At 32.5% G+C, this 72,089-nt stretch overlaps 4 protein-coding genes and 1 pseudogene across 9 annotated transcripts in view; 1 reads left to right on the forward strand and 4 right to left on the reverse strand.

Moving 5' to 3' along the window:
• Positions 1-941: 941 nt before the first annotated feature.
• On the reverse strand, positions 942-9,835 carry LOC114257411 (golgin candidate 6-like; annotated as a pseudogene).
• Positions 9,836-23,606: 13,771 nt separating this feature from the next.
• Positions 23,607-34,806, reverse strand: LOC114297750 (uncharacterized). 5 transcript variants are annotated; one of them, XM_082896130.1, is made up of 13 exons: positions 34,667-34,805; positions 31,600-31,669; positions 29,747-29,896; positions 29,240-29,305; positions 28,918-29,062; positions 28,706-28,770; positions 28,544-28,609; positions 26,426-26,462; positions 26,218-26,275; positions 25,929-26,039; positions 25,695-25,762; positions 24,339-24,405; positions 23,607-24,094 (listed from the first exon to the last, which is right to left on the reverse strand). In XM_082896130.1, the coding sequence occupies exons 3-8, from the start codon at positions 29,876-29,878 to the stop codon at positions 26,439-26,441; spliced, it is 498 nt and encodes a 165-aa protein (XP_082752256.1). In that variant the 5' UTR covers positions 29,879-29,896; positions 31,600-31,669; positions 34,667-34,805; the 3' UTR covers positions 23,607-24,094; positions 24,339-24,405; positions 25,695-25,762; positions 25,929-26,039; positions 26,218-26,275; positions 26,426-26,438. The 5 variants fall into 5 exon arrangements, with proteins under 5 accessions (XP_082752256.1, XP_082752255.1, XP_082752254.1 ...); XM_082896129.1 differs by lacking the exon at positions 34,667-34,805 and adding an exon at positions 32,331-32,462; XM_082896128.1 differs by lacking the exon at positions 31,600-31,669 and having other exon boundaries at positions 34,667-34,806.
• A 14,492-nt stretch (positions 34,807-49,298) lies between these two features.
• Positions 49,299-53,819, forward strand: LOC114297736 (uncharacterized). The gene is made up of 3 exons (XM_028242204.2): positions 49,299-49,614; positions 49,746-49,855; positions 50,626-53,819. The coding sequence occupies exon 3, from the start codon at positions 50,690-50,692 to the stop codon at positions 53,684-53,686; it is 2,997 nt and encodes a 998-aa protein (XP_028098005.2). The 5' UTR covers positions 49,299-49,614; positions 49,746-49,855; positions 50,626-50,689; the 3' UTR covers positions 53,687-53,819.
• A 5,960-nt stretch (positions 53,820-59,779) lies between these two features.
• On the reverse strand, positions 59,780-66,072 carry UBC4 (ubiquitin conjugating enzyme 4). Its single transcript, XM_028242224.2, has 6 exons — positions 65,845-66,072; positions 65,675-65,754; positions 64,635-64,749; positions 64,445-64,497; positions 64,132-64,260; positions 59,780-60,108 (listed from the first exon to the last, which is right to left on the reverse strand). The coding sequence occupies exons 1-6, from the start codon at positions 65,886-65,888 to the stop codon at positions 59,978-59,980; spliced, it is 552 nt and encodes a 183-aa protein (XP_028098025.1). The 5' UTR covers positions 65,889-66,072; the 3' UTR covers positions 59,780-59,977.
• Positions 66,073-68,250: 2,178 nt separating this feature from the next.
• LOC114297763 (RING/U-box superfamily protein) overlaps positions 68,251-72,089 on the reverse strand; it is a 7,301-nt gene continuing 3,462 nt past the window's right edge. For both annotated transcript variants that reach the window (XM_082896133.1, XM_082896134.1), the window contains 3 exons: positions 69,456-69,885; positions 68,818-68,927; positions 68,251-68,698 (listed from right to left, as the gene is read on the reverse strand). In XM_082896133.1, the coding sequence (XP_082752259.1) occupies positions 68,666-68,698; positions 68,818-68,927; positions 69,456-69,885 (573 nt within the window). In that variant the 3' untranslated portion in view covers positions 68,251-68,665. The remainder of the gene's footprint in view (positions 68,699-68,817; positions 68,928-69,455; positions 69,886-72,089) is intronic.

Raw genomic sequence — 72,089 nt, forward strand, 5'->3', positions numbered from 1 at the left:
AAATAACAGGACTTAATTTTGTGTATTAAGTGTTTATTAATTTAGTGAATGAGCTGCTTTAATAGAAATGTTGGTGTGTGTTAAATAAGTGTGATATCCAATGTGTATAAATGCGAAAAAATATATATATAAAATAAAATAAAATAAAAAATGCTGGCTCCCTTCCAACCACAATCTATTATTCCCCTCGTTTCTCTCCTCTCTCAGCTGCTAACTCATTGACACAGTTAGCATACACCATAGCATTTGACAACAACGACACTAAAATTGGAGTCCAATTTTTGTGTAAAGGATTTGTTCATGGAGAAAATGTATAGGCACTCTAACATTAAGGTTAAAGTGTGTGTTATGAAAAAATGAGATCCACTTAAATAAGTATAAATGCATATAGTATATACTAATTGCACGATTAAGGCTGAAAGTGGTGAGATCCAATTTATAGTAAGAGGGGGTTTTAATCAGCGAAAAGAGAATTTTATTGATGTAAAAGGCGAAGGCAAAGGAAAGAAAGAGAAATCTGTTTATTAGCATCTAAAAAATGGATTGTCATCTCGTATATATATTTATAGGAGTGATGTAATCTAGAGCACTAAATATAGTGTGAATGTTGCAAAATAGTGAAATATATACGACAAAAAGTCAACTCAAACCATTGCATGAGATGTTAAAAAAATCTCTTATAGTTTATGAGATTGAAATGGAGTTAACATGCTAACACAGTCGGAAAAAATGATTAATAGTGGAAGTTACTGTCAATATACCTCTTCTTGGGAAGGCTTCAACAATAAAATATACATCATGTTTCCACCAACAAAAGACAATCCAAAAGAATAACTAATTTAGATTCAACTATGTCAACATCATAAAAAACAATTAGAGACTATAAGTACTGTACAACTCACTAAGATGTACAAAAGATCGACACAATCAACCCATGAGGACTATCCGTCTTCCTCGACTTCAGCATCTTCCAGAAGCCCAATATCATCACCAATTCCTTCAAGTAATTTGTCTATGTCTTCACCCAACTCCAACAATCTCACACTCAGCTTCTCTACTTTGCTCTGCTCTTGCCGGAGGCATACAAGCAAATCATTCAATCCTGCCTCACTCTCCTTTTGGGTTTCTTCCCTTGCTTCTGCCTTTACAGCCTCCACATCTGGAATAGGTGTGGCCTCTCCACAATTCAAAGCTTTAATTTCCTTTTCTAGATGGAAATTTGCCTGTTCAAGACTATTATAAGCATCGGACAAGCTTTTCAGATTGGATTCCATCTTACCAGCCAAATTACAGTACATTGAAGCCTCAAATTCAATCTTGGTTCTCTCTGTTTTCAACGTGTCTAGCCATTGTGATACCTCTTGAAGATCTCTATGAAGTGTCTCCAACAGGACTCTTTCTGAGCCCCCACTAGATCTATTCTTAGGCTGGGATGAACCACCCCTACCAATCTTGGCCCGGTCTTCAGCCAAGGTCGCATTGCAACTAAGAGCATCCTTTGAAAAACATAAACAAGCCAAAATATAAGTAAATATATATATATATATATGCAAATAATTTCATGCAACCATACCGTTATCTCAGAGCACTGCTTCTCTGCAAATGATTTTAGCTATTTAACATAGTCTCCATCACTTTCCCCACCCTTTTGTTGCTATTCTGCTGACACTACCGCCACCTTGCTCTTTGGATGACTATAGATATCTACAATGCTCTCTCTAATATCTGCCTTCAAATTCTGGATGAAGTCAACAAACTAAGCATCAAACATCGAAGCAAGCATCAGATGATCCTCATTCTTCAGATCACTCACCTCATTCTCTTCAACATCTTCAATCTCAGCCATATTAGCAGCGGTGGATCTTGTCAATGGTTTCCGGGGCTCAGTCGGTTTTGCAAAAGAAAAAATTATGCTTTTTTGCATCTCCTCAAACTTCAAAAAGTATGATGTGAGCCCCACTTTCTGACTTATGGCATCAACTACGGTAAAAGCATCCTTTCCACTATCACTGGATTTATTATAAATAACACATTCTCTTAATATAACCGCTGCTAACCCCCTTATACACACTGTTGTGGTTGAATTTGATACCAACTGTAGCAGATATGTAAGATGAGGACGTGAATCTAGGAAGCACTGCACCACACTCGGGCAATCTGAAAGCCAAATGACTAGCAGTTTCAAAATAATTGCTTGTACATATGTATTCCCTGATGCATTCAGTTTTCCTTCTTTACTTTTCATGCAAGTAGCAAGAGCAAAGTATTTCACTACACGGTGCAATAATGGCTCTGGGGCTCCTAAAGATGGTGTAGGTTCTTCCAATTCAATTCGTAAAACCTGCAGTAAATTTTACAATAAGATGGGGGGAGGGGGAAATGTTAACAGGTTTAGTATATTATCTGACCCTAAAATGTAAAGATAACTAGTATTCTGAAGCAGTTGTTCTCCATACATTTTCTGACCCTAATAATACTAGAAGAAAAAACAAGGTGAGATTGTATACCCTCTCCTTGCACTGCATATTGTCCTTTAGCACATGAGAAAGAACACTAGCAGCTCTGGAACAAGTCTGTACTCAGAACATTCTCTGGATGAATCTCATAGACAAAGCACCAAGAAAAAAAATAATAACACAAAAAAAAAAAAACTCTTGTTCTGTACGGTCAAGATAAATACTTATGAGCCAAAAGGCATATGGTGTCATGACCCAAAAACTTAAGTAAAAGAAGGGGAAAAAAAGGCCTAAGGATTAGTGGCAGAGGCATGAAAGTCCCGCAGAGGGGGGGGGCACGTGCCCCTCCTCATTTTTTGCAATTCTTTTTTTTTTTTTTTTTGCATATAAGGAAAATAATTAACAAATAAAAAAAATATAAATATAGAAATAACATTTAGAATGATTTCTTAATGACTTTTTTCAAATTACGAAAATAATGATGGTTGTTTTGATTAAAAATGAAGAAACTACAACAAGGCACATTATTATGTATGAAAAATTTATAAAAAAAATTTACTACAACGGTGATATCAAATCGTCACTTACATGTAAACAAATTTAACCCCACTACGAAAATGAGAAATTATTGAATTGTTAATTATATTTGACAAGTAAGATTGACCTTCTATGCATTATTTTACTATTGGATAGTGATACCATATATCGATGATGATGTAGTATCATTATTATTTATATATTATTATATAATCTATCATTAGACATACAAGACTCTTTTGCATTGCTTATAATACACTAGTTATAAGTAACATCATATATTTCCAATTTTGATTTTTCACAAGGTCAATTGTAAAAACAAAAATTTAAAAGCTTTTATATTAAATATTTAAGATTTTGTGCTTAATACTAATTTAAAAATTATAATCTATTGTTATTGATTATGAGAAAGAAAAATTCAAAATTTTAATTACCAAGTGTCCCTTCTGAATTATTTTCCACTGCTAAGGATGACAACATTTAGAGAGAATTTTGCAAGATACTTATTCTAGTTTAAAACAAAAGGCTTCAAAGAGAGTTTATTATGAAAAAATAATTCATTGAGAAAAGATGAACAGGAAAAGCCCTTGGACACCTGGGACATACAACAAAGATCGAAGGCTAAAACCAAAGCAAACAATATCAACAAGAAAAGAGGCCAATTCCTCCTACCCCCTAAAAGGGAAAGGTGCTCTGCAGCAAAGGAAGCACATATTGAGAATTGAGGGTTCAACAGTAATTTCCTACTTATATCGTTCCAAATGCATAAGAATACTCGATGAGGATTAAATACTCCAAACTGACTCGTACCCAACTCATAAAAAAACCTGAGTACAGAATGTCAAAAGACACAACGCAGAACACTATCTAGTTATGCAGAATGGTACCCTCATCTTGAAGAAGAAGAAAAAAAGAATAGAAAAGATGTATGTTATGTGATTATGTTCATGTCTTTAATCTAGAAAGGTAAGATATGAAAAGTACATGCTACCTCCAGGTCACCATCATTTTGACTCAAAGTGAGACCATGTAATAGCATGCTGCCACAAACAAATTCTTCAAAGAATTAATCATCAGAAGCAGGAAGTCCAAACTAAAGTTATAAAAATAAAAAAATAATTAAAAAAAAGAATTGAATAAATGTACACATCTTCCAACCAAGAAACACAATATTCCCTTACACTTCAAAAAAAAAATAATTAAATAAGGAACTGACTGCAAAGCGGAGGACAAACAAAACTTCCAAATGACATGTTCACATCCTCCTCAGAGCATGAGTCGTTGGCTGCGATTGAGGGATTAATGTAGATGCTAGCATTGCTTGACCATCAAGGTTTTTCTGCAACAAATACGATAAATCAACCATTTAAATATAATTAAAAAAATTGGAAAAAGGCAAAAATAGGAAATAATGAAAGAATATATATGATCAGATGCAATTGCATGTATGACCGAGAAATTCAATCTAGTAGGGAAGTTCATGAAGTAAAAAAAATAAGAAAAAAATGAATATGGCCCACACAAACCTCACAAAAGCACTTAAAAACATAGTCTGCTGCTACAAACTCCTGCATGCTGGAAGTCCTCAAGATGATTCGAAGGATAGAATTTAGTGCAGGCTCTACTTGTGGCTCCTCTCCAAGAACTTTGCTTGCCAGGGCATCAATATTCTTAGTACAACTGGAATCAGATCACCGATGCATCTAAATGCCTGATATAAATAAAAAGCTTCTGTGCATGTTAGAAGTCCTAGAAATCCTTTATACAGACTCTGCACCTTTTTAAAATTGGTGATGCATCAGGAAGTTTCTTTTTGTTGGTATATAAGTAAATGGTTGTTAATGATCATACGTTTTATTTCATACAATAATTTTAACATAAAGTTCATTAATAAATAGATCTCTATTCTAAGAAAAAATGAATGAAAGTTAGTAAAACACTTAATTACTTTATTAGTTATTGCTAACACTTAATTACTTTATTAGTTATTGCTAGACTTATACGCCTTAAATAAGCCATTTAGTAATAAGCAGGAAATGGCATTTTCTAGTCAAAAAATAATAATAATAATAATTTTGAGCCCAACTATGCACATGAGGGTATATATTTATTGATATACTTAGCCAGTATTCTAACCTTTTATTTATTTATTTTCTTTAAAAGAAATGGGAAGTTCCTAGTTATACAACTTACTCTAAAGAGCACTGACATAGGAAACTAGTACCAGGTAGGTATTTGAGAACGGTCTCATCTCAGTTGCCCTGGTGGCTTTGCTTTGGTATTATTTATTTATTTATTTTGCATTGATTTTCATTTGTATGTTTGGGATTCATATGCTTGAGAATGGGCCCATCACAATTGGAACCTCAATTCTATCTTGATGGAAATGCAATTCCAACTCGATTCATGCTCTTAACTATGGAATCGCTATTTTAGAGCAGATACATCACCCACAGTAGGCTATTCTTGCAAATAAGTGCCTAAAAGTTCACCATAAGAGAATACTGTCATTTTTTTTACCTATTTATCAAAGCAAAATTCCTAGGAACATCAATCGTTGTCATACAAGATGGGTATTTCATAGATGTACCATTTACTTTACAGCTTTACACACTATCATTTAACGGGATAGACTCACTTGCAATACTCTATTGGAATGGCACAAGCTATATCCAAGTCCATGTTTGTTTTCCGTCAACCAGGAAAAAGAGTATTTGGTGAAACACATCTTCAGAAGGGACTTTGTATTTACTAATGGTCTATCAATTATATTCTCGATTTCCATTAAATATTATAGAACAAGAAATGGAGATGTAATAATCACCAGCTTTTAACATTCTTTGAAATGAGTGACACAACTCAGATTGCACAATCTGCATCACCAGTAAAGCGTACAAGTAATTTAAGTAACCTAGCATCCAAGAGGGTGTTCCTTATGATATCTCATTATAAGGGTATTCTTTAAAACACACACACCCACACACACACAAGAAGAAAAAGAATATTATCTTACCGTACACCGCACAGGAACAGGAGCCCATTGGCTTTCTACTCCTAGCATTAAAAAATGGTCAAAAACTTTTTTCTACAACCAATAATATGCATAGACCAATGAGAGAAATCTTACAAAATTATAAGGTTTTTCAGGTATTCATTGTAGCAGATAACTTATTTTGAAACAAACCTGAACCGAGACTGCTTTATTGGTTAGCCTATTGGCATCTTTTCCAGTGTCAATTTCTGGACCTCCCATTATTAGCAAACCGATGGTCTCTAAAGCACTGAGAAGGTTTATCGTCTACTGGCATCATATTGGTTCAAAGACAACAAAAAATGACCAGTAAGGTTTCAGTGATAACACATACATGTGTATGTCTGTCCACGCACATACATTACAGTTTAAACTACAAGAAGTGAACAAAGTTCTAAAAATCTGAGTGTCTAACCCTCCGTTGGGTGAAACTGTAGCTGCTTCCTCTAAGCTTCAAGATTGATATCAAAGGGTCAAAGCCCATAGTCTCCCTTAGCAATACCTACACCACACCCAGACCATGGTTAGTAGTAGTGAAGGAATGTGTATGCTTCAAAACAAAAATAATAACAAAAGGCCTACAAACCTGATTAGACGCATTGTTACGAATGAGATTGTTCAACAATTCAAGACAGTCCTGTTCAGTGACAACCATGTTAGAGAAATTACCAAGGGCATTAATAATTGGCCATGGCTATCGCCAAAGCTAAAGAAGTGTTTTCCTTTTGACTAGTAGTATAATACATATGACATCAAAGCACTTATTGATAGCATATTTTTATATACGATTAAAATATTTATCATCTTAGGTGTCACGAAAAAGACTAGATGGTTCACACGAGAATTTACAAGGAAACAAGCCATCCAGACAAAGCATGTAGTAAATAAGAGAATTTAAAATAAATGTTATATGACTTCTGATAAAATGAAAGAGGAAAAAGAAATCCATAATCTAATTATTTGTTTATCAGAAAAAGAAATCCACAATCTAATTATTTGTTGTAGAACACCAGAACATTTACATAAATGTTTTCCAGATTTAATGTTGAATACAAATTTTCAAATATGCAAGGTTCCCAACAAATTATGGTAAGTAAAACAAGTAATCCACCATGTAGAGGCACCTGAGTTCACACAAAGTAATCTTAAACAACAAGCACATTGAACTTGAATTGCACCTAGATTGCTAAAAAATAAAATGACAATGGCACAATAAAATGTACATGACACGAGATGGTGCATAAATTGCATATTGCATCTAATAGAAGGCCATGCATTAACAAATGGCTTATCAGCAAAAAGTTATGACTGACGACAGAACTAACATAACACATGTAAATGAATCAATTCAGTAAATCACCTGAACAACAACAACACCTTCCGAACACCCTTCCTCTTTAATAATACTAAAAATCTTCTCAAAAGCACCTTCAAAGACTAGAATCTTTTGAATTTCCTACAATTACAAAGCATATTTCAACCAGTTATTAGTAAGGAAAACAAAATCATGAGTTGATTTTATTTTTGAATAAGAAAGAAAATAAAGAAAAATGACAATGGGAGGTGAAAAATTCACCTTAGCTTCATGGGTCAAGTAAGTGAGAAGTAACAGTGCCTCATTTCGTATAACCTGTAAGACACATTTTTTAGGATCCAATAATATCAGGAACAGCACAAACAGCCAAAAGATTCGGCTTTCTCCTTCCTAGAAAGTTAGATTAAGAAAAGTCCCCAAACAAAAAATTCCAATTATAAACATATTTCACAAACAAGAGAGAAACTCAGTACTAGGGAATTTGAAAGGGAGATTCTTTTCCATTCCGATGTACCAAAAAAAAAGAAGAGAAATTCGCTAAGCTCCTGAAAGTTTCAATTTATCATGCATGTCTATCTAATTTCTTAAGAAGCGGGCTATTACAATCGTTTAGAAAAATAAAATTAAATTGAAATCATAAAAATTAAATAAAGCAAGAAGTCAACCATTTTCGCACCTCACGATCCATTAGCATGTCCATAAGCCGAGTTATTCCACAAGGAATAGTCAGAATGGCTTCCTATAACCTGAGGAGAAACGCAACAATATATTTTTTCCCAGCACAATCTAGTAAATCCAAAAATAAAATATAACATAAAGAAAGCAGCCACAAAAAGAATACCTATTTGTAGAATTCGTAAGAAGAACTGTCAATAGTTGTAGTGTGTAATAGCATATGTAGAAATCCTCCTCCGACTGCCAAGGTACAAGTCAATATATTGTACAGAAATATGCATAATCTAAGCAAATTCAATAAATAAATTGTTCAAGATGGGAACTCTCACCAACAGACTTAGAAGAAGAGAAATGCTTTCTGCTTCTCTAGAAAGCAAATCAATGTTCATCAAAGTTGGTGAACCTCATTCTTCAGAGCTTTTGCCTGCACCACGAACCTTCAAGCATCCAAACCTAATTTTATTATTGTACAGTAAAATGGGGGCAGGAAGTATGGGGAACTTTTTTTATAAAAAAAAATCATACACATAAGAGGAAATGTGGAAGAGACTAACATTTTCCATCTGCAACATTATCTAATAAGAACTGGCAAGTTATTTTTCAAGACACAAGACTTAGTTTTATTGGTCCACTTCCCTTAAAATTTAGTTACAAGTTTCTCTAATAATGTCACTAGTAACCACCATTTGTTCAAGGCAAAGAAAATGTTATTTCTCAAATTAAGTACAAAACCAAAATATAAAACAAACACTAAAATCAATAAAGAATGGACGGAAGCTTTCAAACCATTTCAACATCATCACGCTCTTCCTTCAAGACACTTAAAAGTACCAGAAAGCCTGCAACATAATTTAATGAATTGTATTATACATGATGAGCATGCTCCAAATAATGCCACACTATCCAACAAAAGAGAAGTACAAACCCATTGCCCCAAAAGCTAGCTGGGCAACACGACTTTCTGCTACAACAAATTGAAGTTCAGCAATATCAGTCCTCCTGTCTTCTGCCAGCACACCATTACTTATACGATCGAGCAAGCGTTCAACATAGCTATTCAAATAGGGCATGACGTAGATTAGTTACAACATCCAAATTTGGCAAATATGTATTATGTATAGAAAGAAATAACAATACACTGATGAGTAAATGAACAAATGGTCCAACTTCTTCAATAAAACCAAGTAATGGTTCACAAGAAGTTGGATCAACACATGATAACCATATGTAAAACTCCAAAACGAATCAAGTCGATGATGAAAAATAATTAAACCACAGGCTGTCTTTAGTTGAGGTTGGGATGGAGCAATACCACCAATAGGTGACATTACAAATTTTATGAAATTAAACAAATCTTTTACTATATGGCCTTACTGTTAATTGAATTCCAGCCAGTGCATTATGTGGTGTGCATTGCATAAATATTTTGAGTCATCAACAAAACAAAATCCACCACTATAGCAATAGTTATTATGAACATAAATCAACAATTTACCTATCTTCACTTGAGGCAGAATTCTCACTTCCAAAGACAAGCCCAACAACCCCTTGTACACGATTCTATAAATTAATCACGTGTAAGCATAGGATTAGTTAAATGGCACTTACCATGACAACACATCTGAAAATTGATTCCAAGACATGTATATTATAAACCAAATACACAATAATGAGAAGCTATCAATTGAAAAACTAACTGTGACAAAATCCATATTGAAAGATGACAGTAAACACTGCTGAATAGCAAGCTAATGAGAGAAAATACCTTGTACCCAGACATCAAATCCATCCTTTGATACAAATGGACCACTAAAAGTCAATCAAACCAAAGCTTTCTGAAAAATAACAAAGAAAAAAACCCTCAACGGTGAACAATAAGTGACCAAACTAAACAATTTGATCAAAACTACAAAAGTACAAAGATATCGTTCTACATTACTAAGAAGGATCACACTACGATACAGTTAGCATTCACAGATACACATACATACACACACTCTCAGAGACCAACAAAACGCTTTCCATCATCGACAGCGGTATCGAAATGACCAAAGCAGGTTACTACTCTCTCTCTCTCTCTATCAAATCCAATTCAGTCCCCAATTCGTATGGCAGCAAATCAATTTGCTTTTTGTTTCTTAGGGGTTATTGCTAATATATATGTATATATTTTTCAGATTTGGTTAACAATCTGGGTACAATTGCAAGGTCTGGGACTAAGGAATTTATGGAGGCATTGCAAGCAGGAGCCGATGTGAGCATAATGGGCAATTCGGTTTTGGTTTCTACTCGGCTTATCTTGTTGCAAATAAGGTTATAGTCACAACTAAGCACAACAATGATGAGCAGTACATTTGGGAATCACAAGCTGGTGGCTCATTCACCGTCACTAGGGACGTCAATGGAGAGCAACTGGGCAGAGGAACCAAAATCACTCTCTTCCTCAAGGACGATCAGGTAAGAGTCCTATTCAATTATGTTTGATTGATGGTTGAGATGCTTAAATCAATATAACACTTTACGGAACAATGAGAATGTCTACTTGTATTTTTCTTTTCAATTTTTTTTTTCTCCGACCAATTGAAGTGGAATCAGTAGTGGCTCTGCTCTTTGGCAATTGAACACCTTGAATTTCTTTTCAAATGTTCAACAAGTTCACCCATTGCAATTTTGAACACCAATTCATTCCTACTTTGAACACCTAGCAGTGAGCTTCTTGAATTAATAAACAAATAAATAAATCATGTAGGAGCAGCGGCACTTGAGTCCGCTGATTTTGTTTTTGTTTTTTCTAATGTATGTGGTACATTTTGTTCAAAAAATGTACTGTACACAAAAAATCAATGGCTAGGATTGAGCCACATCATTAAAAGTGACCTGCTAAACAGGTCACTTTTTATAGTTATGAGCTAAAATCATATTTCTTCATAACTATAATCAAATTGATCATAACTTAGTCATAACCACATCTCATAACCAATACCATTTTGTTCATAACTAATATCACATATTTCATAACCACATCTCATAACCAACATCATTTTGTTCATAACTAATATCACATATTTCATAATCATAATAACATATCTCATAACCAACACCACTTTGATCATAACAAATATCACATATCTCATAACTACTATACCCACATAAATCATAACCACATCTCATAACTAGTCCCTTTAAGTCATAACCAACATCACATATCTCATAACCACTATTCACATATGTCGTAACCAACACCTTTTTGTCATAACCAATATCACATATCTTATAACCACTAATCACATATGTTATAATTAACACCTTTTTGGTCATAACCACACCACTTTGATCATAACCAACATCACATATCTCATAACTACTAATCACATATCTAATAACTAACATCACATATCTCATAACCACTAGTCACATAACTAATATCTCATAACTAATAACCATTAATACATATAGCATAACTACACCCTTTGACACCACTTTGCTCATAACCATTACCGACATATCTCATAACCACTAACACATATAGCATAACCAAACACCCTTTAACATCACTTTGCTCATAACAATTACCCACATATCTCATAACCACTAACACATATAAGATAACCAAACACCCTTTGACACCACTTTGCTCATAACCATTACCCACATATCTCATAACCACTAACACATATAGCATAACCAAACACCCTTTGACACCACTTTACTTATAACCAATATCTCATAACTCATAACCATTAATACATATAGCATAACACACCCTTTGACACCACTTTGCTCATAACCATTATCCACATATCTCATAACCACTAACACATATAGCATAACTAAACACCCTTTGACACTACTTTGCTCATAATCATTACCCACATATCTCATAAACACTAACACATATAGCATAACCAAACACCCTTTGATACTACTTTGCTCATAACCATTACCCACATATCTCATAACCACTAACACATATAGCATAACCAAACACCCTTTGACACCACTTTGCTCATAACCATTACTCACATATCTCATAACCACTAACACATATAGCATAACCAAACACCCTTTGACACCACTTTGCTCATAACTATTACCCATATATCTTATAACTACTAACACATATAGTATAACCAAACACCCTTTGACACCACTTTGCTCATAACCATTACCCACATATCTCATAACCAACATCACATATATCATAACTACTAATCACATATCTCATAACCAAACACTCTTTGACTTATAACTATACCACTCTGCTCATAACCAAAATCACATATCTGATAATCACTAATCATATATCTCATTACCTTTACCCACATATGTTATAACCACATCTCATAACCAGCACCTTTTGTTTTATAATCAATATCACATATATCATAACCACTAATCATATATCTCATAACCACTACCCACATATAGGGGTGTAAATTTGGCCTATGAGCTCGCGGCACACCCCAAGTCCGCTCGTGCCCTGGGTAGGCCGAACTAGGCTCGAACCTAAACCCAACCTAAGATATGTGTTCTAGAGCCCGGCCCGACCCTGGTGTTATGGAGTGTGACCCATCCCATGAGCTCGCCCCGAAATTTTCTTCCCCATCTGGCTCGACTCAACCCCAATGGCTCCTTCCCCCCTTGTCAGTGCAATGGTCAAAAATTTAAATCAAAACAATTTGAAAGAGTCATATAACCGTTAATTCTACCAACAATCAATTTATTATTTTTTTTATATGTATAAATTAACTCCTCCCTCCTAAGTCCTATAAATACCACCCCTCTCACATTTTATTTCTCACAAACAAATCTGTCTCTCAAACTCTCATTCTCTATAAACTCTAAACTCTCTCAATTAATTTTGAATTGTTACCCTAAGTGACAATTGCAATTGATCACGTATCTTTATTTTAGCTTTATTTTTAGTCACGGTATCTTCATTAAAGATAATAGAAATAATAATATACAAACGATATACTTTTTAAAATATCTATATACACTTATAGACATATATATATATATATATATTAACTAAATTTTAATAAAAATATGCTGAAAAAAATTATCTATGACGTGATTTTATTTTGTTGTACTAAATAATTTTTCTCCTAAATTTTTTTCCCAACTATTCTTCATTTTTTTCTCCACTCAATTTTATTTCCCTTGATTTGTCCTAGTTGTGCCTGAGCTCTCTTTACTTCTTAATCAGACTTCTCTGTTTCGCTGAAATCATCGAATGACCATCGTTGATAGTTCTTCCTCACTGGATTCTTCTTCTCTATACTCTTGTGTCTCTGCAATAGATCCTTGAACTTGTCACTATTTTCTCTGTCTATTTCAACACTATTCATTCTAGTGATAGTTCTCTATCTAGTAAATGCATTTATCTCGAAACTCTAGCTCTTTCACATTAATATGTCATACATATAAAACCTGTGGCCGTAGTTATGATTTTATCAATTTGTGCATATGTTATAGAACTGTTGAAAAATGAATATTACGCATTTTGTTGTACCGTTCTGCTATCTCAGCTCTCTTCATCCGTCAAACATCTCTCTCGTTCCTTACTGTCACTGTAGATATCTCCAATGTTCCTTATCGGAAACAACACCATCTTTGACATTATTTTCACAGACGATAAGTCCGTTCAGTCTCTCTTTCTCATATTCCCTTTCCTTTCGCTCTATTGGTTAATCTTCTCTAACTCTCATTTTTTGTTCCATGGCTTAAGTCGTGGATTAAATTATTTAATTATTGTCATTACATTCTGTGTTTATCTGTTCCATGGCTTAAGTCGTGGTTTATAAATGGTTGCCTCAGTTTATAAATTTGATAAATGAGTTTACGTTTTCAATTTTCAATTTTTTTTTTCAAATAATTTTTTTAACTAATCTTTTTTTTCAATTAATTTTTTTTCACATATTTTTTTCCCAATTAAATTTTTTTCAATTATTTTTTTAATTATTTTTTTTTCAATTAATTTTTTTTGAAATAATTTTTTTTTCAATTAATTTTTTACCAAATATTTTTTTCCCCATTAATTTTTTTTTTTCAATTATTTTAAATTAATTTTTTTTTCAATTATAATGTGTGTGCTCCCATTGTCATAAATAATAAATATAAATATAAATATTTTAGGCTTGAACAAATATATTTTTTAGTTTATGTTTTTAAATTTTTTTAAACATTTTGTTCAACCAAACGCGTTTGTAATTTATGTTTTTCTAAAAATAAACAAAAACCAATTTATTGTTTTTGTAAACATAAACGAAAAACGTAAAAGTTACCAAACGCTACCTAAAATTTTGTCTATTATGTTTACACCAATTTATGGTGTGATTATACATTTTGTAGTTAATGAGTAAAATACCTTTTTTTTATTATTAATTTTACTTAATAAAAATAGATGGGGATTTATATTAAAAAAAAATTTGAGTGTAAATTGATAAAATTATAAATTAATAATTTATTTTATTATAAGACTCATTAATTGATTTTTTTATTATGATTATTACATAATTTCCCCCAAATAATTTCCTCCCAAAATTTGGAAGTGAAAATCAAAATTCCCTCCTTCCATGACAAATCCCTCAGACTCCCAAACGTCTTCAAAAATTTCTCTCTCTCTCTCTCGGTCGTTGCCACTGCCTTTGCCACTGCCGAGACCTGTTTTACTTTCGCCGCCGCATCCTCCACCACGGAGAAAAGCTCCCAAAGCTGTTGACGAAGATCTCTATAGGATCTCGCCGGAACTCCTCCTCGCCAAGCACCGAAGAGTGAGTTTATTCCTCTGCGCTTTTCTTTTCCTTGTTTTAGCAAGCTACATGCCTCAATGTATGTCTCTCTCTCTCTCACTCGCTCTGCAACTTGTTTCTCTTCCTTTCTCTGTCTCCATTCTATGAAACCCTAGACCGAAATCCCCTTCTTCGAAACTGCCCCTTTCACCTTTGTGAACTCACTGGGTTGGTTTATAAAATTAGGAAAATATGATTTGAATAGGTTTAGGTTTTTTATGTTTGTTAGTTGTGTTGATTCCATATATATATATATATACTTGAAATTTGGCTTGTGTGTGAGATCTGATGTGTGGGTAATTGAATTTTGTACTCATGTAACAGATATAAGACTAATTTTTTATTTGAAATCTGTTTATTTGATCCATTTGAGTGTAAAGTCCATTTGTTTAACTAGTTAAATAAGCCTTTTGATCCATTTGTTTTTTCTGTTTTAAAAAAATGGTACACCCAGTTTAGTCCCAATTGGATAGAGGTCTTGAATAATTTTGTTTATCTAGCTTTCTCAAATTATATTTAACTCTTTGTATCGCCTTGATGCTTTTTTAATAAAGTTTGATTATTTATCCAAAAAAAAAAACATTATATTTAACTCTTTACTTCCAAACAAAAATTCTTCTAATGATACTGATTTTAATCTGTGCAGATCAAGGATAAAACTGGTGAGCAAATAGGTGAAACTGAAGGTATGATGTGTGATTAAAAAGAAGTTTTTCTTAATGTTAGATGGCATTTATGAAAATTTGCTTTTGATCTGTTACTGCTGCATGCTGTTTCAATGGTGATTTTATTTTGATGGGAAAACATGACAACCATCTGAATAGTATGATAGCTGACCTAGAATTATCATGAAGAAAAAATTATCTGAATTGATAGTGTTTTCCTGTTTCAAGCTAATAAACTACCATAACTACATTTAATCCCAAACAATTGCCCGATTTTGAGTAGTAGTCCCCCCATTCACAAATATAAATAAAAATCTTATGAACAATGTAAGTTGTTCTAACTTATTGAACTTAACTTACAGGGAAGTGTAGTGTTAAGAGCTATATCATTTCAAAAAATGTGGTATGGACATATCATTTCATGATCCTTTTGGCTATTATGAAGTTTCAGTGTTTCATTTGTCTTTGGAATTTCAAAATGATGCAATGAAGAACCTAGTGACTAAAAGTTACACTCTGCTAAAGCTAAGCTTGATTTAGTGACACAAACAAAATGCAAATTTGTTTTGGAGAATAGAAAGGTTCATATATTAAATTTTGATTTCTATAGCTTGAGTGGATGTACATAGATGCTAAGGGTAGAGTGTTTGTTTTTTTATTTTTTATGTCATTGTTATTACTGTTTATATTTTTACTGACCTTTAAGTGTTTTGAATTGCCTAAAGAGTCAATGTTGCTATTCAGAGAGAACTTCACAAACCCGAGTCTGATTGTTCTTGCATACATCTGGAGTTCGATGTATTTTTTCCTTTTATTTTTTGGTTGTGTTTGTTGTTTGATTTTGGTTTAGAAATAATCATGCAATGTTTGCCTAAATTTAGTCAATATATTGAAATAGCAGTAAAGTTTTATCCATATTATTGCTATTTTTCAGCTTTATTACAAGTCCATTTGAGTGTAACTTATTTAACTACTAAACTGGGTGTATCAATTTGAGTGTAAAGTCCATGTTTTTCTGTGGTAGAATCATAGGGGGAATTGTAGTATCAAAAATCAAGTGCATAGTAATTTTTCAAAATTTTATATAATTCTGTTTATGATGACATGATAAATATATGAATATTTGCACAAATTTGCATGATTTATCATGAAGATGACTTCCAAAATGTTGGAAACTAGACTAATAAGTTCAAAGAGTGACAAAGATACAAAGTACCCACCTTTTCCATCAAAGAATAACAAACAGCCCCAAAATATGGAAACTTGTCAACTAGTGGTTTGAAAATTAATCTGAAAACTCCCATGAATCCAATATTTTGACCTAGATGAAAATATATACGAAAAAATATTAAAGTGGCATCTTATGGTAAAATTCCAATAACCGAACATTCTTTACTTTATATCATGTTATCAAATTTTTTAGTCACCTATTATTCTTCAGAGAGAGTGAAAGAGAACACATTGATTATCTATAAAATAAGTATTAGAAGTACTATATACACAAAAAATAAATAAATAAATAAAAAGTGCAAATAAAATAAATTTCAGAGTAGTTTTGTGATAGTTTTGCTACTAGGAAAAAGTTTTATTGATATAAGTTGAAGATCACCTGTATAGGTAATCCAATGCCGACTCTAGCATCAAGTATGATACTTTCCATCCCATTGCATTTTCAATTCCATCGTGATTCCCTTAGCATCGCTTTCAATAATTGGAACCCCTAAAAAGATCAACAATTTTCTATCAATAACTTAAAAAAGATTAAAAATAAAATAAAATTGATGGTCCAAATAAATTTAAATTATTTCTTTCAATTCTTGTGTCTATTCTTGAAGATGATTGGCTCTACCTCTGGCTATAATAATTCCATAAAGTGAAAAATAAAATATATATATATATATATTTTTGAAGATTAAAGAAACAGAAGTTGTGGAGTGAATTCTGGCTTGCTAATGTGCAATAACTTTAGACCAATCCAATCTGATAGGCCATTCTTTTCTCATTTGATTTTCTCAGAAGAATGTAATTGTAAATTGAGAAGTACAATTCTTTCCAAAATCTATGAAAGCATTGGGATAAAAATTAGTTAAACTTCCTTATTTAACTAGTTAAAAATTAGTTAAACTTCCTCATCAAAGATCAAACAGAAATCAAACAAACCTGTGAATTGTGCAGCCACAGTACCAAGAGTCAACTTTGAAAACTTGAGAGATGATAAGATAACTGATCTATATTGTTCGAGAATTGGCTTAGCAGAACTTCGAATTAGCTCTGATGCTGCCTATGCCACCATGTGTCAAAAATGAAGTAATTTAAGTAAAAATAAAATAAAATGCTTTCATTATCATCACATTGAATCCAGCAACAAATAAAAGGGTAAACTACCAATATGTCCTAATAGCTGTCACTATTAGCATCATCAATGATCTTCATTGATATAGGGTGTGGTTCACATCACATCAAACTAAATCTATATCAAACATTCAAATTCTATGAACTTTTCTACGTAAAAATAATTTATGTTAAGCAAGAATTATAATCAAAGCCATAGTTGTTGTCATTTATAATTACTCACTTTATGATATATAACTTCATGTAAGTATAACATATGGATTGATGTTGGCTCAAATCATTTGGAAAATACACTCCCACATTTTTATTATATTTTGAATTTTTTTGGAAAATAATAAACTAGCACAAAAGAAGAATAAAATTATGTGAATGTGCTTTGCTTTCTATAACGTTGAAACCATCATATTTCCTTAATGTTATGTTTGGATCATGGATTTAGCTAGGGATTTGGAAATGGAAAGGGAAAAGGAAAGGGAAAAGGTGTGTTGAATGTAATTATAGTTCATTGACATTTCACCCACATTTTTCCATTTCCTTTTCAAATTTCTACTTTTATCCATGATCCAAACACAACATAAAAGTTCTATCAAGATCAGAAAATCCAATAAAAATAATCCAAATCCAGTAGTCCAATAGTTCAATAGGCCGGATACAAAGTTTTCAAAAAAAATAATCCAATAGTCCATCCATTTAGAAGCTACATAACTTCACCTTTAACACAGGAAACTACCAGGAAATTAACCAAGTTATGATCTATCAAATAATCCAATAGTTCATCCAATCAAATAATTTCTTTTTTGTATATATTTTTATTTAATTTTTTGTTGAAGTGGTCAAACGGTTGGTTGTGGAACATTTGTTTAAGTGTTTATTTATGTAATGGTTATTGAGACTTTGAACAAAGGTAGTAGACTTTCATCTCTATTATTGTTTATGCAGTTTGTTAATGTCAAAAGATGTGCAAAATAATATTTTTAGTACATAGATTCTTTCTTTTCTCCCCACAATCATTAATTTCCTTACGTATTGTCTTTTTTACTAACTCTATTTCAATGTTCTGTTTTTGTTTGTCATAGGTCCTCAATTTCTCCATCTTAACGTAGAAGTAAAGCTATACCTCCTCCATCCCTTCCTCTCTAGCGGTTGCATTAGCAGGTGTGTTTTTTAATTTATTTGCTTTTAATTAATATGTCTTTTTTTATTTATTTGTTTATTTTAGTTGATAACAAGGCATTGGCAGGTGTGCTATTTTATTTGTTTGTGCTGTCTTTTTTTATTTATTTGTTTATTTTAATTGATAGCAGCCTAGCAGGGTACTAGCTAGTGTGCTATTTTATTTATTTGTGCTGTCTTTTTTTATGTATTTGTTTATTTTAGTTGATAGCAGGGCACTGACGGGTGTGCTATTTTATTTATTTGTTTCATGTTAATTGATAGTAGGCTAATTGCTTCTGTTTTTTTGAATTTATTTGCTTTGAATTGATAGCAGGGCACTGGCAGTTGTGCTTTTATTTTGTTTGTTTATTTTAATTGATAGTAGGATACTTGCGGGTGTACTGTCATTTTTTTAGAGGGAGATGATGTCACAAGAGAAAGATTGAATTCATTTTTGGTTGAACTCAAATTTGCTTTTGTTTCTGTTTTTTTGTTTTCAAATTATTACCTATTCTACAATTTGTTGTTGATTTACTTGTGTGTGTGTGTGTGTGTGGGGAAAACTTTTATTTATGATGGACATCACCCTTTAGCAAGTTTCGCCCCTCTCTCTCTATATGTATGTGTGTATTCTTTCTCAATTTGATCATTGTTGTTGCCTCTATCAGGTAAAGCTTGAATGACTATAATGACTGTAGGTTAGACAAATGCCTATTTTTTTGAATTAAATTGTTGGTCATAGATTTCAAAGCACTGTTGACTATGCCTTTTCTGTTTTGACTTTTTTTTTTGCTAATTTTGTTTTGGTCAAAGTAGTTTGTGGCCCTTTCAAGAGTTTCATATGACAAATTTGAGTATGGACTTATTGACAGTGTCCAATAAAGCATCTTATCTAATTGTTCCTCTTTGGCACCTGTCACTCTCGGCAGAAAATACCAAATGTGATTTAAATAATTTATGGGTTTTAGATAACAAGTTTTGTCTTTGAGTTTTGCCATTTTCATTTGCTTTGAGATTCTGTACTCTTAAAAGGAGTAGTGTGCATTAGAGCTATCCTCCATACAATTTTTTCTCTAATTTTTACGAATTATGGGCAACTTTCTCATGTCCATCCTGGTTTAAAATTTTTCTTATTGCTAGCTACTTCATTTCTTTATGAAATTTCTGGCAATGTTGGTTTACTTGAAATATGCATGAAAAACCATGGACAAAGTCATTCAATAGAAAAGAGTCCAGCTGCATGCAATAAATCATAGCTCCTTGGGCAAAGATGTGAATGACATAAGGATGCGGATATGTCTCCTCTCCAGTTCAGTTGAGTCATGCTGTTTAGTCTAGAGGATAAATTATTTTTCATCAAAGAAATTTGTGAAATATAATGGCTGGTTTTAAGGCTAAGTTGGTATTGAAACTTGGTGCTAATGAGTTTCTGCTAAAGCAATATAGTGGTTATAGATTGGAGCTTTAGAACATGGTGTTGCATTTGTTTCTTTTTAACTGTAGAAATAAAAATTTGGTTTGAATTTTAAGGTTTGTTAGATGGTGTTTAAAAGATAGATGGCAGAAATTTATAGATTGGAGCTTCTAAGGTATATTTGTTTTTCTAAAAAAAATTTTTGGGGGGTTAATATGTTAATGCCTTCTGTTTGGAAAGAAAAAAAAATTTCTTGTATTGGTTGGTTGGTTCCTAATGTTGCAGGTCATATTGTCCATTTGAATATCACAAATGAACTGCTTCCTTACAGTTATGAATACTTTGTTAGAATAATGAGGAGTGGGTGAGAGAATTTTTTCTTCTTTTCCCAATCTATTCAATTTTATTAAATTGTTCATATAGTTAACTAGGTGAGAAACAGAATGAGTTGAGTAAAAAAGAAGTCTTGTTCGATATGGATTTTTGACATCAGTTAGTTTAGGTAATGAATTTTTTTAAGACTTTAACAAGTTTTACACTTGGCTTACCATTTGTATACTTGATTAATTTCACCGAAAAAAATTAGATTACAAGCATGAGAACACACATTCAAGTCAAAGAGAAACCATTTTGTTCCTCCCTTGTTTTTCTGATCTCTACTAGTATGAATGAACCATTTTGATTATTTTCTTTCCTTTCCTTTGTTTTGATTGGTAGATTTCTATAAATCAATTTTATTAATCTTCAGTCAGACAAATGATAGTTTTTTTTTTTTTTTTGGTGGTGTGTGTGTATAATTGAAAGTAGCAAATATATATATGCACAAACATGTATACACACATCAAAGGGTTGGTCTTTTCTGTAACTGATTTCATGCATTGACTGTATATTGTAGTTGAAGATTTGAGAACCTGATTCTTGGGGGGGGGGGGGAAGACAACGGATTGACCTTCCAATGGGGTCCTTCTAGACATTTTGATTATTTAAGTTGATGTCAATACCTCCAGGTGGTGGGAGTTTGGCTGGCTAGTTATTGGTTTCTCACTTGGGTAGGGTATCCCAGGAAGCATCATAAAGAACAATTTATGGATATAGGCATTGATCATGGCTTGCAACTTTCAGTTGGTAGCACATTTTTCTTTTTTCCACTTCTATGTTCTTTCTTCTTTTTCTTTTTAATTTTTAGCAAAATATCATGTGTTAATGACTCAATTGACCAACCCTTATTGGATCATTGAGTGCATATACTTATTGCACATTGTTTTGTTGTTATAGGGTGATCACGACGTGTGTTCAATGTTAACTATTCTGACTGAAGATTTTTGTTTAATTCTTCAGAAACCACAGTTCAAGATGAACAATAGTGTGTTGGATAGGACATTTTTTTTTTAGCAACACATGTAGGTGGTTTCTAGAGCTGTTATTTTCCTCTGGGGTTTCTCATAGCTGGGTTACAAGTGCATTAAGTATGCAGGGTGTGCAATGAGCATACAAACTACTAGGGGGTCTAATCGTGTTTTTATTTCAATGTCTGTTCGTATCTGTGTTTTTGTTTTTGTGTTCGCTTGCATGCATTTGTTGACATTTTTACCACTTTGAGCTTAATTTAAAACAGGAGAATATTTAGATTTAAATGAAAAGGGTAGCACTAGGTAAAAACAATGGATTGATTAGTTTGTATCAAACATGTCCTGTGATTAACTCTGGTTCTTGTTGGCATTAATGCTAGTGATGCATGGTATTCCTACAATCTTTTGACATCTTCTGTTATCCGTGTTGCTTATTCCGTGCTTTTTTTTGGCAGAGAAACAGCTCAGACTGGTGGGACTCCAGGTATCTGAGCAACTTATTGAAAATTGATTTCTTTTGATATGCCTGTCCATATTTCCTTTCAATGCAAGCTTCCATTAATATTGCTGCAAATTTCAGGAACACAAAACAATATGGGACTGGAGTTGTTGATGAATGTGTTTGGTGGACTCGGAGCTGGTGGCTTAAATCTTCCAAATACACCTGATGGTAAGAACTTCATCGCATTTCTATGTAAAGTTTTTCTGATAAGCTTGCCTTTTGGCCCTTTGTTGAAAGCAAATATGTCTTTGTTTTTCATAGTGCCTCCAGAAGAGCTTTATGCTACTCAACTGTCACAGCTTCAAGAAATGGGTTTCTTTGATACCCAAGAGAATATTAGGGCACCACGTGCCACCTCAGGAAATGTTCATGCTGCTGTGGAGCGACTTTTAGGGAACCCTGGCACATAGTCAGTACACCTATTTTGAAATTTAATCAAAGATTCAGTTGGGCATGTAAAAGTTATCTATTTGGACCAGTGTCTCATAAAAGACAAAAGATGTGTTGGCACTTTCAATTCCATTTTTGGCTGTGTGAATAAGGAAGTACACACTTCCATGGTAAGAGGCGAACTTGGTGGACAAAGGCTTTTTCTTTACCAGGCAAACATGCCCACTCTCTCTCTCTCTCTGTGTGCTTTTTCTTTACCAGGCAAACATGCCCACTCTCTCTCTCTCTCTGTGTGCTAGTGCGCTGATGTACATACACATTTAAGTAATTCTTCTGTGAAATATTTTCAGATTTTATGGATATTAAAGGATGTCGTGATGCAATTCTTGTCCTGTTCCATTTTGATATTTAGTTGAACAGCATTTGTTTTGGGAAGTTCATGGTTTTTGTTTAGAGTTCAGAGTACTATCAACGGTAGTCCTAACATGCACCGGTGGATTGAATTGTCATTTCATCTCTTGTCTCGCCAGATGTAAAGATTTATTAAGAGGCAACTATCCTATTTTCATTATAGGTTATACTTTCATCATCAAAAATCAAAAATCAAAAAAAAAAAAGGACAGAAGATTTATGTAAGCTCAAAGCTCAACAAAACAATATACAAAGGGCGATTAAAGAGGCATGTTTTGTGCCTTATATTGCATGCATTTGTATGGACGAATAATGCATTTGATGCGAAAGAATTGGAGAATAAAAACACCAACATCCACATCTCTAAATTTGAAAGTTTGGTTGAAAATACTTTAACATAATAGTATCATGAAAATTTGTAAGAATTATTTGTTGGATAAATTTTACTTTGTACCCGTTAAGTTTAAACATTTTCTCTTTGGCAACAAAATGTTTTTTTTTTTTGTTTTCACCACTTGGTCTCCAATGTTTCCTAGTTTGCTCTGAAAAACCTATGTCCATCAAAATTGCTACTTTGGCAGCTACATGGTATCACATGACATAATAATACATTATTATACAAATTTAGATATAGATCCAACCCAAAACCAACCTACTAATGTTTGGGCCAACTGTTGACACAACATAGTGACAAGGAAAGAAATGGTAGGATCCTGACAACAAATGTGAAGATAACAGAAACTTTGACACCATAAGCATTGACCAAAATATATGCACTATTAATTTGGGTAGAAAGCAATTACATGTTCTTAACTCATTGTGCATGCATGTCCTTTCTTCCTTTCCCTCTTTCTCCTTATTTGTTTGTTTTCCATCTTGCCGTCATTTTGTTTTCATTTCTTGCTTGCATAATTTTACATCATAAAACCACCCAACTTTCAAATGCATTTGGTCAATCAGTCAAGTGTGACAAAGTGGAAGTCTCAAGTTCTTGCTCTCTTTCAATGGGCACACTTCTCGATGGTGGACCAAACATACTCAATACCACCTACAATCCACAAACACAAACCTATATATGGTTAGTAGTCCAATATTTTGCATTACAGAATGGTCATTTACATGACAGGGCACATATGTGGTGGAAAATGCCACTTGAAGCCCCATGTGATCATGTACTTTTATTTAAGGAAAATCTTCTATCACATTAGTCAGAGGGATGGATCATTATACCACAAAAACCTCTAAACTGACAAGCAAACAAAACTGAAAGTCAGAGGGATGGATCATTATACCACAAAAATCTCTGATTTTGCGAAATAAAGGACAATGACTCCGACTAGCTTTGTGAGTGTAATTCCACTGCAAAACACAAAACAGGAAAGAAAAATGAAGAAAAAGCAGTAGTCAAATAACAATGTCGTGATAAATCAACTCCAAGCCCATCCACCATGCACCAGCACACCACGATAGAAGCTAGAGAAAGGTTCCAAATGTAATTCCCAATACTGGTGAGGGGAAAAAAAAAGGAAATTTGACTGCTGTAGCTTTTGTCTATTTTCCGTAACGTGGAAAATTAGGAAGTGTTTGTCCATACCAAACTCATAAATTTGCAAGTTGCAACCAAGTTACTGAGGGCTATGTTCATAAACAGTTGTGTGGACAGGAAACAAGAACAAAAATGACTCCGGGACAAATAGTTAGCAAGAAGATTCTCCAACAATGCTAAAGACGAATAGTTTAATTTCTGTAGGCATGGTGGTCATTCGGTATCAGCTATGTTAGGGAAACCAGTTTTTGTTTCCGCAAAGTAAGACCCAGGATGAAAAATTTTAGCTTTAAGTATGAAACTTGATGCAGGTGGAATGAATTTACTCTTCCTAAACAACAGAAAAATCAACCACATGCAGTTAATAGGCAGCCATGTTGCCATCCCTAGCCAAAAGTTCACATTAGTTAAACTTAAAATACACTTAACGGATTGTCCTTCAAATTTACAAGGATTAATCCCAAAGACAATGGAATAATACAGGTAAGAGAACTCTAGCACCTCAGAAGAACATGTTGGGGTAGTGTGGGATCCTAAGAAGTACTGGACACTACAACTCGACCGTGGATCAAGGGTACTTTAGAGTAAGGGTATGCTGGTATTTCCGCACTTGTGACATGTTGCCATAATTTTTATGTATTTATAGTTAAGGGGGAACAACTCTCTTCCTCTCTCTCTCTCTCTCTATATATATATATATATCTATATATATCTTGTAAAATTTCTGATCATAGTAAAAACCGAAACAACTGTGGATGTAGCCCTTATTTGGGGTGAACCACGTAAATTTTTGTGTTCTTATGTGCTTGATTAGATTCTTGCTTTTATTCCTGTTTGTGTCCTGTGTCTCACCGATCCTAGTTAGGTATATCAATTCCTAACACAACATATTTATGCATTTTATCAGTCTAACTTCTACATTCTGCAAATAACACAACACATATTTATGCATTTTATCAGTCTAACTTCTGCATTCTGCATTTCTGTCAGATATACTCGCATCTGACTTTCATATTATCACTTTTCAGCTAAGTATTGCTCAGAAATTTCAACATGCTTACAGAACGTCTCTCACATATCAAGGTAATTAATAGTAATAAACCTGAAGACAGAAGATCCCATCGTACGCAGAGCCTCCTTTGTTCGTTGGCTCCTATCTCCATGGCTTACCTGTGTTAAGAGCAGAAATGTTGTCAACAGAACAATTGGTTTTCCTAGCAAGTCCTGTTGAATTGGCTCTACGCCAAACAACAGCTACTGCCTCCTTCAATAAGACAAGAAGTAATCACTACTACAAATCCTTGAAACAAAATAAAAAGTGCAATTGAATACTGACAGAGAAGGCATTTCATATGTGCACACAGAACTCAACAGCAATCCCTATTGACGTTATGAGGTTCACCATAGAAACAGCATTCAGTTGGATATCCAGAATTGCCATCACACCCTGCAGAGTTTTTAACAAGAAAATTTCGGTTTCACTTTTTTTCTTTGGACAAATTGTGTAGCCAATATATAAGTCATACTAAACGATGAACAATTAATATGAACTAAATACATAACAAGAATGTTATAAATGTTTTAGAAGAAGCGCAATATATGTTTTGTCAAGAGAGAAGATTTACCAAAAGATCCACAGCAATCATGGCCAGGACAAGAACAATGATAGCTGAACTCCATAAACTGCATTTAACAGGCAAGGAAAAATAATAGAAGTAAAGATTATTAAATTCAACAAAGAAAATATTAACCATCCAAGAGGAATTTTTTTATCTCTCACGAAGGCAGAAATATGGCTCAACACTGAACTAAGGGCTAGAAGAGAAAGCAAACCTGGAGGTGATAACTAGGCAAACAAGAAATGCAGCACCTATCAAATCAAGAAATTAGATAGTCAATAATTGCTCAAAATAATGCTTCCAATGGCATGAAACGAAACAAATACATAATATATTGTTAAATGATGTTAGTCACAATTAGAAGGTAATAAAATACATGTGTATCTCTAACATCTGGAATTAGATAAATGAACAGAAAATCCCGGCAAAAAATAGCACCTTCAATCAGAATACTAGCTACACATTCTGAAGTCCTAAGACTTGCGTACAAACGAACAAAATTTTCAATTATGTTTCACAGAAGAAATAAATATTGCCTTTACTAATGGAGGCTTCTAACCACCACAAAGATGACTTGATCATATCATACAGAACAACTTGAAAGCAGCATGAAACAACAATTCAAGCAGAGATAGCAGTAAAATGAAAGAATTTAATGGAATTACTAGCAACCACCAGGACAATAACATCACATAATTGGAAACTCCAATCTTTGTCACACGGAGTGAAAGGGCTCTGCAAATGTACATCATTGTAGTGTAGAGTTTGAATACCAACCAAGTGCTATAGCGATGTTGATCACAGCTGTCTCCCATATATCCAGATATTGTTCAAAAAAAATATAGAACACCGAATACAGAAAGATCTCGATTTGCATCAGGTAAGTACAGGCAATGCGTTAAAGACACAACTTCATGACAAGAGCATAGGCTTAGAATAAGATGTAAAAGACCTGAACATACTGTCTGCCTATGTCAGATTCCATATCCCAAGTAAAAAAGAAGAAAAAACTATTGATAAGAGTTCAAGGGAGTAGACTCAAAGCAAAAGACAATTTTTTGGGGGGATAAAGGTTTGGAAGGGGCCTCACTAAGCTTCAATAAAGTGAGCATACGCCACACACCAGAAAAAGAAATATTGTTTAGACACATAAATTGCTTCATGCATACAGCCTCAGCCCCAGCCCCAAGTCATTTGAAAAATCAATTACTATAATCTTGAGGGTTGATTGTTTATTTACTCTTCTCCTTGGCACTACCACTTAAATTGAATGTGTCAATAATACCATAAAGAATATCTAACCGACTAGGCCATGAATGGAAATGCAATAAAGAATTATCTAAATGATCAGGCCATGAATGGGTCAACCAAATGCATGGTGCAAGGGTACACTTCCAAATAACTTGTGTGAATATATTGAATAAAAATGGAAAGAATTCATCACCATTGTGAGCCTTCAAGCATAAAAAGAAAAATAAAGTACTTGCATTGCAGATAACTCCAAACAAGAATGAAAGAAGGGAACATTGATTTCAGAAGATAAGAAGAGCTCAAATTATTAGACAGCGAAATTGCCAATGCAACAAGAGATGAACAAGAGAAATTGTTCATAAATTACACATTTTATTAGAAGTTACGAGGACTTCCTACAAACAACTTATTTTGTTACATTTTGGAATATTAGCCCACTTGCATAACTAACTGACCAGGAAAATGCAATTAATGTTGCATCATAAGTGAGCCGGAATTATTCTTCAAAAAATGTCTTACGTGAGTTATGGCATTAATTGGTTACTGTCTCAAGAATGGATCTCAATCAAAACCTGACTTGTAAGAGAATAATACAAATTGTCTCTATGCAGTGTATAATTGATGAAGCTTTAACCACAACTGAATAAATAACATGAGCAAACACCTAGTCTAGAATCTTGTTTGACATGTATTTCCAGAAACTCAGTTAAAGATTAATCATAGTCAAGGAATTGATTGAAAGTCTCAAATAATTTGCTTAGAATACTTTTGATACTAAGGATAGACTGCACACAAGGGAAGAGAAAAACCAAAGAAATGAGAAGCACTTCCGATATGAAAAACCAATACAGTCCAACAAATAAATTAACATCTTTGGCAAGTGTAGATTTGTCACTTTCTATGTTCTGTAGACATATAATTGCAGATGGTCTATATCTCATAGAGGAAAAGAACACCCATAACTTTATACATTTGTCAAATAAGTACTTTCACTGAAAGCCAATACCCCAAACCATATTCATATGCAACTATAACAGCAAAAGAATATTCCAGGACAAAACTGCAAGTTAAATTTGTGAACCTTCAAAGAATCAGAAACCCTTGAGCTAAACTCTCGTGCAGCATGCATTGAATTAACAAAATCATCCTGTAGAAAAGGACAAGCAGATCAGGAGGAATATTCTCTGAGTGAAGTTAAGCAAAGTAGCAGAAGTATCAATCCACTAAAAAGATCCTTCTGTACCTGTTTCCTTAGTGGTGTGTGGTAAGTACGAAACTCAGAGGCTCGTATAACACCACTCTCATAACCTGACAGCAGGGTAAAAGCTGTTAATAATTCATTTGATAATACAAGCCAAAGGGAAGTTCTGATATATTTCAGCACTACATCATAGTACATTTCTTTGGATTGATTACATTACGACAAGATATATATGTGTAAGCAGCAGAACAGACCATTCAGATCCACACTGCTTGTGTAAGCCCCATGGCCACCCTTTGCACAGTCAGCAGAGGGCAGTGCATTGAGGAACCATGGCAGCTTCTCCTTGAACTGAGCTGTAGATGGACGACCATTATCCAGATCCGAGTGAAGGAAGCACTGGAACAATTGCACAATGTTAGTTTTAGATAACTCCTTTTGCATTTCATAAGTTGTAAGTTGTAAATTAATTACAAGATAGCCCACCCATAAGTACATTCAGCCCTACAAAGTACAAAGTACTGACAGAAGGACACTGGGATGTGTTTTCAAATACATAAAGCAGTGGGATCTTACAGTTGTACAATCCTTGCAAACGCCATCAAAGTCACAAGAATCTTCATCAGGTGAACAATAAGAAGGCTAAAGAAAGAAAAATGGCCAAGTCTGTTATCGGATGATGCATCATACTTGAGTAACGACAAACAAAGGTCATTTTACATTTGAAAACATTCAAAACCATCAAATCAAGGATTCACAATATCAAAATGAACGCCATACCAGCTGGTTCTTTAAGAAATATAACACATTAACATCTCAAAAATCATTCAAAATTGTAGCTTTTTTCTTCTTTTATTTTTTTCCCCCTTTCAAAAATACAAGATACAATAAACTATTGGACCATACATTAATATGGATGATACTTGAGACAGACAGAGAGAGAGGGCATATTAATAAAAACTTTAATTAACAATTAAGGACTTCGACTAAGAAAAGAAAAAACAGTGAGCATTTCCAGACATCGATCTAGACAGCAACCATTCCCACTAATTATCCATATGAAAAGCATGGTATATCACCAACCTGGTCATCAGGGGGACAATAACTGCCATCTACAAATTTCCAACAGCAACCAAAAGCCTCGGGTGACATCCATACAAGAAAGTCATCAAGCCACGAGGCAGCTGGCTTAGCAATGTGGGCTGATTCAGGCATTAAAGATGCCCCCGAAATCTGCAGAAGACAGAAATAAAAATAAATTGTCCCAATAACTGATTGTATTGCTGAAAGATGAATGTAAAAGAAACTATTTACAGTTGCTGACTGACCCTCAAGAAAGGCTAGTGGAAATTACCCTTTAGAGAAGGAGATATAATGTGTACACAAGTAAACTATTTACAGTCATCAATCTCTTATATGATATTTACCACACACAAAAAATAAAAATAAAAGAACAAAAGTAAAAAAAACTACAGACTTCGTAGTGGAAACACAGAACCAATGATTTTCCTTTCTTCATAATTTTCTAACATTTCAAAAAAAAAAAGTGAGCATTTTGCATGCATTGAAACCATTTTCTGATGCATGTTGTCACGTCAACAAACATACCATACACTTGTTAATAGTAGGAAGTCTCTTATACAACATACGTTAACACTATATGCACCAAAATAAGAAAGAAAAATTTGAAGTATTGTATCATTGCACTATCGATGAGATATTATAAAAGAGGAAAAAAACCCTCATGGAATTTCAAATATGCTGAATGTTGATGCCAGTGCAATAGTGGCTAACACTAATTCTGGTACTTGGAGACTTTTTGAAAACTGCATAATGATCTTCATTTTGGTGTTCCACTTTAAAAATGCATTCAGATGCAAGCTTATGCTTCTTTATTCCCAACCCAACCATATTGTCTCTTGCCAATCTTATCCATCACTAGAGCCCAGAAAAACACTAGACCTAGGATTACCCCCAAAGGAAGCCTCAAATACTTCAAGGGTAAAGACTCAATGAGACAACCATACCAGCAAACCAATCCCTATAAACTTTCTTTGCGGAAATTAATCCTCACAATGGTACTTTTGTCCAAATTCTCCTTAAGCCCCGTAACCAACTCAAACACTCTTAACAAGGAAGGCAAATAAACCATTTTAACTTCCTCACCAAAAGATAATGTTATCATCTGAAAACTAAAAGTGGAACATGGAAACATTATCCCTACATATCAAAAAGCCATCCACCAAACCCACCTTTTGCCTATCAACCAATCAGTTCAAAGCATCAACCACTAATGTAAAAATAAATAGGGATACGGTAACCCCTTGTCTAAGCCCCTAGTGGCTCTAAACAAATCCCCACTTCCATTAACTACTACTGAAAGATTCGAAGAAGAAAGAAAGTCCCTGATCCATTTCCTCCACCTATCTCCAATCTCTTTCTTCTCCATTGAAAAATCTAAAAACCCACAACTTTTAAAGAGGGAGGGCCACTAACAATGTGCATGAATATGAAGAAATTATGGTTCTGTGAGGAAAAAGTGATATGCCTATCTTGTCGTGCAAATAGTGATGTCAAAAGTATGTTACATTGAATTACGTGTCGAGCTAACAAGAAAAGAACAAGTTATATCAAATGTTGCTACACCATGAGTTTTGCAAAAAGTTTGCAAGACATCATAGGAAAAAAGGAAGCAAATAATAGAAAAATATAATGATACAGACATAAGCATGTTCCAGAATAGGGTTCAGATTCAGAAGATACAGTTCAAAGAACGACAAAATTTGTTTCAATCTTGCAACTTCTCCAAGACCCAGGCTATTCCACTTCCAACATAAATCATGTTATATGTTGGATAAAATCATATGCACATCTAGGCATGTTAAGTAATACCTGAGATATCGAAGCAAAAATGTGAATATGACCTATTATATTACCTCACTCAAAAGAGAATTTGCATCACACTGGCTGATAGAACATAACTGGTTCGTATGTCTTGATTCTGAACTATAGAAAACAGTCATTCACAAGTAGATCAGACAACTGTGTGATACCTAAACTTGTATAGATTGCATAGGAAAGAGACAACATTTAATATCCATCACCAATTGTAACAGTCAGAAAATCAGCTTGATACTTTCTTTGCATTAAGTCTCACTCAATGCTTAAGAGAGGGTAACCCTTATCAACTACTAAAATATGTGTTGCCTACATCACATTTTGCAAGACATGTTTATTTTTATTTTTCTTTTTTTCCTTTTTTTAACAAAACAATTATGCACCACATGGTTAAGGTTGTGTCTCATGCAAAACCATGTAACATTCCGGTGAAACAAAATGGATGTTTCCATTAGCCTGAAGTAGAAGAATCCCACTTCAAATAATATTGGACTGCATCAATCAAGAAGAAATAGAGTTCGACTTCCAGTCTGTGTATAAAATTAGTATCCATGTATTGAACCTCAGATCTCCACATTATAGAAAGTGGAATGGCTCCAATAAAGGAAGGTTAACAAACAATAAAATATACTTGAACAGATCCTACCAATCCTTGCGATAATTATATCAAGCAGGGTCTGAGCCTAAACACTATCATATATCATGTTCTACCTGGAGAAAGAAAATAAACAATAAATAAAAGGAACCAAAAAATGGTTGCAATTCTCACCATAAATTTCCATCTGTAAATGCAAATCTTCAGCCCTCTTTGCTTTTTGGGAATTAGATACTCTCATAAGTAGACCATGGGACTATATATTAGTTAACACAACTTTGTTTAATAAGGCAGGGCAGTTAATAAGTAACGAAAAATAATTTTGGACTCTAAAAGAGGGGTGGAAACTATTCCAGTCCCTCCTTGACATATTACTTGCCTTCCCTTCTGAAGTGTCTCTGTCCCACGAAGAGGCTTTGGTTTGTTTTCTTTATCCCTTGTTCTTTCAAAAAATGGTGAAGGCAGAAAGAGGCCTTTGTGTGTTACATGCATGTATTCCAAAAGTCTAGTTAAAATCATATCTGACTGAATCATCTAAAAAACAGGCAAACGTTACCCATTTATGATATGAATCTGAGCAAGGAATCCCTTGGCAAACGTTACCCGTTTATGATATTCACACCAATTAGCTTATATTATTTTACTATAAATTTTCTTTTACACATTACTTAGTTAAAATAAGTGTTTGTTTTATTTGTCTAGATTTTTTACTTTACATGTATCTAATAAAAAATTGGATATGCCAAACTTTAAAAAATATATATTTATTAATAAAAACTTAACAAAGTAATTTTGTAACTTACAAGCAAAGAATTTTTTTTTATATAGAAAAATTTACAATGTCAAAATAAAAATAAAAACCTCGTTTAGATTTTTCGCTTTGGGTACAAAAATAAGAAAAAAAATAGTGGATATACAATGCCAAAGCAAAGTGAAAGCAATTAAAGGAATGTGAATATGACTAAGAACCGATGTTAATTTTGAATGAGAACAAATATCAGATATTCATTCTTTACGGTTACGGTTTTGAAATCAAAGCCCCAATGGCACAACTATCTTGGGTGGCTATAGATATTAATTTTGACTAATGAAAAAAATTAATAACAGATATTCAATAAGGGTTAGGGTTTTGAAATCAGAGCACCAATGGCACATTTAGATGAAGCTTAGAGTTAGCAACAAACCTGAACTATGAAAAAGAGTTCTCGGAAAAATTCGATTCGACGGAAGGGAAGGGAAAAGACGATGACTAGGTCTTTGCTCACAAACCCATGTTGGAGACGTCCAAAGAGTGAGAGCTTGTGAAGAAGATGTCGACATGGCTGAAGCCCGGATCGCTAACGAGGCTGGTGGTCCTCGGAAGCTTCGGCTATGGCGGAAGAGAAGAGGGAGGAGAAGAGCCAACAAGAGGGCCAAACACGACTAATTCAATTTTGTTCCCCCCTTGTAACTAGCTACACCGGTTGCCTATTTGAGAGTTAAATTATTTAAATAATTTAGTTGTGACCTGATTATGAGATAATATGGTATAAATAAATAACTGAATATAACTAAGTTATGAGTAATATGATAGCGGTTATGACTAATATGGTATTGATTATGACATAAAATCATATAAGTTCATAACTAAATGTATGGTACATCTAAATGTACCATAGCATCACCCATAAGATATATACTAATTAGCTCACTTCTCGTAGTTTTAACATTGAAGTTCGTATATTTTGAATGCTCGTCCTACAAAAAATGATATGTCCTCTCTACAAAAAAAGTGCTAATATATTGCATGATATAAATTTAACGTTGGGTGGTGTGGATTACAATCAAAATGTATCTAGTTTATACATTTCATTTTCTGAGTGCTTTTCTTGATGTGTAGCGGTAGCGTACCCTCATATAAAGACCAAAAAAGTTACCCTTATAGTAGCTGAAATATAGCTCTTTCAAAATATTGTTTATGTTGAATTAGAGAACTGAATTTGAAAAAAAAAAAAAAAAAATTTGCCAATATCAGCATTCAAACATAAATTGCAATTTCTGATCACAAAACCCATGTACTAATCCCACATAATGTTCAAATCAAACAAATCAATAACTCTCCAAATCACCAAAACTCTCACATTTCATGAAATTATCCACAACAACAAAAAAAAAAAAAAAATTGCCCTTCTATTAACACTAATTTCTTACATGGATGATCTACTAGGCAAGCATTAAAAGATGAACGGTCTATTCAACAAATCCTACCTTATCTGTGTCCACTATCAATGCAAATCAGCAATTTTATTTTAATTTATTTTCAACACAATAACACAATAGAATGAAATGTCTCAGCTTACTTTGCAATTTTAGAAATGTTCTACACACACACACCCGTACACACACACTCAGAGAGAGAGAGTTAAGGAAATGAAGATGGAACGAAAATGTCAATACTTTCCATTTGACACCCCAATTTTGTATGGAAAAAAGAACCTACCAAAGCAAGAATATGGAAAAAAATGAACTACCTTTCATGATAAAAGCCACTCCCTACATCTCTACATCTCTGTCTTCCTTCTGTCTTTTTTCCCAAGAACTACATCTCTGTCTTCTGTCCTTTTTCCGAAGAATTACAATGGCTCAGCAAGTTGTTTTTTCTCAACAACCACCATGATCCATTATTAAAAAACCCTCAAAATTTTCTCGGTTTCTTCTATCCATTTTTGGCAGCTACGGCGGGAAGTCGGTGGAGAAGGCATTAGTTGAGGATGAAAAAGATGGGAATACAGATTATTATTATTCTTTTTCTTCCTCCGGCTTGGACTCGGATTCAGCTTGTTCTTCAAACGAAAAGGGCAGTAAAAATGGAAAATTGCAAAATGAGTTTCAGAAGGTGACAGATGACATTAAGCAAGAACTTCAAGTGGCTGATTTGAAAAGGGAGTTGACAGAAACTACTGAAGAGAAGAAAGCAGAAAAGATGATCAGTGATTTAAAGATGGAAGCTGAGACGTTGAATGGTGAGAATTCAAAGCTTTTACAAGAACTTGTCACCGAATGTAGCCAGCTGAGGGAGAAATTGGGTGAGAGAAAAAGAGAACTTGCGAGTCACACCGAGATGCATGAGATCCATAAGAGTGAAACATCAGCTCGAATGAGGGGTTTAGAACTTGAGCTGGATTCTCTGCGTACCCAGAAAGGAGATGAAGTGAAGTTACTGATGGAGAATCTCAGCACGATTGAGAAAAACTACGGCTACTTTGAGAGCCGTGTTCATGAAATTCTGAACGCGTTTCAAGGTGCAAAGAACAGAGTCAGAGAATTGGAAGAAACAATCGCAGAGTTGTCAGAAAAAAATAGGAAGATGCTCCAAGAGAAAGAGGATATTCTGTTACAGGTGAAGGACCTGAAATGGGAGGTGGACTCTCTACGGAACCAGAACAGTAATTTGGAAGAGCAGATAAGAATTAAAAAGCACGAGACTGAGACTGAGACTGATCAGATGCCAGGGGTCCAAGAAGAAGAAGAAAGGAAGAACAACGAAGATGAAGATGAAGAGTTCCCCACCTCTGCCGATGAGATTTTCCCTATTTTCGGCAGAGATGAGCTCGACGGAGTTCCGGCAGGAACCTACTGCGTCTCCGAAAGAGTGAAGCCGACGGTGGCCGGAGGAGGAGTGACGGTGGCGCAGGAGAGAGATTGGAGGAGGCGGTTGTTGATGCTGTACAGGCGAGAAGGGTTCTTTGCTAACGTGGAGACGTTGACTAGAAATGTCAAGCAAATTGGAATGCTCTCAAAGCTATCGTCTGGTAGAAGAAGGCCAAACAATTGTTCTAAATTTTTATTTTATTTTTTTGTATTTATGTCTATTATTGTGATTTTTAATTGATTGTTATATTTGATTGGTTTATAAGAACTTTTATCAGTGTAGATTTTGATTTTAAAAACTAATAATTTTACCTTTAGATTCATATGGACAAGGTAGACCAGAAAAATAAAAAATTAACATAATTTTAAATAAAAAAATCACTAAAAACAAAAAAAATTGAAATAAAATATAATTTATTTAAAATTTTCCAAACAATTAAAACTTAACAGGTTTAAAAAATATAAAAGTTTAGTATGTTTATTATTCAAGTCAATTTTAAATGAGTTTTAATCCAAAAAAAAATAACAAATTAAGTTAAAATAGTTTGATTTTTTTTAAAAAAAAGTTCTATAATACACGTAAATTATATCCTCCAATCATGATTGAAGTTTTTATGCACTAATTTAAGTAAATATTTCAATAAAAATTCTAATGGTAAACTTTTATTCTCTTTGAAAATTAATTGTTGCGTTATTACATAATTTGGTGGCTTTCTGAACTATTTTCTGTATTTTTTTTTACTTTTAAAATTTATTTAATTTAAATATACCTAAAAAGTAAAAAAAAAATTATACGAACATAGTTTTAAAAAATCACTAAATATATATTTTTTTAATATTTCTTTACAAATATTTTATTTTTTAAGTCCATATAAGTTAAGAAACAAATTTTTTTTAAATATTTAAAAATTTCACTAAAAACAAAAAAAATTAAAAAACATTTTTAAAATCTCAACATCAAATAGTCTATAATTTTTTTCATATTTTTTATAAAAAAATCTTAGTGTTATTTACCAAACTGTTAGATGTTTGAGTCAATATTTAAATTAAATCTTTTTTCATTTAAGTAAAAAATGAATAAAACTCAATTTAATATGAGTATGAAACAACAAGTTAAAATGAATTTTGAATATTTATATACAAAAATACGTCTTCTGTTTTACCAAACTAAGAAAATGCCAAAAAAGATTATAAAAAAAAAAAGACAAACAAACAAACAAACAAAGCAAAGCAAACATTGAAACAAATATAAAAAATTTATCCAAAAACAGCTCGATTATTCTATGAAAAAATTGTATTATTTAATATAGAGCGTTGTTAATAGTGTCGCATTTTTTCTTTAGATCTCTAATTTCTTCTAGTTTTTTTGAGAAAATTAAGTAAAACATCCCTCTCTAACTTTGTGTAGTAGGAGAGGTCTAAGATTTTTTTTTAATTAGTTAATGTTCCTTAATATTTTCATAAAGAAAATTTATCTCAAAGAAATTTCGGTATCGACTCAAAGAAATTTCAATTTTCACATAGAAATTTTTGTAAAGATTAAAATTTCTCTGAGTCGGGCAAAATTTCTCTGAATAGAATATTCTTTATGAAAATATTGAGAGACCTTAACTACTACGAAAATATTATTTGTCTTTTATCTTATAAAATCTTAATATTAGGGACTTTAAAAAAAAATTCTCAATTTTTTATTACAATTTTATCTTAACAATAAATTTCAATTTTATCTTTATTCCTAACCTCTCAAAAGTCTAACCCAAACCCACCTCCCATTCCAACTATCACTCTATTCGACCAACACTCTCCCCCACAACCTCACCGCTAGTAGCCCTTTCCAGCCATCCCCATTACCCCCATCTCTCCTTCGGTAACCCCACTTCTTCATAGCCTTTTTTCTTAAGAAAATAATAAATCAGTGATAACTTCAAAAATAAATATCAATTTCATGAAAAAAAAAATTGTATTTGACTTTAATATAACAAAGTTTTTCATTAATTTATAAATATTTTCTTTAAATTTGATTAAATGAAAATTTTCATCTTTTCTACTCATCTTCCACTTCTATCTCATTTTTTGTGCACAAAAGGGTTAGGTTTTAGGGGAGGAAGAGCTAGGTGGTTGTGGGGCTGGTCGCAGTTAGAAGCTGGGCTGGCACAAGTGAAGTGATAAAGGCTTATAACTTGAAATTTAAAATTTATTTATAATAACATAATTACATAATTGAATTTGTGATAAATAAAAAATTGACATATAAAAATTTATTTTTAAGGCCTTTTTTTTCATATATGAACTTTTTAAATTTAGGAACACTTATTAATCGGTCATATTAATTAGACTTATTTACTTATATGTCCTAACTGATAAATTTATCACTGCTAATTTATTTATAACAGCAAGAAAATTGATTAATTTATCAGTTCATAAATTTATCAATAAAATTTAAAAGATAATAAATTCTAAAGATAAACCTATTGATAATTTATCCTTAAATTTTAGGGTACGATGGATGTGACCTAACAATTTTTGTAGCAGAATTGCACATTTCATATCTGCGTCACATGTACATAATTATTATATATATATATTTGTTATTGAATTATTATCTTATTAGCCCTGTTTGGCATTTGATTTTTTTTTTTGGTTAAATAGTCAATAAGATAAAATGTCATATTTAAATTACAATAATTTTACTTTTTTCTCTCACAATTATTAAACCAATTACAAAAAAAAAAAAACACAAACAAACAAACAAAGTCAACTATCATTTCAAACATAATTTTTTTAACCAAGTTAAAATAGTCAAATAGCCAAAAAAATCAACTAAAATAATAAAGTTTCCAAACAGTCCATCTAGAATATTGAATGTTGAACCAACACTAATAGAGTGTTTTGGGCGAAGGGAGATTCTACTCACTTTGTTTGGCTTTAATTTTCAAAATTTATTTTTTAGAAAATTTTAATTTTTCATTTTTCGTATTTTTTGTTTTCATTGAATTTTTTTTAATATTTTTGGCAATTTTTTTTAAAAAAATCGTATAATAATTGTGAATTTTTTTAAAAAAATACACTAAATACCAAAAAAAAATTTAAAAAAAAAAGATACAAAAATTCAAAACATTTTTCATATTTTTGTATATTTATTAATTTTTTAAAATATTTTTTCACAAATATTTTACTATTTATATACATCTAAGTAAGGTGCATCTAAAAAAGTAAAAAAATGCTTAAAATTTAAAAAATATTCACTAAAAACAAAAAATACAAAAAATAAAAAATTCAATTTCTAGAAAATTGAAACCAAACACATTGATTTATATTCAAAAAAATGTTTAAGTGAATCCAATTTTTTAGTACATCTTATTAAATTATTTAGGGTTATAATTTATTCCTAGTATACCCTATTTTTTTTCTCTCCAAATTATCCTTTTGAGGTACACCCAAATAAAATAAATTAAAAATTTTAAATTACTTTTGAAAAACCTTTCTTTTGTTCACATATATACATGGAATACGATCAAGAAACCCAGTACCGACGAAGTAGGATGGAAAAGGAAGATGACGAATATTTAGCATGCTTTTCGTCATTATTCTTTGAATTTTTATAACCGAACAAATTCGCCTTGTTCGGTTGTATATTGCAGAACAAAGTGAAATTGTTCGATTATGAAAATCCAAACAATAATAACGAAAAATAGGTTGAATATTGGATTTATTTTAAAAAAATACAAAAAACAATAATTGTACTTTTATATTTATGTGAATACTTACATCCTCTTTGATGGGTTTGTTTTAAAAAATTGTTTTAATTATTACTCTTATCCATTGCTTGATTTTGTTCAAACTTTTTTCTATTTGCCAAAGGATTCACTCAACAATCTGGAAAAAAACTTTGTAGATACTTCTCTTGTTGCAAAATTTGCCTCAATAAGGATTCTAACGGCGATAGTAGCCAAGATGGATTTAAAATTGCATCAATTAGATGTTAAAACAGTTTTTCTCAATAGAGAATTAAAAGAGGAAATTTATATGATACAACCTAATGGTTTCCATAACCAAGGCAACGAAGATAAAATCTACAAGTTAAAGAAATCTCTGTATGGCCTTAAACAATCTTCAATACAATGGTACTTGAAACTCCACCAAGCCATTTTAGAAATAGGCTGTGTTGTGAGTCCATTGGATCACTGTGTTTATATTTGGAAAAATGATGACAAGTTAGCAATATTGTCTTTATACATGGATGACATATTGTTAACAGGAAATTGTCCAAATATGATTATAAAAACCAAAACTTTATTGGCATCTAGATTGGAAATTAAAGACACGGATCTTGCAATCTATGTTATAGAAATTAGAATTTTAAGAGATAGAAATTCAAAATTATTATATCTAGACCAAGAGAAATATCTAGATAAAGTGCTCAAAAGGTTTAATATGGATAACTGTAATTCTTTAAGCACACATGTTTGCAAAGGACAAAGTCTTAGTAAAAGTATGAGTCCTTAAACTAAGTCTGATGTTGAGAAAATGAGAATTGTCCCGTATGCTCAGGCAATAGGCAGCCTAATATATGCTTTGACAAGCACAAGACCTGACATCTGTCAGGCAATCGGATTGGTAAGTAGGCTTCAATCCAATCCCGGTAAGGAACATTGGCAAGCAGTCAAACGAATATTCAGATATTTAAAAAGCACTAAAAATTTGAAGTTATGTTTTGGTTTGTGTGATCTAGACATAAAAGGATACACTGACGCGGATTTTGCAGGAGATGTAGATGATAGAAAATCTACTAGTGGTCATGTATTCTTGTTTGGTGGAACAACAGTTTCTTGGTTAAGTAAGAAACAGAGTTGTATTGCAAAGTACACTATGGAAGCTGAATATATAGCTTGCAGCACAGCCATGAGTAATGCGGTATGAATAAAACGTTTGGTTGGCAGTTTACAATTAGGTATACCTGCCAGACCGGTTAATATATTTTGTGACAATCACTCCGCCATCTCATTAATAAAAAGTGGAACAAATAGTTCTAAGGGAAAACATATTGATGTAAGTTACCACTATATTCAGGACATAGTGGAGAGATGTGAAATTAAAGTCAATTATATACCCTAAGAAGATATGGCGACTGACCCTATGACCAAAGGGTTGTCTCTGAAAAAATTTAGAGAACATATAAGCATAGTCGGATGAATCTGGGGATGCCTAGATAACCGATGTTTTGCAACTTTATCTTGCATAGAAACATGTGTTTAGTCAGGTAATAAGATAGAGAAACTGACAAGGTACAGACATCATAATTAGCATGAGATGTAAAGTCCATGATATGCAACGTGTTGACTAGATGATGTTATTTGCTTGATTAGTAAAAAGTTGTTGATAAGGTGTGTTAAGGAAAACCTTCAGGAATGAGCCTTAAAGGAAGTACTTAACAATAATTTCAACACAGGTCGATACATGAAAAATGTGTGCGGCTAAAGTCGTCAATGGTAATTGGGTATAGACTATGAACCTAGAAAATTGATGCCGTTCACTTTAAGTCAATTGAAGTCATCTGGAATGTGTTGTCAGTGGAAGAACACATTCGTACGGGTGCGGTCAGATTGGTGGCAAAAACATGCGCACGTATGGCCAAGTCACAATCAGACGTCGATCTATGAGATAATTTCATAAATGAAAGTTGGCATAAGGCAAAAAATTTAGTACAGAGGTAAACATATCCAACTCAGGTTTTGTCATCAATATTATAGTGTGATCAAGTGTGATCAAGTGGGAGATGAAGGTATAAGATTGTTCACACCATAATATGGTGGATTGTCTCACACCGAATCATGACCTAATTGGTGGTAATATAAAACCTTCCCGCAGGAAGCAATACAACTGGAAGTTTTGAATTTGAAATAAGCAGTCACAATGTTTGGAAACACGGTGATTGTTGGTTTGGCATTGCAACCATTGATCTAAAGCCACTGATTTTTCTCTCTGAATTGTATGGCCTCACTAGAATGGTTGATACACTGATTTTTCTCTCTGAATTTTGTCTCTTCTGGATTGTATTCTTCTACTTGATAAACACCCTCACGAACTTCTCGATCATTACCGTTGTTAAGTTTATCTTTCACATATGAGATAAGAAACAAAACATGAGAACAAACTACGGTCATCGTAATATTACTATAAAAGTTTAGAGAACAATTGCCCGAGTAATATTGAAAGGCAACTCTAATACATTATAAAATTTATAAATTGTTTCAAGTATTATATTTAATTTTGGGGGTCATTATATATATAATATAAATATAAAAAAAAAATTAAAAAATTAAAATAACATACATACAAAAATTCAAAATTTACGGAACCTTGGAATGACCAGAACCTCCCTGACCGCTCCTCCGCCCCGGGACACGTGTCCTTTCAAAGTCTGTAATTTTTTTGAACAGTTTCAAAGTTCGTGATTGATTTATTAAACTTGCAGGGGTGACAATTCTTTTCTTGGATGTAATTTTTTTTTGTTTTTAACGTCACTTTAGATACAAGATAGGGCAAATAACAAAAATATTTTAGACCTCTAAATGAAGAGAAATTATTTAATAATCTTGAAAAATTATGTGATTATACTTTCTATATTGTTTCCCATCCTAATATAAATCGTGGATCCTTACCTCTCGCTATTAACTAAAATTTTATGTAATATCACGCGTTTATACTCCGAAAATATTGAATAATCACCTTTAAATGAGGAGCTGTAGAGGTGAGTCACACCTTATGATTTGATGTTTTAACTTGTGATTTTGTATTTTTTTTTTTATGTATTGTCATTTGTCACACCACTAAGTCTCCGTTTGGGAAGTGGGTTGGTTTTTTAGTTTTTTGATTTTTTTGGCTATTTTAACCTGGGCTAAAAAGTTTGGTTTAGAAAGGGCTTTTTGGCTTTTTTGATTTTTTTTGTGAGAGAAGAATGTAATGATTATGGGTTGGATGTGATATTTTATTTTTTGTGGCTAAAATAACCTATTTTGTCTTTTGTGACTAAAATAGCTAAAAAAATCCCGTTTAGCTCTTGCCAAACGGAGCCTAACATTGGCATTAATGTTAAAACTCTAGTGCTCTCAAACATTATTACTATCATTAGTGGGGTAAATAATACAACAATGATTGATAGTTCTAAAAGTTAACAATTTTCAAAAAAAATTAAGCTAAAATATCACATTAAGTGGAACTCACACAATTATCACGTTGTTAGAGCAGCTCTAACTCGAATATTTTTCTAAATAATATATGTAATTGTTGTGGGTCCAGGAAAAAAAAAAAAAATTTAAAAACAATTTTTTCTTTTGACAGCTAGTTAATGCCAAAAATCAGAAAAAGAAAACAAGTTTGTATTTTGTTTTTTGTGATCTACAACACACTTTTGCACTGTTAAGTTGTCTATGTTTTCTAGATTGTTCCACACAATTTTCAAATTTTAGGGACACTCCTCTCTACCGTTTCACCTTGTCGTCTATATAATAAAATAGATTAATATTGAAAAAATATATTTTACATTACATAATTAAAAATTAAAATTCAATAAATCTAATATATTTTACATTACATAATTAAAAATTAAAATTCAATAAATCTAATCATGATATTTCTCAAATGAAGTGCCTTAGCTATGGATATTTTGGCTAATATTATTATATTAAAGCATTTATAGTGGTAGATGTGAAGTTATTTCTGTTAAAATTTGATACTATACCTTGCTTGTTTCTACTTTTTAGAAAATATTTTTTAAAAAATTTTACTTTCTTATTTTTTGTATTTTTTTTATTTTTACTAAATTTTTTAAAATATTTTAAGCAATTTTTTTTTATTTTTTAGACACACCTAACATAACTACATTTAAAAAGTAAAAAAAATATAAAAAAAATCTTTTAAAAATTCACTAAATACCAAAAATATAAAAAAAATACAAGAATTGAGTACATTTTTTTGTATTTTTATGTATTTATTAATTTTTTAAAATATTTTTTCATAAATTTTTTACTTTTTAGATACATCTAAGTAAGGTGCATATAAAAAAGTTAAAAAAAATGTTTAAAATTTAAAAACTATTCACTAAAAATAAAAAATTACGAAAACTAAAAAAGTCAATTTTCAAAAAATTTAATCCAAAAAACTCAAACCAAACACACTGATTTTGACTCTCCCTACTTTGCTATTAGGCCTTGTTTTCCACACTAGCAATTCATTCTGGACCGTTAGTGATAAACAGTAAACCTAACTCATGTATATTTTGATTTCGGAATTGTGGATTCGTTGTCTCCTTTCAGCTTAGGATAGACCTTAGCGAATGGATTAGCAATTTGGGTTAGTAGATGGTATTAGAAAATAGTGTGTTTAGCTTAGAGTGCTACCGGTTGTCCTAGAGGATGTCCGGCCAGTTAACTGTGCAATTTTATTTTATTTTATTTTTATATGTTGGGTATTTTTTTTAATATTAATGTTTAATGTTTTTGTGTTTTTTGTTAAGTAAAAAATCATAATTTTATTTGTTTTAGTATTTTATATAAAATAAATTTAACAATCCTCACACTAACAATTATCACCAGAATAAACATAATTTTATTTAATTCTCTCACTATCAATCATCTTCATTCTATCTCTTAAAACAAACGAACCCCTATTCCTTTATTAGAATTTGACAACATTCTTTTTCCTTTATTTTTCTAATGACCCACTCGTAAGCTATATCTTATATTTTTTTAATTGTTAATTTTGATGACATGATAATATATAATAGATACGAAATAGATGATAAAACATATAATTAGTGTTTCATAAATGGTGTCTACATTTGGCATCTATGAGTAAAAAAAATAATAATTTGTTATCTACAATTGGAGATGGTATAATTACATTGTGTATTGAAGCACTCACTTATTTTTTAAATTAATAAACACTAATATTCACGACATATGCGTGTGAAAAAATGAGAGTAATCCATTTATATGTATGGTCTCACATGCGGGCATGTGCTCTCATGCTGTAACAAAAGAGAGTTTTGGACTATTGTTGAAAGGATCCAAAATCATAAGTATCAGACTCAATAAAAGTCAACTGAACAGTCCTTTGGGTAGATAGGGATGTGTTATCTTATTACATCCATATAATTTCTAGAGAGAGGAGAGAGAGATGTGTTTGAAATTCAAGATGCAGAAACAGTAGTGTGCTTTGTTCCTAATAATGCAGTCAAGACAACTTGACCCTTGTGTTCCCCCATTATAATCTTTCAACAGTGACATGTTCTTTTTACTCTTTTCTGTTTTTGATTTTCTAATGATTAGAGATACATCTTCTTATGTATGTACAACTTAACAGTGAATATGGTATTGTTTTAAGTGCTGTTTTCAAAATTAATTATTTTTTGACTTCTTATAAAAAAAAATATCAAAAAAATAAAGAGAAAAATTAACTTTCTTGGTATTAATTTTTTTTGAGCTTTTTTTGCTATGTTAGCAAATTGCGAAAACAAGCCTGGGTGTTAGCCTAAATTTTTATTATTATTTTTATGAAGTGTGAGTTTAAATTGAAATCTTGTTACTTTTTATAATTTTTTTGTACATATCACTCCTCTTCTATATAAATATCGAATAATGTCGATTAACTTTTGAGTTTATATACTTTGAACCTTACAAATCAATTGTCATCATATGCTAAGAAATCACATTTTTAGTATTAGTGAGGTGGGTTGAGGGATGGGTCTAGTGAGTAGGATCAAATATGGAACAATATTCATAAATAGGGATAGGGTTAGGTAGAGGTCCCAACTTCATTCCCATTACCATCACTAGAGATATTTAAATGGAATACCTACCACCTTTTCTTTGCAAGTAAGCTTAACCTATTTATTAGCATATATACCTTTTTTTAAGAAAGAGGGTTAATTTTTTTTTTTTTTTAAACTTTTAATTTATTTTGAATCATATTGTTACTTTATTTTTATATATTCTTTTAAAAAAATAAAAAAAATAAAAAAATAACTTTTAATTAATTTTTCAAAACAATCCATAATTAATTAACTAATAAATTGACTTATAGTAGTGAAATCCTAATAATAAACTTGATGTTAGCCAAGTGCTAAGTATCTATTGGGTATTATTTATATTTATAGTTACAAAAAAAACTGAAAATTACAAACATAAATTCGTGTGTTGTTTATTTTCATTTTTAAAATTAGTAAACAATTTACATATTGTACTAAATTCTTATAATCACAAAATTTTAATTTCATTTATTTAAAAAATAAATAAATAATTGACCCATTTCTTTGGTCACTCTTTCCGGTCACCATTCACCACCATCGCGCACCGTATCTAGCTAATACTTTTTGACAAAAATCACACTTTTCTATCATTTATGGTTATCACATCTAGCAGCCGACTACTATCTTTGACTGCCAACAATCATCTTCAAATATCAACTACTTTTCGCCATCACCAATTACCACCAATCACCTCCTACTAACAACAGTCACAATCCGCTACCTTTTTTAACTCAAAGTCATTTCTAATAATCGATAATCACTTCTAACCTTAGCTTTGACCATTTCAGTACCACTGCTTGTCAAACTGTCACTCTTATTTGTTTTTAAAATAAGTTATTAAAGCAAATATGAGTATATAAAAAAAAAAATTTAAAAAAATAAATATAAATAAAAAAAACTACAAAAATTACATCTAATAAATTGTGGACTGGGGATGGGATATTCCTATTGATTGTCATTAGTTGGTAGGTATGATTCCTAAATAATTATGAAAAATGGTTGAGAGTATTAAAAGTAGTGCTTTAATAGCATCACTAAGAGCATCTCCAATCACATCATCTTCTCAAGATAATGGAAATAATATTTTTTATTCAAAAAGTATAAATATAGAGGAGGTCACTATTCATTCAAACTCCAACCACAAACCTTCATTTCCTTCATTCAAACTCCAATCAAAAAGTAATTTTTGTTTATTAATAAATATTTAATTTTAAAATTTTTGTAAAATATATTTAATATTATACTCATTTTAAAGGTATGATTTCATACTTTTTATTGATATCAATTTTATAAAAATTAAATTTACACATTAAAAGTTATTTCGAATATAACAAGAAATATAGAGTGAATAGTATTTTAGAGTCTCCTTCATTTTGTTCATCCTCCCTTCATATTTGAAGGATCAATCCATCTTCCTTCATTTGGGAGGAAGAAATAAAGGATGGGTTGGAGCTCAAAATTAGGAAGGATCCTTCATATTTGAAGTTTTGAAGAATGGGTTGGAGGTGCTCTAATGATGTGACAGTGAACTCTTTTTTATTTTTTTATTTTTTTTGGCATTCCCAATGCATTAGTGCTATTAGTGATTTTTTTTTTAGTGGTATAAATTATTGTTGAATAATTATTCAGAATTTGATTCCTTAGGTGGATTGTGAGTAAGTATTTTTTGTAATGAAAATTTTAAACATACATAAAATTTACAGCAATGATTGAGGGCCACAATTTTTGTGGCTCAAATGGCTCGAAATTGTCAAAACGACGTCGTTTTGACAATTTCGAGCCATTTGAGCCACAAAAATTGTGGCCCTCAAACATTTTCCTAAAATTTATGACAAAAGTTTAACAAAAATGATGTAACATTATCATTATTATAAGAGAAAGTTTGGAATGATCTAAATGAGTATATTTTTTGACTTTTTATAAAAAGATATGAAAAAAATATAAAAATAACATAATAAAAAAAGATTAAAAAAATACACTTTTATAAATTATGTCAAATAATGACTAAATAAATTCATCTTTAATAGTGTTTTATCTTAAAATAAAAAATTCATAATAAAGCACTATATCATTATGTATAATTTTTTTTATTTATATAACATTTTAAGGCTTCGTTTGGGAAGCCATGATTTGGATTTTTTTGGCTATTTTAGCCACAAAAAATAAAATAGGCTATTTTAGTCATAACAAACAAAACATCACATCCAACCCATAATCATTACATTATTCTCTCACAAAAAAACTAAAAAAAGTCAAAAAGCCAAAAAGTATTTCCCAAACCAAGCTTTTAAGCCTAGGTTAAAATAGTCAAAAAAGTCAAAAAGCCAAAAAGTCAACCCACTTCCCAAACGGAGGCTAAGTGTGTTTAGTTTGTATTTTGAGAAAAATTTTTAAAAAAAAATTGGGGAAGAGAGTTTAGAATTTTTTTTTGGTTTGTTTAGTTGTATATTTTGAAAATAGTTTTGGAGTTTTAGAGTTTGTAATGATTTGATATTTTGTCATAATTGAATAGATGTGTGTAAGATAAAAATGTCTTGTTTGGTTTGTTTTTGAGAAACAAATTTTGAAGAATTTTTTTTAAAATTTTGTTTGGTAAAGTGATTTTGAAAAAAAAAAATCTCAAAATAATTTTCTCTCTCCTATACATCAATCAATTACTTTTTATCTCTCCTCTCCCAATCTCAATTATTTTTTCTCTGACACACATCTACTCAATTATAATAAAATATCAAATCAATCAAAACTCCCATACTCCAAAACTATTTTCAAAATATACAACAAAACAAACCAAAAAAATTTCTAAACTCTTTCTCCAATTTTTTTTTGAAAATTTATCTCTCAAAACCAAACCAAACATAAGTGATTGAGAATGAAAGGAGAGAGAAAAAAAGTAATTAATTGATGTGTAATAGAGAGATGTAATTTTAAATTTTTTTTTAAAAAAAGTTTATAACCATTGGGAAGAAGGTTTTTAGCTTTTTGACTAAAGGGTTGTTTGGAATGTCTTAAATAATTATACTTTTTGACTTTTTGAACTAAAAAGTTGAGGAAAAAAATATGGTTGTTTGGATTAATTTTTTAACTTTTTATGAAAAAATGCATATTAAAAAATTGTATAAATTAGTGTGTAGGGAAAAATTAGGATTGAGAGTTGTGCAACCGTACTTTTTGACTTTTGGTAAATAGTGATAACTTTTTAACTTTTTGAGTAACTTTTTGACTTTTTGGACACATGCCAAACTTGGCCTAAAATAGTTAATAAGACAAAACGTCACATCAAATTCATAATCATTTCAATTTTTCTCTCACAAACATTACATCCAACTATAAAAGAATCCAATCACCTTCCTAAATACAAAATTTTAACTTACTACAATAGTCAAATACTAAAATAAATTACTAAAATTACAACTTCCCAAACACCCATAATATGTTTTTAAAAATTTTCTTCTACAAATATATTTCAAACCATAACCCAAACATATAATCCAGACGTGGATGATTTATTTTTAGGAATTGTTTGGAATGACCTAAATAAATATATTTTTTATATTTTTATAAAAAAATATGTAAAAAATTAAAGAAATAATGTGATAAAAAAAAGATAAAAAAATAAATTATTTTAAAATTGTCAAACTTAGCCTTAATCAAATGATGTATACGTAAATCGGTGTTTAAAAAAAAATTAAAAAGAAAAAAAGGGTGGGGTTGGCTGTGGAAGAGACCCAACAGGAAGCAGGAACACCATATCCTCGTCAGATCCGTCCTCTGTATCTGTATTTTTGGGACCCATATATCCCGCCTCCATCGGTGCTCCTCCTTTTCCCTGTCACTGTCACTCTTCCAAAAATTCTCTCAATTTCTCAGACCTCTCTCTCTCTCTCTCTCCCCTCTTACCTCTCACTCTACTCTACTCTACTCTAGAGAGAGAGAGAGAGAGAGGAACAGAGCAAGGAGTTGGGTTTTTTTAGTAGGTGTGGACTCTCTCTCATCAAACAGCTTTTGCATTTTCTGAAAAAGGTAAACCCATTTTCCTTTTCCTTCACTTTCAGTCAAAATCTTACTCTTTTTGTCTCTCTTTTCCAAAACGGGTCTCTTTCCAACCCATTCTAACTTCATCGATATATGTATGTGTTTATCTTCGTTGGTAGTTTGATGAACAGTGTTTTCTAGATTCTGGACTCTAATCAGAGATATGGGTTGCTTCAATTCTTGATTTCAGAGAAGTAAAAAAGATTGGAACTTCGTGGTTGTGGAGCAAGTAAGTCTCCAGATCTGAATTCATTTAAAATCCTATTAGTTTATTGTATTTAATTTGGGGAATCGTTCTTTAGATTTCAAGATTCTTTGTGATTTGAAGTGATCATTTAGATCTATAATGACTCTAGTTTCAAGCTCCATTGATGGCCTCTATGGATTTTTATGATTTGTGTCTCTTTGTTTTTGTATGTGTTTGCATAGATCATAGAAGCATTTGAGTTGTTTTCGTAATAATGTTCAGAAACACAGTTTTCGGAAACAATTCGCCAAACTTTCGGAAAATGAAAACATAAAAGAAAAAAGTACATAATCAATTCTCAGAACCTCAAATTTTATTAGCATTTATTTCTGTTTTTAGATAGAGTTTTTTTAGTTAGTGCTTCTTTTTAATAGACATTCTGCATTTTTAATGCTCAAGTCTTTTATTTTTTATTTTTATTTGTTACTTTTATTTATTTATTTATTTATTTTTGCAATTCTTGTAGTATTTTGCCTTGTTGATGATTGTTGGTAAAAGTTTCAACTTTAGTGACAAAAGTACATTGAAAAAGGGGGGGGGGGGGGGGGGGGTGTGGTGGTGGGGAATTGTGGGCTACCCACAAATTTGCCTTACTGATTGTATGGCATGATACTTATGATGAATTTCTTTCTTACATAAAATTAATGTTGTTTTAATGTTACATGATTGAGCATTCAATTTCTGATATTAAGATTTCTTTAATTCTATTTTGGGTATTAAGTGACTGAACAAAACTTTCTCTTGCATTGCAGAGAAGCTCTCCACATGTAGAATGCATGGGATATTATGCCATAAATAACCAGTGATAGTATAAATATGGATCCTCTTGAAGAAAGTTCCAGATTTGGTTCGTCACGTGGTGTGACATTAAGGACTTTGTCATCTTCCTCGTCAGCATTCTTTTCGGCGAATCAATCTCCCTTTTTCTCTCCAAGATCTCCGACTTGTGAAATACCGACACGTGCTGACATTTCAGGCGATGGTACTAATACAGGTGTCGATCCCCTAAATACCAGTTCGGAGATTCCCGACCCAGAATCTCTAAGAAATATCAGATTTCCATCACCCGAGGTTTCATCTATCCCAGCAGCATCTACTTCCAGTGATTTTCGAAAGTTTGACCATGTTTCTTCATCACCCACCATTTCCAACAGTACTCTTTCTTGTTATGGTGTAAGCTGTGGCAATGATTATTTCAGGTGCAGAGAAAAACAGAGAAGGATCGGGAAATTCCATGAGGCCTCATATACTCCAACTTCAACTTCCTTTTCGACTACCAGACTGAGGAGCTGTGATGTTTATATAGGCTTTCATGGCCGTAAACCTTTATTACTGAGATTTACTAATTGGCTTCGTGCGGAGTTGGAAGTTCAAGGGGTCAGTTGTTTCGTAACGGACAGAGCTCGGTGTCGAAGCTCTCGTAAACATGGAATTGTTGAGAGGGCTATGGATGCTTGTACTTTTGGAGTTGTAATCTTAACTCGGAAATCTTTCAGGAATCCATATACTATCGAGGAGCTATTGTTCTTTTCAGGCAAGAAGAATTTGGTTCCAATATACTTTGATTTGGGTCCCGATGATTGCCTTGTGAGGGATATAGTTGAGAGAAGGGGGGAATTGTGGGAAAAATATGGGGGGGAACTTTGGCTTCTTTACGGAGGATTGGAGAAGGAATGGAAAAATGCAGTTAGCGCCCTCTCTCGTGTTGATGAGTGGAAATTGGAGGGGCATGATGGTAATTGGCGAGATTGCATACTTCGGGCTGTTACCCTTTTGGCATTGAGATTAGGAAGGAGAAGCGTTGTGGATAGACTAACCAAATGGAAGGACAAGGTGGAGAAAGAAGAGTTCCCTTTCCCTCAAAATGAGAATTTCATTGGTAGGAAAAAGGAATTCTCTGAGCTCGAGTTTATGCTTTTTGGTGATGTTAGTGGAGATGCCGAAAGAGAATATTTTGAACTCAAGCCCAGACACAAGCGAAAGAGTGTGATGATTGGTTGGGGAAGGAGCAATTCAATGGAGGAAAGGAGGAGAGAACGACAGATGGAGAGTGGTAGAAGGAAGGGAAAAGAACCTGTACAATGGAAAGAATCAGATAAGGAAATAGAGATGCAAAACACCGAATTTTCTCAAACGCAACACCAAACACCAAAGCTAAAGAATAGTGGAAGGCATGGAAAGAGGAGAAGAGCAATTAATGTTGTGTATGGGAAAGGGATTGCTTGTGTGTCGGGAGAGCCTGGAATTGGTAAGACTGAGTTGCTTCTCGAGTTTGCATACAGATATCACCAGAGGTATAAGATGGTTTTATGGGTAGGAGGAGAGAGCAGATATATCCGTCAGAATTATTTGAATCTTTGGCCATTCCTAGAGGTTGATGTGGGGATAGACAGTGGTTTGGAGAAAAGCGGGATCAAGAGTTTTGAAGAGCAAGAAGAGTCAGCAGTAGCCAGAGTTCGGAAGGAGCTTATGCGAAACATTCCATTTTTGGTGGTGATCGATAATTTAGAGAGCGAAAAGGACTGGTGGGACCACAAACTTGTAATGGATCTTCTTCCCCGTTTTGGTGGACAAAGCCACATTTTAATATCCACTCGTCTCCCTCGTGTAATGAATTTGGAGCCTTTAAAACTTTCTTACCTATCTGGGGTTGAGGCAATGTTTTTAATGCAAGGGAGTGTCAATGATTACCCAATTGCAGAGATTGATGCTCTTCGGGTTATTGAGGAAAAACTTGGAAGACTAACCCTAGGCATTGCCATCATAGGTGCAATTCTATCCGATCTTCCCATAAATCCAAGTAGACTCTTGGATACCATTAACCGAATGCCTTCAAGGGACTTAACCGGGAGTAGTAGGGAAAGTCATGCATTGCAGAAAAATAACTTCCTTTTGCAACTCTTCGAGGTTTGTTTCTCAATATTTGACCATGCCGATGGACCAAGGAGTTTAGCAACTAAAATGGTACAAGCAAGTGGTTGGTTTGCTCCGACAGCCATTCCAGTTTCTCTGTTAGCTCTGGCTGCTCAAAAGATGCCTGAGAAACACCGCCATACCCGGTTATGGAAAAAGTTTTTGCATTCCATAACTTGTGGGTTTTCATCATCATACAGTAGAAAATCAGAAGCCGAAGCATCGTCAATGTTGTTGAGGTTCAATATTGCTAGAAGCTGTAAGAAGGAAGGGCATATCCAGGTCAACGAACTCATCAAGCATTATGTGCGAAAGAGAGGAGTTACTGGAGTCTCACAAGCTATGGTACAGGCTGTCATTAGCCGCGGATCAATTTCCCACCACTTTGAACATATATGGGCAGCGTGCTTTCTGCTATTTGGATTCGGGAACGACCCTATAGTCGTTGAATTGAAGGCGTCAGAATTGTTATTTCTTGTAAAAGAAGTGATTTTACCGCTGGCTATCAGGACTTTCATTACATTCTCGCGGTGCAGTGCTGCTCTAGAACTCCTTCGCTTATGCACAAATGCATTGGAAGCTGCGGATCAAGCGTTTGTCATACCAGTTGAGAAGTGGTTGGATAAATCACTTTGTTGGAAACCGATCCAAACAAATGCCCAGTTGAATCCTTGCCTTTGGCAAGACCTAGCACTTTCAAGAGCCACCATGCTAGAAACAAGAGCAAAGCTAATGCTAAGAGGAGGACAGTATGACATAGGGGATGATCTGATTAGGAAGGCGATATTCATAAGAACTTCAATCTGTGGAGAGGATCATCCGGATACCGTATCTGCTCGTGAAACTCTGAGCAAGCTCACAAGACTTCTTGCCAATGTTCAAATCCATACTACATCATAGATTCTAAATTTTCCTGTAAGCAGAGTTTACATTAGAATTATACATAGTTTCAGAATAAACTGATTTACAAACTGTTTCATAAAAAAAAATTTCATACCATTTTTAATATCAGTCAGATCTGCTATCTGAATCATATTGTGCCTTGTGTAATTTAATTTGTTGATCTCACATGCTTTCCATGCACTTCATGTTTGTTATTTGCTCTTACACTCGTGTTTGCCAAATGTTTTGTTTGCTTCATAGAAAGTGCATGCTGTTTTCTTGTAGGTGTTATGCTTCATTGTTAAAGGATGTTGCCTTTGTTTTTTTATTTTATTTATTTTTTAAATTTAGAATATTGGAAATGTGCAAGTAATGTTTTGTATAGAACGGTGGGAATCTTATCTGGATCTGTTGGACATTGAGAACTGGTGAGATGTTGAGAATGGAACGATGAGAAAAACATAGAATGCATATGATTCACATTTACATTAGATATTCTCCATTTCTGCAACGAATGAAACTAACTAGGAAGTAGAAGTTTGGATCCTAGACCTAACTTCTTTTATTCTTGGTACTTTGAACCTTGAGCAGTTAGAATTGAAGGTTTTTATTTTTGATTTATTTATTTATATATATATATGAGTTTGAGATTTGGTGTAAATGATAATTGCTGCTTTTTTTTTTTCCGGGTATCATTCTGCTTTTTTTCACGAACTTGAAAGAGACTTTGCAGCTGTCCATGAATTGGTGTTTATTGACAAAAATGGTAAGTGCCATTTTATTGGGGATGAATGTTCACTATATCACTTGAAGTGTTGGTTGTTTGTGTAAGAAAAAAGTTGTGCTTGCATGGGATGGTTTGAAGACCTCCCCTGCCCCCCCTATTCCCGGTTTTCATCTATGCCAGTGTGGCTCATTGTGATATTTCTTCTTCTTCTACTTCTTCGTTCTTTTGCTTCTTCATTCTTTCTTCTTCTTTTTACAGAAAAAGCCTTGTGTCAACAACACTTTACAGCACTCTTGTTGTTTTGGAGCCAGTGTAGTATATATACATATGCAGAGTGGACCATCTTCAATGGCTTATGTATATCTTGTCTGCAGTACACTTTATACATGGTGAAAGAAATTTCATTGCTTTCAAGCATTTGTGGTTTTCAATTAGTCCTCCTATATCATCAACTGTTAGTTCTAATGGCTTACTGTCTTTCCATTTCAGTCACTTATAATTGCTTGTTATTGGCTCATTTTTTAGCACAGCCCTTAGATTTCTCCTGTTACTATCTCTCTACCACGAATTAGTCTCTCCAGCTTTGATCGTGCGGTGTAAAAACTATTACTCTCTACTCATAATAGTTTATAGTTTTGAGTATGTGGTAGAGAAATGATTTGAGATAAGAGAAAAGCCATAGCAATCTTTCTTAACATTTTGAAAACAGAAACGCTATGTGCTTAAAAGGTATCCAAATTTTGAATATATAAGACCCGTTTGATAATGTTTACGTTTACAATTTTTTGTTTATGTTTTCAAAAAAGTTTTGAAAATTGTAAACAAAACTCGTTTGGTGTCTATTTTCATTTTCAAAAATTTATATAATCTTCCAAAGTTTATTAAATTCTGGTAACCAAAATAAACCTTTGTTCACTTATTTTGCAAACAATTTTTCACTACTTCATCCCGGACAACCTCCTCTAACCACCACTCATCATTAATTACCTTTGGCAATCAACTCTGACTACCACCTTTAGCCACTCTTTTCGTGTTGAATTGAATCGCGTATATCAAACATGTTTTTATTTTTATTAAAAAAATAAAAATAATAATAAACTTACTAAATGGCACATTAATGGTGGCATTGGTCTGTATTTTGATCTTTTGCACCTTCATCTTCCATCTTTTGGTTGTGATTCCTATCATTATCACATCTCTTGATGAGCCCACTTTCATAATAAGAGCCCACATGGCCCAACTGATTATGGAAGATTCTATTTACACCCAAAAATTGTTTAAGTGTGCCAATTTTTCAGTACACCGTATTAAATTATTTAAGGTTACAATTTATTCTTAGTACATCTTTTTTTTTTGCCCAAATTACCCTTTCGAGGTACACCCAAATAAAAAAAATCCTCATTACTTTTCAAAAATCATTCAGCGAAGGAGGATGATGAGGAAATTTGGCACTGGTGAAGGAGGACAGCGAAGGAAAAGGAGAACGGCGAAGGAGAACGATGAATATTCAATCTGTTTTTTGTCATTATTGTTCAAACTTTAAAAACCGAACAAAATGAATTTTGTTTGAACTTCTAGAACCGAACAATAATAACAAAAAACAGGCTGAATATTCAATTTTATGTATTAAAAAAAAAACACATAATTCAATAATTGTACTTTGATATTTATGTGAAACCTCCACTTTAATGGGTTGTTTCAAAAAAGTGTTTTTATTATTATTTTCATTTATTCATTGATTTTGTTCAAACTTTCTTCTATTTGCAAATAACAATATAATAAAAAAACAATGATGTTGATGAAGAGATGGTGAGTTTGCAAATAACAATATAATAAAAAAACAATGATGTTGATAATAATGGTGAGTTTTTGTGAGATGAATTAGAGTTTTGAAGTGAAAGAAGAAAAGAGAGAATAATTGAAACTTTGAAAAAAAGATGAAGAGATTTAAATAGAAAGAATACGTATAATTGATTAGGGTGTAATATGATAAAAATAATAATATTTTATTTTAATGTTTAATATATGTTGTCTTTATTAATAAATTTATATTAGGATATAATATGAATTAAGATTTTAAAATTTGAATTGAATTTAGATTCAAATAGAATGGCCCAACTGATTATTCAAGACTAGATTTGGTAGGATGCGCCAGACCCATTCTGTTGTGCAACACATGGGCGACGCTTAAAGGCCCAATAGCAACCTACTGTGGTGGGCCCTCCCCTTGACACAAAAATTAATGGGGGATTTGGTCATAGCCCCTCACTATCTAATTTCTCTTTCAAAATGACAAGAATTATATAAGTACTTTCAAAACTCCCTGATATTTTAAAACTTGTTTCTTTTACTATATTACCCTCATATCTATCAGCTCTCCTATTAAGACATTTTCATTATGTATTTCAGAGTAAAATTTTACTCTGTATGAAAGTAAAATTTTACTCTGTATGCAAGTAAAATTTTACTCTATATGAAAGTAAAATTTTACTCTGAATGAAAGTAAAATTTTACTCTGTATGAAAGTAAAATTTTACACTTTGAAACTAAAAGTAAAATTTTACTCTGTATAAAAGTAAAATTTTACTCTGAAAAATAAGTAAACTGTAAGACTCTGAAACTAAAAGTAAAATTTTACTCTACATCATTCTCTCTACATTTTCACTATGTATTTCAGAGTAAATTTTTACTCTGTATGAAAGTAAAATTTTACTCTGAATGAGAGTAAAATTTTACACTCTGAAACTAAAAGTAAAATTTTACTCTGTATAAAAGTAAAATTTTATTCTGAAAAATAAGTTAACTGTAAGACTTTGAAGCTAAAAGTAAAATTTTACTCTGTATAAAAGTAAAATTTTACTCTGATTCTGTCAAATGAAAAAAACAGAGCAATAGAACCAGAGTAAAATTTTACTCTGGTTCTATCTAGGGGTGGGCAACGGTTTATTCGAACCGCTCAAACCGCCCAATCCACCCAACCCGCATATAAATGGGCGGTTTCGCAAACATAATGCGGGCGGATGCGGTTTGAAATATGACAAATTTGCGGGTTGCGGGCGGGTCTTGGTTTAAACCCGCAACCCGCAAAAACCGCCCGCACTTTAATTATTATTATTATTTTATTTTTTTATATACCAACTTTGTAACTTTTACAGGAGCACCATTATATTCTCTATGACACTAGGATCCTTATTTTTAAGTATTTTTCAACTTTCTTAATGCCGTAGAATTATCAAGTCATAAACTTGGTTTCTTATATGATTTTCATTGGTGATTCATCCACTTTTTCCTAATAAAATTTTCCTTCTAATGGTCGATGGAACTTATAGTTTGATTATTGATTACTGAACTGATAATTCTAATTGAGTACAACCTTTAATGCATTGATATACATTTTTTTCATGGCAAAAATGCTAGTGTAGGGTCTCTTTGTTTTGGGTACTTTCATTTAATGCATTGATATTCAATTTTTATTTGTAAACTCATCAAAAAATTGTTATCACAAATATATAAAATGAATCTGATGCCTAAATTCGCTGGAAAAAAAAACTCGAAAATTAATTTTTAAAGAAAAAAGTGTAAACCGCAAACCGCCCGCACATTTGCAAACCCTATCCGCACAAACCGCAAACCGCACTGCGGGCGGTTGCGGGTTGACTTTTTCCCAAACCGCATGGATGCGGGCTGGTCAAAACCGAACCGCAAACCGCACAAAATCGATCCGCGAACACCCCTAGTTCTATCAAATGAAATTTGATGTTTACTCTGAAAAATCGATGGAACTTTGAGCTATGAGCTTTGAATCAGGCCTATAATCCTTGAATCAATCGATGTTTACTTTGAAAAATATTGAATCATGCCTATAATCCTTGAATCAGGCCTATAATCTGAAAATTTTAGAGAAATATCAATTTTTCATACCCCAGTTCTTCAGATTTTACAGATTTTTCAGATTTTTGAAACTTTGAGCTTTCAAACATCTTGAGATTTTTCATACACAGATTTTTCAGATTTTACTTTACATCTTTGAGCTTTTGAGTTCGAATCAAATGATCGCCGAGACCGATCTATGCAATCATTCAAATCTACGATCTTAAAGACTCAAAACACACATATATATAGATTAGAGATCGGAATATGTAGATATATATATATATATTCGAATTCAAATCTCAAAACACACAAACAATTCAAATCTCAAAACACACAAACACACACATATATATAGAGATATATTCACAGTTTTGGTTGAAATCACGAGAGCTCCGAACGAATTCAATCCAAACCCTAGGAATGGAAGAGAGAAGGAAAAGAGAGAATTATACTTTCAAGGTCTATTTAAGTTCAATTTCGGAAATATATATATATATATATAAAGCTCTTGATCTGGTTGGTGCTTTGTATATTTGGCTTGTTTGTTTCTCGAGAAATTATCAAAAGCAAAAAGAAAGTTTAGCATAGAGTGGCCTGCGTATTTGGACGAGTATGAAAAGCTCCTGACAACGATGAACATGAAAATCATATTCTTATTCCACCGCCTTTCCGATAATGAAGACTGCAAAACAGTGGGTTAACTCGAACCAATCAAGTATAAGAGGGTGGGAAAGAGAGTAGGAAGAATTAGTTAAGGGTATAATAGTCATATAAAATATTTAAATAATAAATTTTGTCATTTAGGAAAGACTTTATAATTATGAGGGGGTTTAGAAAGTATAATTTTTTTCTTAGTCCTTTTAACAATAAAAAGAAGGTAAATTTCTCAAAATTAATTTGATATCATATGGGCCTTTGGCCCACGTATTACATATTAAACTGATTAGAAATAGCCCAAAGTCCTAGAAAGATATGAACTGGCCCATTTCCTCATATCTTGTTTTTAGAATCCAAAAAAATAAAAATAAAAATTTAGATGACTCCACTTCTTGATTGGTTGGCTTTGTGGAACAGAACTCCATTTGGTTTGGAACTTTTAAAAAATAGTTTTAAATTTTTTTAATTTGCATGTTTTTGTTTTTAGTAACTTGTTTTTAAAGATTTATTTAATCTGAGTACACTTAAAAAAATATATAATTTGTGTAAAAAAAATTTAAAAAATTAAAAAAATTATTTATTTTGTTGTATTTAATAATTTAAAAATATATATTCTACAAATTTTGTATTTTTAAAATATATTTAGATTAAATGAATCTAAAAAGTAAAATTTTAAAATTAAAATGTGTAAAAAATTTACTAAAAATAAAAAATATATAGATTGAAAACTCAAAAAAATATTTTTAAAAACACCAAACGAAACACATTGTTGTCCTTTTTGTTTTTCTTTTTTTTTCTTGGTCTTAGCAGGGCATACTATCAACAAAGTTATAATTTATGACTTCCACACAAAATCACATGAAAGTTTTTTTAATTTGAATCAAACTGATTTAGTCCCAACAATTTTTTTGTAACTAGGGATGAAATAAATCAAATACAAATTTGAAGTAGATTTTTCAAGCAATTGAGACTCATACAGGGCTAGGTTTATTATTATCAAGAGATGGATTATCATGTACAGATACAGACAATTGAAGGGTAATGCCATGCCCCTAAGGATCAGCTTCGCCAGCGACCGCATCGTCACTGGATGCATATTCATCCTCTGTCAGCTCCTCATCGCTAGATTTCTCCTCCGGTGCAGCCCCTGCATCTTCTGGTTTTGCGTATTTCTCACAATACTCTAAAAACAAAAAAGGAGTAGTGAGCAAAAAATAATAGACAAGTAGTACATTATCTCACAATTCAAATACTAGCCGGGAATGGGCAAGCTCTCTCAGATTCTCTCCCTCACGTGTAATCTTGTCTAGTGGAGATACAAATATCCATACATACGAAGAATAAAGAATGCAAATGGAGACTAAATGCGAAAAACTCCCCTAACCTAGTCATGCAAAAACATGAATTGAAAAAGTACGGCTTCCCAACTAGTCAAGCCATTCAACGGTATCAAGCATGAATGATCTGAAGTCCAAGTGAAATAGGGCCTTCAAATATGAAATCATTGAACTTCTCATTCCCAAGGACAAAAGAACTTAATTTACCAGAAAATTTTATTTTTTAAGAACCTACCCCATGAGCTAAAATTTGGGGGGAAATTGTATCTGTTGTAGGCTTTATCTCCTCTTCTTTTACTACTTATTTAAGTATTGTTCTTAATATCAGACAAAATAATACTTGCCATAAAAATATGAAGTCAACATAAGCAAAAATACTGAATTAAAATAAATAAATAAAATACAAGCTCAATTAATTCGAACTCTGCTTGACTACTCATATCTAAAATTTTCTGATTTCTAGTTTTTCTTTTTTTGATGGATCTGATTTCTAGTGTAATAGATGAACAACAAATAGCTGTTCTATGAAACGTGACAACAAAGAAACATTATCTCTTAACTACCAATACAGAGAACTTTGGAGTCAGATAAAGGCGTAATGATTCCACTTTTCAACAGATGTTTTTAGTTTAATCATACCAACCATTGGTACAATAATTGGTCTTCATTGCAAATAACCAAACCAACTTGGTTGACTTTCTCTCATCTTGTGCCATAGGTACTATCTCTACTGAATGAAAATGCACTCCTACATCCTACTTTCTTGTCAGCCACTTATCTATCTCAAAATTCTACTACCAGATATCCTCATTTTGTACCGTTAGCTGAGTTGGGTCACATTTTTGTAAAATCATTAGGGTTATTGGTATTCAACAAACACATGACAACTCAAAAGAACTTCATTTGGTTTTCGGTCTCAGCCACAAAAACTCACAATTGCCACAAAAGCTCGCAATTCCTGAATTTTAGTTTGGTTTCTGAACCCCATCTTCTATCTTTGTCCTTGTGAACCTAAAATTTTGAATTTTAAAGCGCCACTCCAAATTCCAAGTTATTTTCAAAGGGAAATTTGGCTATAAACTCCCTTTACCTTCTTTTCATTGTTAAAAGTACTAAGAAAAAAATTATACTTTCTAAATCCCCCTCATAATTATAAAGTCTTGCATAAAGGACAAAATTTATTATTTAAATATTTTATTAGACTATTATACCCTCAATTAAATTTTTCCACCTTTTCCACCCACTCTCTCCCCACATTCTTTGTCTCTCTCCTTACTCTTTCCCTTCTGACTTTGTTCTCCGCCGACGTGCTCCTCCTTCCAAATCTGAAGCTCTGTTTCTCGACAATTTTGGTAACTTCTTCTTCTCCGGCGATGATAGCAACGTCATCATCATCACTCTCCTAGCCAAGTCCGATCAGTTATCAGGCGAAACTCCGGCGATCAACAATGCCGAAACCGATCTCTACGATGAACTCATCAAGAACATCGGGAATGAAATCAACTACGGGCCGGAAAATTGTCCTCCAGTGCCGGAATCAAAGGAGATCGTCTACGAGGAAAAACAGATCGTCTCCAAATTGAGGCATGTTTGGTGGAGTTGTTTGGTTATACATATTTTTTTAAACACAGGTTTGAGTTTTGAATATATATATATATATATATTTGTGTGTATAAGTGTTGTTGAACACATGTATTCTTTTCATTGAGATTTGTGATTGTTGATCGAGTTTTAAAAGTTTTTCTTCTCAATTAGATATGTTGATTTATTGATTAATTTGTTTTGTTTTTGTTTGTTTGTTTTTTTTTTTTTTTTTTGATTTTTTTTTTGTTGTTTTTGATCTAATTTCTTTGACAAAATCAGAGTAAAATTTTACTCTGGTTCTATTGCTCTGTTTTTTGTTTCAGATAATGAGAGTAAAATTTTACTCTAGTGTTAGAATGACGGCAAAATTTTACTGTCAAGAGGTGGTCATTGCCAAACACTTCAGCCGCCACAAACACTGCCTTCGCTTTTTTACTTTTGTGCAGAGTAATATTTTACTTTTAGCTTCAGAATCTCACAGTTTACTCGTTTTTCAGAGTAAAATTTTACTTTTATACAGAGTAAAATTTTACTTTTGTGTAGAGTCTAACATTTTACTAATTTTTCAGAGTAAAATTTTACTTTTATACAGAGTAAAATTTTACTTTTGTGTAGAGTCTAACATTTTACTAGTTTTTCAGAGTAAAATTTTACTTTCATACAAAGTAAAATTTTATTCTGAAATACACAGTAAAGATGGCTTAATAGGAGAGCTGATAGATATGAGGGTAATATAGTAAAAGAAACAAGTTTTAAAATATTAGGAAGTTTTGAAAGTACTTATATAATTCTTATTCTTTTGAAAGACAAATTAGATAGTGAGGGGGCTATCACCAAATCTCCCATTTTCAAATGTATTTGATGTCTTGCAAGTTTTTTCAAAGCTAATACCATTAAGCAAAGGTTCAATGCTGATGATGCCTGATGTAATCCCATGTCATCTCTCTATGTTCTCATGCTCGATCAAGTTCTCATGCTCGATCAAGTACATGCTTACAAACATAAATCTTATTCATACTGTATTCTTTCCTGAGTTTCAGCACAATAGCTCTCTTGGAAACCCAACATGCACAATTCCCAAGTCATTAGAATACCATAGGAAGTCTTTCTTCTCTCTCTAAAAAATTCTTAGTACTCACCTAAGTAGATTATATACCTTTATTATCAAAACCAAATTGTTTCTTGATATTCTTTGCTCTGGGACTCTCTCCTATAATATGATAGTATGACTCATTAGTTGAACACTATGGTGATTATAGTAGTTTTAAACATCATCAACATTTTATGTAAAGAAGACTAGGCCCTCTTCCTCCAACAACCACACATTTTCTTGATTCTAATAGTTTTGCTGGAAAATTAGCTGACTTTCATGCATGGTTTCTATTAAATAACTCATGTAAATTACCTCTTGCCCTGCCTCTAAGCACCCATCAAAGTGAACCCAAATGCCCAATAAGGGTAGAAATTATATACTAATTTATTGTACTTTTTAAATGAACGAAGGCTCTCAATTTTGATAATGTGCATTACTGACCTTTACAGAGTGACATCACTCTCACATGCAAACCCAGCACATAGATGATTCAATTCCTCAATATAGCTAACAACTTTGGTTCACATATCCATTTAATAGAGCACCAAATCAAATGGACCAAAAGTTCTCTACTCAAAAGGATTATAATACAGAAGGCATATTAGTTTAAAGCCACGAAAGATATAAAAGTCCTAGATGCAAAATGAACGAATGTTGGCAGATTTGGAGCTGGAACCTGAAGGGTAAAGGACTAAAACCCAACTTGCATGTCATTTGAACTAAATTAAGCAATATAGAGACCAAATTTTTTTAAAAAAAACTTTGTTTAGAAGCCATATTCAGTCATTCAAACCAGATGTTTTTTTTTTCCTACTTAATTCAAAATTACATAAACTACAAAAGCTTACACAAACGACATTAGAACAACCAGAGCAACCAAAGCTTGTAAAGCATACAGTTGGAAGAGGCCACATTAGCACAACCAACGCGCATTCAATGATTCTACAGCACACAAATAATAAAACAAAATATATATCGTTATCCTCATGGGCTCATTAACTTCAATAATCAAAGGGTGCATTTATCTCCAAACTCCTCTAAAGTTACTGCAATAAGCATGCACCATATATGTATACATATATATAAAACTCTGAAGGCAGAATAAAACTGCTGGAAGTTTGTGATGGTACATTGTGTTCGCCATTAATGGCAAGCATGTATCAAGGAGGATAAAAGTCAAGGAAGACACTACCTTTCACTCTTTGATCATAAGCAGTTCGGTCCCGCATCATCAGAGCAGCAGCCTCTCCATTAAGTGGATCTGATGGGTTGGGATACAGAAGAAGCTGAGGTAGAAACACTTCAAAAACATTCACCAGATCTAGAGGGAAAGAAAAATAAAGTTTCAACATAAGAAAATAATTAACTGTCGAATGAAACCATCAGCACACCCACAGAATAAGAAAGAATATGCAGATGAAGCTGGCATACAATCACATTTATTTATTTTGCAGCTCTATCAAAACCACATTCATATATTGTAAAATGGTGGGAAGCAATCTTACCGAACATGGGACTCCATGTCTGGTTAATTACATCTAAACAAACTGCGCCTGACCTGAATCTCCAAAAAACCACAGAGAATGTGACACAACCAATATTTCAAAATCACAAGTTATGAATCATAAGCAACACCACTATGAGATGTTAAGCAAACAAGATGGAATACTGAGTTTTTGAAGTGCATTAACTCACATCTCATCAATATTAGGGTGGTAAATCTTGTTGACAAAACCAATAGAAGGAGATTTATAAGGATAAGCATGAGGAAGCTCCACCTTGACCCTCCACACACCTCCTTGATAAGGACCTGCAATAAACCAGAAAACGGAAGAAACCAAAAAGAATGAAAAAGCCCTTTCTGCTTAAAATTGAAAGCATCTCCAACAAGAGAGGCATTTAGGGCATTTTTAGGCATTTTGCCGAGCTCCATTACATAATGGAACTCCAACAGGATAGGCAACACGGTAAGCATTTTGCCTCATCCTCCCTTGGCTACCTACATTTGGAGAGCATCAGAAGCTAGGCAAACCAATTTCAAGGGTAGAGTGTTGTTGTAGTATGTACTAGCCAAAGTATTAACGTGTGCCCTTAGGGCACATGTTAAGATGACTTAAAAAGATTGTCGATTCTTTATTACATGCACTTTCATGCAGAATTTACAATCTTTTAAGCTTCTTAACCTGTAATCTTTTTTAGCTTCTTAAAATGTACTTTCTTATGTAATTTTGTTAAGCAGAATGCGTATCAGTTTTGGAGAAGCAATCTATCAAAATACTTTGTCCTCATAGAGGAAAATCAGCGAACAACAATCTTGCAGCTCTTTTAACAACAAACAACACAGTCAAAAAAGATTTACAAGTGATTCTACAAGAAAATAAAATAAAATAAAAGAAAGCTAAACACAAATTTACCCCTAAATCATCAGAATGACAAATAAGTGTAGAGGTTTTGGCATCAATCTATGATTAAAACAAAGGGCTACAAAGGTCTAACTCAATGCCATAGTGAAGTCTCACAACTCAGATTATCTTTTAGCTAAATTAGGGGCAAATCTACAACTTGGGAGCCAATATAAAGATAACTCAGCTGAACAATACAATGAGTGTAAAATATCATAAACCCACAAAGGGAACACCATATGTACTTCAAATACAGATAGATACACATAGATCAATAAAAAAAATATAAAATTAGAAGAAAAAAAAAATCAGAGATGAGTATAGATGATTTACTGTCTTTGGGTCCATGAAAATCCACATAAAACTCTTGCATACCATCATTGATCGTCTCCACCTTATAGTCACTCATCATCCTATTTCACAACAATCAAAACCCAACAATTAAAAAACAAAAAATCAAAAAAATAATAATTTAAATAGAAGAAAAAAAAATGGAGATTTACAGTTTCATCAAATCCATCTCTCTGCGTTTGCTTGGGGAAGACATGGTGGCTAATTTTTCTTTTGATTTCTTTGGGTTTGGAAGTGAAACAGAGTATATATATATATATATATATATTTATATGTAATTGTGGGTCTGTGTGTATATATATATATATGTACGTATGTGAGGAGAGAGAAATGAGTAGAAGAGAGGCGGTTCAGACATCAATGAGTGAAATGTGGACTGTGATGTGAGCCGATTATGCAGTAATCATATTGATACGGTGTCGTTTGGTCAGTGTTGCCATAGGCATTTGATAAGTAATTATTTTAGCTAAAAAGTAAAAAAATGAAAAATAAAATAAAATAAAATAAACTCATACAAAAGTTAAGCCTTTGACATATGATTTTTTTGGATTTTTTTTTATTAAAATAGTTATAAAAAGGTAAAATCAATTAAAATCAATGAGATAAAATGTTATATCTAAAGTATTAATCATTCACAAAAGTTAAAAAAATAAAAAAATCAATCCCAAATAAGACTTTTTAGTTCTAAAAAATAACTAAAAAATTAAAAAACTAATCTACATACCAAACAAAACTTAAAAATTCATTCTTATTCACTCTATAAAATTAGAGATTCATACTCAGTTACATTATTTTTTAATATATTAAAAAAAATTAACTCATACAAAAAAGTTAAATATTCATTCATATTCACTCTATAAAGTTAGAGATTCATACTCATTTACACTATTTTTTAATATGTTTTTCTGTTAAAAATAAAAAAGTTTTTTTTTCCAATTATATTGAGTTTTATTTATTTATTTATTTATTATCACAAATCTTAATCTAAAAACTACTTAAAAAAATCATTTATCAAACGGATCTTAGTTTCCAGCAACAACGACGTCATGACTATTATAGAGAAAAGGATGGCCAAGCTCCTGCTATGGTTGTAAAACAATTATATAATTAGCATAATGGGAGTGGTTAATTGAATTCGAACCCAACTGATGCGTTCGGCATTAATTATTAAAAGTGACAATCAAATTGGGAGAATTTATTAAGTCATATCTGTCCTAGATTTGCATTATTAAGGTCTCGCTTGACAACTCAATTTTTTATTTTAAAAGTTAAAAATTCATTAAAAAAATTAAAAAGTCAACAACTTATACAAAAATATCAAAGATTTTATTTTCTCTCTATTTTTTGCATATCTGTTCATAAAAAACTAAAAGTCATTCCAAACATACTAAGTGGTTGTTTGGCATGTGCTATTTTAGTACATTATCCTATTTAGGTTATAATCATTTTATTTAAGTTACATCACCCCTCTACCACATCACTTTTACCTCATACTTTTACCACATTATCCTATTTATGTTATAATCATCTTGTTTAATTTTTTTACCTCATATTTTAGTCAAAAAAATTTAAACAAATTGCTAAGGTAGCATGTTTCAAAACGAGGCATTAGTCGTAAAGAGAGGGCAATTTTAATTGCTCTGTACTATTTATTTTTTTATTTTTTATTGTCTTAAACATAGAAGAAGTATCGTACTAAAAATTAAGACTATAATGTTGCAAAGTAAAAGAATTGTAGATGATCTTGAAATTTTTGTAGATACATTTGAGTTTCTCTTGAAATAAAAATTAAAAGATTAAAATTTATCATAAAACAAGTGTCCTGGGTGTTATTTTACAATAATTAGAACATTTTTTAAAATAAAAATATCAATATTAAACAATATTTTTGAATACTCATTAACATTTTTAAAGTAGAGGATGATATAAAGGATAAAAGAAAAATTAGAGACACCAAATGATAGATTACCTTAAATTTTACAATCATTCATTCATGTTACTTTAAAGGCTCTTTGCTATGTTTTGTATATAATTTTTTTTCTTCCTTTCCTATTTCTATTATTTTTGTTTTATTCATCTGAAAGAGCTACAACCCACGAAAGTTTCAATTCGAGGATCCAAAGAAAGAGAGATTTAATGAAGCAAATCCATTGCTTTAGGCTTAATCTTTTTCTCAATTATTCAAGTGAAGTGGAGAATTGCTCCATCATGTAAAAAATAAAAATAAAAAGTTTTAAGATTATTAAAATCTTAAATTTAAATAGAAAATTTGTTGAGAAAAAAAAATAATATATATACATATATTCTTGAGTTGGATTAAATGTATTTTTGAGTTGCCAGGGGTGGTGGAATGGTAGAGGATGAACAGATGATCTGACCACCAGCAAAGATCGAAGTGTCAACATAAGTCATAGGATGGCCGGGAGGTCACGATGACCAGCCATTGTATCATCAATTGCCACCCGATATTGTTAGGCAAACAACAATATAAATATGATGGTACCACTTTACAAATCAATCACATTCAAATAGAGCACCACGGGGCAAACAATCGAAACTTGAGAAAAGAAAACACTATGTTTAAGTATCTTGCTGGAAACCCTTTATGCAACTCTTCAATTGTGTCACCTATAATCTGCTTGTCTAAAAATTGAGGACGAATATACAGAAAACAAAAAACCGAAAACAAAAAATATACAAAAAACAGAACAGAAAATGAACCTAGGGAATTTTTGTGTTGATCTACCTTGAATTATTTGCTTCCCCTTCTCTTTCATATATTTTTCCGAGTTCAAGAAAATGAACACACAATGATGCTCAGCATTATGAGATACATCTCCTTCAGAAACAAAATGATCACTCTATGGCCAAAGCTGAGCACTGATAGCTAAAAAAACCGACAATTTTCACCCAATCATAACTTCAATTGCAAAACGGTAAGAACTCGAACGAAATTTGAAGAGTAACAGATAGTTAGCCATCAAGGGTGGGATCAAATATCATTTCCTGCATGAAAAAGAAGCATAAACCCTTGCATCAACATATATGCAGTAACAGGTACACTAGTTAACAATGTTGCACTCTTGTATGATCACAGCATGAATAAAAGAAGTAATTTGAGGCACCTGATCGCATACAGGACAGGTATCGCTCCTTTCCATCCATTCAAGAATGCATGAAAGGTGAAAATGGTGCTCACATTTTGTGATAATTTTTGGATTCTCAGCATCATACTCTGCAGTGCGGAGCAAAATGTTATATGCAACTTTTCAAGTACAAACACAACTTAGCACACTAACTCCAGCTAAAATTGCAAAAAGAGGTTAAGGAAGAGTGAATAACGGCAATGAGTTGACAAAAAGCACTGAAAAATAGGGATTAATTCCTCACACTCTGTTTTGGTGGAAAAGTATTTTTCAACGGAAAACATTTTTTATGGAAAACTTTTTTCAAAAAATATTTTCCGGAGAAAACTTTCTTCTATGTTTGGTTGTATCTTTTTTAAAACTAATGTATTAATAGTTGCATTACTGGTGGGGGTGGTACAGTGGGGTAGAGCTGGTGGTGTCGGTATGGTGACATCGGTAAGATTTTAATCCAAAAACATTTTCTACTTTTTAAAAAAGGTGGAAAACATTTTCCACCTAGATAGGCTTATTTTCCATTAACCACGGAAAACATTTTTTGTTGAGTTTCATTTCTTTTTGTACTAAACGCCAGAATATGCAGCAAACATTTTCAAACGGCACATTAATCTCATTACCTTCAAGACAGGTTGGACAAACATCCTCTTCTTCTTGTTCACCGGACTTTTTAAGTTCACCGGACTTCTCAAGTTCAACCTCCAGATCCTTTGATGGGTCAAGTTCAGTATCCGTTTGCATTTTGCAGTCGGATCCCTTGAGGTCCTTATCCGATGTTTCCATGGTGTTGCCAGCATTTGTTTCTTCTGCAGATTCAGTATCTGTTGTATGCACTGCAGCATCATTCTTGTTGCCACAACTTTCTTGATTGCTTGGTGGAGTTCGAGGATGTCTAAGATTTGCATCATATGGCAAAGGTGCTGGAGGTGGTCTATAAGTGTCGGGAATTGAAGTTTCCAGATTTGTGTCGACTAAGAGCCCAGTAGAAAGTGCAGAGACTGTGCCATGGTGAGCTGACAAAGGCTCGTGCTCCTCCAACACTCTTGGATACTGCAGAATGAAGTGGACGAGAGTTGAACAAAACACCAAAAGAATTAACACAATAAAATGACTTGAGTAACAACAATTTAACATGCATGTCAGTAAAAACAATTCTCAATGCATCATGAGGTTCATAAATATGATTTGAGTCCATTTAAAATCAACAATGAAAGAGAAGTTAAAAGCCAGGATGAACCAGGTTTTTTTACAGGTTTAAGTAGGTTCACCCAAGCAAAATGGCAAAACCCGCTTGAAGCCAGTTCTCGAAGCATGACTTTACATATAAATATCAGAACAGCAATACAGAAAAGGTGCCTCCACTGAACAAAATATGTAAGAAAAGTAATTAAACTTCAGCTTCTAAAATACTGTTCATTCACATGGCCATCTGTTTCTGAAGGGTACTTTTTCATGTTTGATCTGAAAACAAAAACACTGGCATATCAAATTTTATACTCAACAAGACAAATGAGTTAATTGCCCAAAATAGCAAAATTGTATAATCAATTTCAAGAGATGTTAATTGATACTTCAAACATCACCGCGTATAATTCCACTACTATCAATATATTCTGGAAATACCTAACCAGCAAGGGATTTAACCATGTTATTATATTTGTTGCACTGGATAGCACCATTTTTTACCCCATGTCCCAATTGCTCAAGAGTCAGCTGATTACACTGTTAATAACCACTCCGAAAATGAATTAAGCACCAGAATTCTGACAATTTACGATACAACTGCAATACAAATTTCCAAAACTTATTTAAATAAGCCCATAAAAAAAACTACCCTTAACGAACTGAAATGCTTCCACTTGCTTTGATATTCTAGCACCAGAGGAAAAACAAACACACTTTAGTCGCAGCATCATAATCCCCAAACTCTGGTACCAAAGAAACACAAGCACTTCATCTTCTTTAACAACTTACACCACAATGATAATGTATATACCAATTTCCTTGATTAGCTATAATTGTCTCTAGCCGTTGGAGACTAAAATGATATTGAGTCATCCTTGTAAATTGGCGCCAAAATTTCCATCAACTTGCCTAGTGGTGACAGTCCAATGGGACAAAGAAAACTAAAAAATGTAGGAAGACACTATATGCAAACATCAGCCAGGGTGAGCATCAGATTAGCAGGTATATTATTGTCCAGATGCCCCAAAACATTAGGAGCATAAAACAAAGAAAACTAAAAAGGCACAAACGAATTATATGATAACATTAGACCCTTTATTGAAACCATAATTTTAGTTTCCACTTCTGGCTCAATCACCATTTCAAACACCACTTCTTCTAAGACTGTAACCCATAGGTCACCACGTGATAAACTTCCCAGGCATGAACAAAAGAATCAAAAGAATTATTTGGGTTACCCATGAATGAGGTAGAGCCCACGTATATATAATAGATTCATAATACAATTTAAGAAACGATATAAATAAGGAAATAATACTAAATCAGTGATTGATACAATCACAGATCATATACATAATACTAAAAAATAAAAAAATTCTATATACTCTAATTTCTATATTCAACACTCCCCCTCAAACTGATGTGAAGATATTCAGCAATCGCAGCTTGCCAATGAATGACTGGAAGAAGCCGAAAAAAACTCAACGACTAGTCCAAACAAATGCTACCGAATAAATCTGGTAGTCCACTAAATAAAACAAACCAAAAAGTACTAAAAAGATCAGCACCCCACACTAAAAAAAAAAAAAAAAAAAGACTGAACTGCCCTAGAAGAGCTGCTGAAGCATCTATGGCTAGGAAACATCCTGGTTGACAGCCAACAAGACCCTGGTCGGTATCAGAGGCCGGAGCTAATGCTGGGAGAATTTATGGTCGTGCTGGACTATTGTAGAAACTACTCGGAACTAATGTCGAGACAGTTTAAGGTCATGCTGGACCATTGTCAGAACTGACCAGAATCAATATTGAGACAGTTTACGGGGTCATGCCAGACCTTTGTAGGAACCAACCGGAATCAATGTCGGGACAATTTAAGGGGTCATGTCAGACCGTTATAGAGGCTAACCAGAATTAATGTCGAGACAGTTTAAAGGGGTCATGTCGGACCGTTGTAGAGACTAATCGGAATTAATATTGAAACAGTTTAAAGGGGTCATGCCAGATCAATGTAGAGAACTTGATGTTGATCCAACAAGCATGGCACACACATAACTTATGATGTGGTGTTG

This window comes from Camellia sinensis, chromosome 11 (assembly GCF_055761805.1).
Source record: "Camellia sinensis isolate YWXY chromosome 11, ASM5576180v1, whole genome shotgun sequence".
NCBI lineage: Eukaryota > Viridiplantae > Streptophyta > Magnoliopsida > Ericales > Theaceae > Camellia > Camellia sinensis.

Coding starts and splice junctions, on each gene's coding strand:
- LOC114297750 (XM_082896131.1), bottom strand. CDS start 29,878: ATGCCTGAATCAGCCCACATTGCTAAGCCAGCTGCCTCGTGGCTTGAT. Junction 28,610..28,705: donor ACACACCACTAAGGAAACAG/GTACAGAAGGAT, acceptor CCTTTTCTACAG/GATGATTTTGTTAATTCAAT. Junction 26,463..28,543: donor GGGTTTCTGATTCTTTGAAG/GTTCACAAATTT, acceptor TTGATTTGATAG/GTGCTGCATTTCTTGTTTGC.
- UBC4 (XM_028242224.2), bottom strand. CDS start 65,888: ATGTCTTCCCCAAGCAAACGCAGAGAGATGGATTTGATGAAACT. Junction 65,755..65,844: donor GAGATGGATTTGATGAAACT/GTAAATCTCCAT, acceptor GTTGTGAAATAG/GATGATGAGTGACTATAAGG. Junction 64,498..64,634: donor CACCCTAATATTGATGAGAT/GTGAGTTAATGC, acceptor TTGGAGATTCAG/GTCAGGCGCAGTTTGTTTAG.
- LOC114297736 (XM_028242204.2), top strand. CDS start 50,690: ATGGATCCTCTTGAAGAAAGTTCCAGATTTGGTTCGTCACGTGGTGTG.